Source organism: Leptodactylus fuscus, chromosome 10 (genome assembly GCF_031893055.1).
Source record: "Leptodactylus fuscus isolate aLepFus1 chromosome 10, aLepFus1.hap2, whole genome shotgun sequence".
Classification (NCBI taxonomy): domain Eukaryota; kingdom Metazoa; phylum Chordata; class Amphibia; order Anura; family Leptodactylidae; genus Leptodactylus; species Leptodactylus fuscus.
In genome coordinates, this window is record NC_134274.1 from 71,991,571 (window position 1) to 72,063,353 (window position 71,783).

Genomic DNA, 71,783 nt, shown 5'->3' on the forward strand with positions numbered 1-71,783 from the left:
GTTAATTGGAGCGTTACAGTCTAGAATTGCAAGTGGGTGGGAAAAAACAGTCCTCAGGCCCAAGGAAGGGCCAGACATCCAGAAGCCCCCCTCCCCCAGCCCCCCCTTCCCCACAACCCCCCCCCCCCCCAGCACTCCAACCCTACCACAGCACTCCAACACAATAATGGTGTCTACCAGCTTTAACTGAGGTGCCATTTTACCGGCAATCACAGGCACCCGGAGCAAGATTCGGGACCTGCGTGCATTTTTATGGCAGCCGGGAGCCTTGTGAGGCTCCAGCCTGTCATTCTATACTTTCTATTGTAGGCTACTCTATGTAGCCTGCAATAGAAATGCCAGATTTTTGTGATGCATGGTATTAGTGATCAGTCCTCTAGGCCCTAGCCATTAGCTGTTGTCTGCGGCCCTCGCAAAAACCTCTTGTTACTCATGTGGCTCTCGGGGTACCCTGAGTTTGACATGCCTGCCCTAAAGGTTCTTTGTGCATGAAGTGTCAGTGCCCTGTGCATGACTGCTGCTCCATTCACTGCTATGGGGGTCCCAGGACTAATCTCTGGCAATACCCGGAGCCCCATAGAAATGAATAGAGTACTTCTCATACACAAGGAGTCTTAAGGGGGATGAGAGCATAGGACATTAATAAGAATAGTGTTATCCTGCCCTAAGATTCCAGTCCATGTGTACAGGCTGTAATGTGTAGTGCGTTTACCCTGATGGAGGAGGCTCCCGGTTTTCTATCTAATTGCTATATCTTTACTGTCCACATCACTGATGGATCATGTAGTACACAGTTTTTACAGAGCCAGGAGGTGTTTTCTGTTCGGCCTTACTGTTTTGCATCCCTAATAAAATCCCAAGCATATTTCCCCCGCTGCGATGTCCCTCTGCTAACACTCCTGGCAATGTCTGAATAAACTACCAGCTATTCTCTTGTCCCTCTAACACTGTCAGGACAACATCAAAGGTTCTAAGAGCAATGTCATAGGGGAACGGTAAAGCTAAACTGTCAGTTTCTCCATACATTTCCAGGAGGAATAACAATAGGAATTTTAGGAGGCTCCAGACCTGTCACTTTACTGATCCTCTTCTAACACATCTGTGACTGCAATAATTCTTCTTTAGGGTAAAACCTGAAGAAACCTGGGCCTGGGTTCACACTGTTCTTCCCGAGGTTCCCGTGTAAATGTTATTTCATGTAAAACTACTCTTGTGTGTTTTTCTGTTCCTAGAGGACATTTCTTTATACAGAAGTTGCACTTTATACCTCATTTTTTATGTTGGTTATTTATAAAACAGAAGTTCAGTCATGTGTTGTATTCTTTTTTGTCACTTACCAAAAAAACTTACTAACTTGTTATACAGATTCGGATATTCTGTATATATCAGGGGCATAGCTATAGGGGGTGCAGGGGTAGCCGTTGTTACCGGGTCCTGGGCCTTGTGGGGGTCCCAAAGGCCCCGCTGTCACATAGTGTACCTGTTCTGTCCTCCCTATGTGTGTGGGGTATAGGTTGACAGGCAGCTAAACTCCTTCCCAGTAACTCATGCACTCTGGAGAGGTGTCCGAACTTTGCTTTTATTACAAGGGATAGGGTGAAACTGGGGAACAGAAAACAGTACATTGCAGTTACAATGGGCATGTGGTAATCTTCCATGACACAAACTGTATACATATTACTATGGCAGACATACATGTGACAATCTTCTATGACATGGCTATGCAGGCATTACTATTACATAACAGCACACTATGACACAAACTGTACATGTATCTTGCTGGAAGGAACATCAGATATGTAACATTGTGGTAGTGGGGAGGTAATAGACATCTATGATGTGTATGGTTACATGCGGTATGGAATGGGAGCTGGGTCTGGCTCAATGAGCATGGTCTACTAGCTAGAACAACTATCATGATATCAAATTTTTATTTTTTTGGGGAAGAATCAACAACAAGTGGGACACAATAGCTGAACCTTGTTGGAGTGGACCACCACCTGTCCAACTGGATCCTAGACTACCTCACAAACCGACCTCAATTTATGAGAGCCCAGGACTGTGTGTCTGACACTGTGTTGTGTAGTATGGGGGCACCACAAGGTCCAGTTCTTGCCCCATTTCTCTTCGCACTGTACACTGCTGAATTTAGGCACAATTCATCCAGCTGTTACTTACAGAAGTACTCCGATGACTCTGCTATAGTAGGCCTTATCACTGATGGCAACGATAGGGAATACAGAGACTTAAACCAGGATTTTGTTGAATGGTGCCAGCAAAACCAGCTCTGGATTAATGTAGGAAAGACCAAGGAAATGGTGGTGGACTTTAGCAAATGGAGAGGTGCTCCGATCCCAGTGGAGATCGAAGGGACTTTCATGGAGATAGTCAGGACCTATAAGTATCTGGGTGTGCTCCTCAATAATAAACTGGACTGGGCTGATCACTTGGGTGCATTGCACAGAAAGGGTCACAGCAGACTCTACCTGCTCAGGAGGCTGAGGGCCTTTGGAGTCCAGGGGCCGCTTCTTAAGGCCTTTTTCAATTCTATGATTGCGTCAGCCATCTTTTTCGGTCTGGCCTGCTGGGGGAGCAGTATATCAACCAGGGACAGAAACAGAAGGGACAGTTCTGTCTGGGGAGCCCCCTGGACCCAGTACAGGTGGTGGGTGACAGAAGGACACTGTTTGTGGTGACCTCCATGCAGGAGAATCAATCCCACCCTATGTATGAGACCTTGACGGCACTTGGGAGCACTGTAAGTGACCGTCTGCTTCACCCCAAGTGTGAGAAGGAGCTATTGTAGATCCTTCCTCCCAACCACGATCAGGCTGTATAATCTACATCAGACCAAGTGAAGATCACTCCGCACAGAAAGATAAATGAGCCTGAAGTCTTCCTTCTTTCTTCTCTCACTTAGCTGCTACGGACTCCTAGTATATCTACTTTTTTTCTCAGCATATGTGTGTCTACATATGCTGATAGGGTTAATGCCCTACACTTAGGGTGCTGGTTTGGGGACAATGCACACTGTCTGGCAGTTTACCCGCGGACAGATGCAGGGTATCCAATATAGAAAACGAGTGTATAAGTAACTCTGAGTATGCGCACATCACTTCAAAGCCGCGAGTCACCTGCACAAGCACTTTCACGGTCTCTTGGTAAGTCTATATATCAGCATGTGTAGCAAACACTCTGTGCAAACATTCTAGAACTCCTAAAGGTAAGAGAACTACTGACTGCACTGCCATCTAGGAGATAAGACTTGCTGCCATTCAGCCACTATGTGTTATCTATTATGTACATAGAGATAAGGTGAAGCCCATGGAAATAAGACTAATTAGGCAAAACAAACAGCACAACATTGAGACAAGAACTGATGTGTGAAGGAGCTTCCCCTGTTGTGTGGATATATTTGTATAGTGGGGAAACTTGTTTCTATCATTGTAAATACATGTCCAAGAGCGAGTTAGAGATAACCTGACCGTGCCCTGTTATGATATCCATCCATTAGATGGCGCACTCCGTGATGTTACCAGTCTCTGACTGAATTTCTCATATTATGATGGTTTCTCCTACTTGCCCCGCCTAATATCTTTATAGAACTTTCCCAGACATGTGCAAGGCAGCTCAACAAAATCGATGAACTGAAACATATTTTCGGGGATGAACGCTCCTGAATTTCTCCCTAACGTTGTGCAAATTTCCTGCAGCTCCAGGAAACACTTGTTGGAGTCGATCACTGCAAAAGGGGATCTAAAAGTTATTAAATTGAAGGGTTCACTTACTTTTTTCCTTATACTGTGGATGTTTATTCAATGTAAATGTGTCTTCACCTTTTATTGTGACTTAGAAAATAATCACCAAGAGGGTTTGTTATCCCCAATAGAGCTGATCTCCACCTTCTCCATTCTACAGCCCATATAACAGCAGATTGGGCTTGTAAAAGGTCATAAAATCAATCAAAACATCGCTTATGTATACTGCTCGCAGTAAGTGTGACACTATGAGACTGTATATTGGTGATTTATAACCTAAAAGACTGCCTTGTCACCTGGTGGTCTCTTCATAAAGAAACAGTATCTCCCCAGAGCAATGCCTAAAAAGTAATGTAACCTGCAGAGCATAGCACCTCTAGAGGTAACCTCCGGTATCACCGGGATAGAAATAACATGAAACGGGACGTGTTCTGATTAAAAATGCTGTTTTATTTCAGTTCTTCTCGCATGAATAGTAATTCCAGCGTCTGTCCCTACAAAACAAAGAAGATTGAGAGTCAAGCAAGGAAAGAAAAGATGGTGATGATGATAATATCAGTTCAGTAGTGCAGACAATAGCCTGACTCCTAAACCGGGACTTTCTACAGGTCCATATTATTATACAATATTCCGCATTACATACAGTCCTATGAAAAAGTTTGGGCACCCCTATTAATCTTAATCATTTTTAGTTCTAAATATTTTGGTGTTTGCAGCAGCCATTTCAGTTTGATATATCTAATAACTGATGGACACAGTAATATTTCAGGATTGAAATGAGGTTTATTGTACTAACAGAAATGTTCAATATGCATTAAACCAAAATGTGACCGGTGCAAAAGTATGGGCACCTCAACAGAAAAGTGACATTAATATTTAGTAGATCCTCCTTTTGCAAAGATAACAGCCTCTAGTCGCTTCCACCTGCGCCGGAAAAAGACGCGTGAAGAGGACGTTCCTGAAGAAGATGGTGGCGGTGCTGGAGATTTTTTTCGCAGCATTGAGGGCGTCTCCAGTGTTGATTGAGTGCTGGGGCCCATCCCCCCAAAAAAACGGGATTTCAAGCAAATGGCGGCGCTGAGAAGACATCGAAAGGTAGGAGAAGAATAGATTTTCTTAAGGCTATTCCGACATGTTACTGAGAAAAAAAATGAGTTTGAATTATAGGATCCCTTTAACTTTTTAGAGGGTTTAGTTACATAATTGCTCAGTGAGTACATGATATCAATACCCAGCTCCATGATGTGACCTTCACACTTCTCCAGATATCAGGATTAGCACAAATAACTGAAGGACAACTGGTTAATGTGTATTAGTCCTCCATCATTCTCGTATATATAAACCCCCAGGAGCTCAGATCCACAGGAAGGTCCTCTACCTCCTGACGGCTCAAAACTCCTCTCAGGAACCTCCACCCTTGACATTATGCAGGTGATTTTGGCATTGCTGCTCGGGATCGCTGTGGTTTCTGCAGCTCCTCAAGGTAATGTTGGTGACTATTCTAGTACTAACAGTAATAACAACTTCTAACACTATGAACAACTATTATCCAAGTCCAAAAAATCTGTGATTTGATATTAAGCCCTTTTCATCCTTTCAATGTTTTTTCTACAGCCATATAAGGGCTTGTTTTTTGTGGAAAGAGTTGAATTTGCAAATGGCACAATTTTGGACTAAGAAATTTTAACCAAAATGTGTTAATTTCTATAGAAGTTTGATGTGTAGACTTTTAATGGTCAATCTCTAAAATTCTCAGAGTTTTCACTGGATTCCTATGGAGTGACTGGACAGGACTAGGCCCATCATCTCCGATGGCCTTACAATAGTTACATTGGTATATAGGTCCTCGATTAGACGCACGTAACTCTAGGAATTTTTTACTTTTTCAAACATGATATTGCACTATGGTTACCCGTCAACTTTACCCAAATCAAGGGCCACGACAGAAAGATGTAAAGTATTACACTGTATATGATGTGCTTGCTTTATTTCCTTCAGAGCGATGGGCCAATAACTACGATCAAGTTCTCAACTATCAGTGTCCGAGTCATCAGAGCATTAACCTAATTTTCAGGTAATAGAATATGTAAGTACTTTATGCAGATTGCCCTGGGGTAGCCAAGTAGGAGGGAGGTGGCTAGTGGGACATGTGCCCCCAGTGCTTTTTATAAGCAGGGGTGACAAAGTGACACCATAATTCCCACCATTGTGGGAGCGCCCTCTCCTCATGGTGTTGTAGTATAGAGGAGCTCATTGCCCGGCTTTACCCTGCTCTCAGGAGACGAAAAAAGCAGGTGCAGAATTGAAGAAAGCCATTCGATTATAGCGATTTGATAGGCCGATTCTTTCTATGTTAGGATGGAAGGTAACGTTTTATGGAAAAGATTTGTTCAGCCTGGCTGTAGTAGGTTTTGATTTTGGTGAATTTGGTTTCCCAAGTTCTCGTATTACTGGGGCTTGTGTTTTTTTTGAAAAAGTGGGGGGTTGGTAACAAGTCACTAAATCCTTAACCCACTTGCAGAAGGTTGTGTATACTCAACCATCTAGGGTGATATATGGGAAATGTGCCTAGCTATGGTATAATACTGTAGGTGTATCGATGTCCCTTCAAATCAAAGGACCCCAGATAGACCCCTTTAGCATCCAGGACTCCATAGCTGCTACTATGGCTATGGTTACACCCATGAGTAGAAGATTTTCTGAGTATACCCCCCATGTAACTTATCCTACACCATTACAAACCACTTTAACAATTACAAAATTTTATGTATTATATGAATGCTTATTAAAGTATTCCCACCCTCTTATCCCTCCAGCATCCATGATAATAAGCGTGAGGATCGTATCTGGGATTTCGGCTGTCAGAACACCTTTAATAACCCAGGTTCCTGTTCCTGGACGGGTTACGTCAATGACTTTGACCAAGAGTTCACTTACACCTGTCCCTTTGGCACCGTCCTGAGTGGAATGGATAGTTACCATGATAATGGAAGAGAAGACAGGAGGTAATGGGAAGACTTTCGTGATTACAGCAGTTCATGTCTGAAGCCCCTGACAACTTTTTTTTACCCAATTGTTTTTCACTCCTATACATCTATGCTTAAAGGGGATGTCCAGGATATTTCAGTATAGTGGTTGGAGGCCCAGGAGGGTGATAGAAGAAAAACAGGCAAAAACAACCCAACCCATACTTACAGATGCTCCGGTGTCACAGGCTGATGTCCGGTCCCGGGAGTCCATGCCGCATGTGACCGCTGAGACCAATCAGCAGGCTAAGGAAAGGACACAGGATGTCGCTCGTGAATACCATAAGTGACGTCTTGGTTACTTTCCTTAGGCCACTGATTGGCTTCAGTAGTCACGTGCAGCGGAGACTTCTGCTGGAAAAGCCTCGGGGTGCTGCAGTGCTGGACAATGGCAAACAGCACTTTTCTCTCCGTATGTTCTGTGCAGAAACAGAGTGGAAACCACATAGACCCCATTATAGTTTATGGGGTCCGGGGTTTTCCTTAGGTAACTGCTTTTTTATGTGGATAGGTTTCCTTTCGGGGGGGAGGGGGGGTCCCCAAGTAGATTCCCCGAACGGGAAACCTGAACGCAGATATGAATAAAGTCTGAGTCATGTGATCTCATTCTGACCTGCCGCTATTTACAAACCTTTCACTGCTCCTAATCTCACTTTCTGGATGAGGAAACTGAATTTTTAGATTGATGTAGATTTTCCATATTGATTGAATTAATAGGAGGTATCAAAATCCTTTTCTGGTCAACTATGAAAATCTTGACTTATTTTGGCTGTGTCTGCCAGTTGGCTTACTTATGTTAGGCCTGTTGTAGGAGTGAATACAGAAATTATTATTTTGGTATCCTTTCAATCCCTATGTAATCCCCTGCCCCCATAGGATCTGTACTAGGCCTAACACCCTGTATTAGTTGTGCCTGAAGTGTTCCTTGAAATGAGAGGCGTACCTACAATGGTCCCAGCAGATTCACCAAATAAAGGGATTCCAGGTCTCTCTAAAATGTTTGAGGTACTAGATTTTCATGGTGCAGCATCACTAGGATGGGTGAACCTTCCGAGACTCATTTTGTGAATAGTGTCAGGGTTCTCCTGCAGGTTTAGAGTCCACCCCATATTCCAGCTATAGCCCAATTACAGACATCACCAGGAACAAACACTGGATGCTGTAAGGGATCCCGGGAGAGGTTAGGAAAGGAGAGTATGACTGGTTATTACTTTTCTACATGTCTTCTGGGTTTTCAATAATTCATTTTTGGGGAACTCCAGCCACGAATCACTATTACACTCTGGGGTCTGAATTTGCCATATTTGTATGAATCTGTGGGGCCTTAGCCTAAAAAACAAAGCCTAAAAAACAAAAAATTCTTCCCTAGATGGAGATTCCTCTGCTGTCAAGGTGAGACGGCTGTCCAGAGAAACTGCCAGTGGAGCGGCTACATCAATGACTTTGATGGCTACCTAAGATGGGACGCACCTCCAAACCATTACCTTGTCGGGGCTCATAGTTACCATGACAACCACAGAGAGTAAGTATTTGCACCGGAATACAGGATATGATGCCTCCAATTTGATATTTCATTAACATGCCATAGATATTGATATCTATTGAATTTCTATATTTGGAACCCTTAAAGTGACATTCCCCTAAAAAATGTTATTCTTCGGCATATCAGAAAGATACATGATTGTAAGTGATAGGGAAGGTTATATTTTTTACCAATGGCTGTATTTGTGGATTTAGATCGGGGGTAGACAACCTTCGGCACTCCACCTGTTGTAGAAATACAACTCTCAGCATGCATATTTACTCTGCTGTTCTTGGAACCACCATGGAAGTGAATGGAGCATGTTGGGAGTTGTAGTCTCACAGAAGCTGGAGTGCTGAAGGTTGCTGATCCCTGGTTAGACTCTGACATGGGAGTTGGAGGCCAAATAGTGGATACTTAGAGGCCTCCAGTCAGCCCCCACCACGGCAAACAGTAATAAGGAAGAATTCTACTTTCTCCTAAAGCTTAATCCAATGACTTACAGAGGCGTCATATGGCGGCATATGTAATGCGGAATATTGTATAATAATATGGACCTGTAGAAAGTCCCGGTTTAGGAGTCAGGCTATTGTCTGCTCTACTGAACTGATATTATCATCATCACCATCTTTTCTTTCCTTGCTTGACTCTCAATCTTCTTTGTTTTGTAGGGACAGACGCTGGAATTACTATTCATGCGAGAAGAACTGAAATAAAACAGCATTTTTAATCAGAAAACGTCCTGTTTCATGTTATTTCTATCCCGGTGATACCGGAGGTTACCTCTAGAGGTGCTATGCTCTGCAGGTTACATTACTTTTTAGGCATTGCTCTGAGGAGATACTGTTTCTTTTTGAAGAGACCACCAGGTGACAAGGCAGTCTTTTAGGTTATAAATCACCAATATACAGTCTCATAGTGTCACACTTACTGCGAGCAGTATACAGAGGCGACGTTTCGATTGATTTTATGACCTTTTACAAGTCCAATCTGCTGTTATATGGGTTGTAGAATGGAGAAGGTGGAGATCAGCTCTATTGGGGATAACAAACCCTCTTGGTGATTATTTTCTAAGTCACAATAAAAGGCGAAGACACATTTACATTGAATAAACATCCACAGTATAAGGAAAAAGTAAGTGAACCCTTCAATTTAATAACTTTTAGATCCCCTTTTGCAGTGATCAACTCCAACAAGTGTTTCCTGGAGCTGCAGGAAATTTGCACAACGTTAGGGAGAAATTCAGGAGCGTTCATCCCTGAGAATATGTTTCAGTTCATCTATATTGTTGAGTTGCCTTGCACATGTCTGGGAAAGTTCTATAAAGACGGGGCAAGTAGGAGAAACCATCAGAATATGAGAAATTCAGTCAGAGACTGGTAACATCACGGAGTGCGCCATCTAATGGATGGATATCATAACAGGGCACGGTCAGGTTATCTCTAACTCGCTCTAGGACGTGTATTTACAATGATAGAAACAAGTTTCCCCACTATACAAATATATCCACACAACAGGGGAAGCTCCTTCACACATCAGTTCTTGTCTCAATGTTGTGCTGTTTGTTTTGCCTAATTAGTCTTATTTCCATGGGCTTCACCTTATCTCTATGCAGGGTCGGACTGGGATGTCTAGGGCCCACCAGTGGAATTGTTTCTAGGGGCCCACCGCCAGGACCCTGCAGATCAGCGGTACCGAGACAGGGAGGTTAAAGGTAACAACATGTTGGGAGCCATGCTACTCACGCACTATACCATGTGCACTACATATACCTACTGCTACAGCCTGTATGGAAAGTGAACAGCATGGCTTCTAGAAATGTTACCATTACCCGTAGCTGAAGTGTCCTGGAAAAGCTGATCTGCAGAGGTCCTGGCTGTTGTATCATCGCAGATGTAATATTGATGGCCTATCCTAAGAACAGACCATCAATATTAGAAAGATGGATAAATCCTTTAAAGTGGTTGTCCAGGAATTGGAGCAACTCATGTGGTGGGAGGGAGGTGTAAAATAAAAAACAAATAAATAAAAAAAGAATACTCATCTGTCCTTGGCGCTCCGTTGTCCGCCGGTAGAGTCCATTCAGTCTCATACTGGCACTACTTGCTGGGAGTCCTGCACCTCATGTGATCGCTGAGACCAATTAGGTACAGGAACTCCAGAAATGAGGCCATGAGACCAAACACAGGCGGGGACAACGGGGCTGGGGACAGGTGAGAAGGCTCTTTTTTTAAAAAAAAAAATATATATATATATTTTTACACCTCCCTGGCGGCCACCACAGTGATCACTCCAGTTTATAGACAACCTGTTTTAAGGGGTTGTCTGGGCCAAATATTTTATGGCCACTTCACTGGTCCCCCATAATGTATGGGATACAGTGATGGGGCCATTATACTGTGTGGGAGTAGTGATGGGGTAACATATTGTGCAGAATGGGGATGTTAAAATGTCTGGGGCATATTAAAGGGGTTTCCAGGGTTAAACTTATTTTATGGCCTATACTCTGGATAGGCCATAAATACCTCAAACCTCACATTGCAGAAACACAACGTCTTTGGCTACTACAGAAAAAACCAGCAAAGTGAATGAAATATAATCAAATTTACCTTATCCGCACACAGCAGGAAAAAAGATGTGGAACAGCCACAAACTCTAAAATGTGAGCGCTTCTAAAAACATGGCCGGTTACTTTCAGCTGCGCAATCGGGAGAAAGTGCGGAGAAAAAAAACACTGTGGAAAAAATACATTGAGATTCGCCGCTATTTTTTTCCACAGCTATTTTTTTAGCCGCATCTCACTGTTGGGCCTCATCCTTATTATCTCAATAGACTGAGCATTATACTATAAGGCTGAGTTCACACAGAGTTTTCTGGTCAGGAATTTGGTTCTATTGGGTTAGAGTTCTATTGGGAGGCTTTTTTGGAGGATGATTTTGAGGTGGATTCCTGACCAAACAACTCCGTGTGAACTCAGCCTTAGGGCTCGTTCACATCTGCGCCTGGTCTCCGTTCTGCAGGTTTCCATTTCCTGCACAAAACAGAGGCAGGAGATGGAAACCTGCAGGAGGCTCTCTCACCCATTCATTTGAATGGGTGAGAAAGATGTCCGGCTGTGAGCGGCGGTGAGCGTTTTATGCTCTCTGCCATTAAACCGATTTTTTAAAATCGGACACAGAGTCGAACACGCAGTACTCTGTGTCCGATTTTAAAAAAAAAACGGTTTTGCGGCGGAGAGCATAAAACGCACACCGCCGCACCCGGTCTGACAGCTTTCTGTCTTCTACATGCAGAAGACGGAAAGCTGAGAACGGACTGCCGAACGCTAGTGTGAACCTAGTGTCAGGCTAAAGCCCCATGTAGCAAGACAAAGCAAAAAGCGCTGCGGGAAAAACCCCGGCGGCAACACATCAGTTTTTCCTGCAGTGCTTATTGCAGAAACTCCGCAGAGGTTTCCTCTAAGGACTTTGTTTCCTTTAGGGTAAGTTCACACGGGGATTTTTGGTCAGGAGGCCGTATCTGCCTCAAAATCCTGACCAAAAAGACGGCTCCCATTGAAATCAATGGGAGCCGGTCAGTTCTTTTTTTTCCGGGAGCCGGTTTGTTCCAGCTCCCAGAAAAAGAAACATGGTGCTGATTCTTCAGGTCGTTTCGCCTCGCGATTCAGCCTGAAGACACTCCCTCCTCCCATCCATTTATTTGGGCCAAATCTGGAGCAGAGTGCGTGACTGGAGGCCGGTGCAGTGCACCAGCATTCAATTGCGGCTACCCGATTTTTGGTCCGGAACCTGAGGCGGCCTCCGCCTCAGGTTCTGGACCAAAAAACCCGTGTGAACTTAGCCTTATACCTATAGGGAAACTGCAGGTGTTTCTGTAGATATAAGTGACATGCTGCAATTTCCAAAACCGCAACAGTTTTGGAAATTGCAGTGTGTCCGCCGTGTGTGTTTTTCTGCAATGTGTGGATGGGATTGCACTCACTGCGTTCAGTAATGCATTTGGGGAGTCCGCATGGGGACCCTCCCAAACAGACTACCGAGCAGACGGTGTGCAGTGAAAGCACACATAGATTATAATGGGGTTTTTCCGTGCGGTGTCCGCATAGAACATGCGGACAGAAAAGTACTTTACAATCTACTTTCCTGTCCACATGACTCATGCGGACACCGCGTGGAAAGCACACGGACCCCATTATAGTCTATGGGGTCCGCGTACTTTCACTGCACACCGCTTGCTAATGCGTTTGGTAATCCGTTTGGGGGGAAGGGGGAGGGGGTTCCCATGCAGACTCCCCAAACAGATCACCGAACGCAGATGTGAACCAGGCCTTATACATATACCATATATACTCACACATATACAATACAATATACAATATACACATACAATACTATAGCACATATACATTTATATACATTCATATACCATATAAGTCATATATATACTTGAATGAATACTATATATACACACACACATATATACATACACATTATTATAGCATACTGTATATACTCACACATACCTGTATACAAACATACAGTACTCACACAGTATACAAGACACATACTTTACACAAATGTACATATATACATATTAAACATACAGATTTTACAAAAAGAGTTTACTCACCTATTTCAGCAGTAGTGAACTCAGCAGACGACTCCCTGTCCTCCCCACACGCTGCGATGTAAGGGTGCATTCACACTGAGTAAACGCTAGCTTATTCTGAACGTAAAACACGTTCAGAATAAGCGGCGTCTAAAGCAGCTCCATTCATTTCTATGGGAGCGGGGATACGAGCGCTCCCCATAGAAATGAATGGGCTGCTTCTTTCACTCCGTGCAGTCCCCTTGAAGTGAATGGGGAGTGCCGGCGTGTACGCTCCGGCATGAGCAGAGCTTGCCGTATACGCCGGCACTCCCCATTCACTTCAATGGGACTGCACGGAGTGAAAGAAGCAGCCCATTCATTTCTATGGGGAGCGCTCGTATCCCCGCTCCCATAGAAATGAATGGAGCTGCTTTAGACGCCGCTTATTCTGAACGTGTTTTACGTTCAGAATAAGCTAGCGTTTACTCAGTGTGAATTCACCCTTAGAGGACTCAGTGTGAGGAGGAGGGGGGAGGGGGAGGAAGTGCGTGCAGGCAGCAGGGGAGACCTCACAGGAGAGCAGCAAAGCAGCTGCAGGTAAGTGAAGGGAGAGGCTGTTAGCTGATGCTGAAGAAAGACACGTTGTCCTCCGATGTGTACTTCTTCAGCATCAGCTAATGGGGGCCCCTGTGTGTGGAGGCAGATGCATTGGCCAGGTGCCCGGTTGGGGCCCCTGGCCATCCCGATCGGGCCCCGACCAATGCATCTGCATTGGTAAAAATCAAAACTTTAAGTCAGGGGGTCGGGGGCCCACCGGGGGGATTCCCCAGTACACCGGTGGGCCAGTCCGAGCCTGTCTCTATGTACATAATAGATAACACATAGTGGCTGAATGGCAGCAAGTCTTATCTCCTAGATGGCAGTGCAGTCAGTAGTTCTCTTACCTTTAGGAGTTCTAGAATGTTTGCACAGTGCGTTTGCTACACATGCTGATATATAGACTTGCCAAGAGACCGCGAAAGTGCTTGTACAGGTGACTCGCAGCTTTGAAGTGATGTGCGCATGCTCAGAGTTACTTATACACTCGTTTTCTATATTGGACACCCTGCATCTGTCCGCGGATAAACCGCCAGACAGTGTGCATTGTCCCCAAACCAGCACCCTAAGTGTAGGGCATTAACCCTATCAGCATATGTAGACACACATATGCTGAGAAAAAAAGTAGATATACCAGGAGTCCGTAGCAGCTAAGTGAGAGAAGAAAGAAGGAAGACTTCAGGCTCATTTAGCTTTCTGTGCGGAGTGATCTTCACTTGGTCTGATGTAGATTATACAGCCTGATCGTGGTTGGGAGGAAGGATCTACAATAGCTCCTTCTCACACTTGGGATGAAGCAGACGGTCACTTACAGTGCTCCCAAGTGCCGTCAAGGTCTCATACATGGGGTGGGATTGATTCTCCCGCATGGAGGTCACCACAAACAGTGTCCTTCTGTCACCCACCACCTGTACTGGGTCCAGGGGGCTCCCCAGGCAGAACTGGCCCTTCTGTTTCTGTCTCTGGTTGATATACTGCTCCCCCAGCAGGCCACACCGAAAAAGATGGCTGAAGCAATCACAGAATTGAAAAAGGCCTTAAGAAGCGGCCCCCTTGACTCCAAAGGCCCTCAGCCTCCTGAGCAGGTAGAGTCTGCTGTGACCCTTTCTGTGCAACACACCCAAGTGATCAGCCCAGTCCAGTTTATTATTGAGGAGCACACCCAGATACTTATAGGTCCTGACTATCTCCATGAAAGTCCCTTCGATCTCCACTGGGATCGGAGCACCTCTCCATTTGCTAAAGTCCACCACCATTTCCTTGGTCTTTCCTACATTAATCCAGAGCTGGTTGTGCTGGCATCATTCAACAAAATCCTGGTTTAAGTCTCTGTATTCCCTATGGTCACCATCAGTGATGAGGCCTACAATAGCAGAGTCATCAGAGTACTTCTGTAAGTAGCAGCTGGATGAATTGTGCCTAAAGTCAGCAGTGTACAGTGCAAAGAGAAATGGGGCAAGAACTGGACCTTGTGGTGCCCCCATACTACAGATCACAGTGTCAGACACACCGTCTTGGGCTCTCACATACTGGGGGCGGTTTGTCAGGTAGTCTGGTATCCAGTTGGACAGGTGGTGGTCCACACCACCAAGGTTCAGCTTCTCCCTCAGTAGCCCTGGCTGAATGGTGTTGAACGCACTGGAGAAATCAAAGAACATTATTCTCACAGTGTTCCCGGGTTTCTCCAGGTGAGAGAGAGCTCTGTGAAGAAGGTTGATGATGGTGTCATCTACCCCAATGCCCGGCCGATAGGCAAACTGCAGAGAGTACAGAGCGGAACACATTAGAGGGTGTAGGTGTGTCAGGACCAGTCTCTCTAGGACCTTCATCAGGTGGGATGTCAGTGCTACAGGTCGGTAGTCGTTTTAGCCCATCGGGTTGGGTTTCTTTGGGAATGGTACCACACAAGATGTTTTCCACAGTTAAAAAAGAATGCAATAAATGTATATTAGTTGCTAAAAGTGGAAACCAAACAATAAATTATATGCACCAAACATCCTAAAAGAGTTCAACATGTGCAGAGTTCATTCATATTACTGAGGCCTACACCCGCATGCACGTGTCTTCAGAAAATCACTAAAACTGGAAGGAACAAAAATCTGCTTTGAAACTGGAAATGTTAAAAAAGTATCATCCTATAAAATGTAGGGATTACACACCGTGAAAAGTAAGTGAACCCCCTAAACCCTATATAAGTTTTGAAAGTAGACAACCTGAAGATTACATATGTCTCAATGGGTCATCAATAGCCACATCCACCTTCATGCAACTTTGTGAAAAACACAAAACATTTTTTGAAAAAATGCACTAAAACACATATTTGCACCTAAAACTCCTGTTCAAACTAACATTCACATACAAAATACATTTAAAATAATAGCTTAAGGTGTAGACAATGTGTATATATACTATATGTACCGCATACATCAACTACAACAAGACCTCGGACTCCCAAAAACATGAATACAGAAGACGAGTAACTTTTCAGTTTTTTATTTGTTAAAAAAGTTTCAAATATCCAATAAATTTTGTTCCACTTCACAATTGTGTCCCACTTGTTGTTGATTCTTCACCAAAAAAATAAAAATTTGATATCTTTATGATTAAAGCCTAAAATGTGGCAAAAGGTTGAAAAGTTCAAGGGGCCGAATACTTTCTCAAGGCACTGTAAATGTTTTTTTTTGTTATTTTTTTGACCTCCCCTGGGTCTTCACCTATTATACTCTCAGTTCAGAAAAGACCCCGGAGTATAATAATTTACCGCAATGCATGTACTATAAGAGAGTAATGTCAGCTATAGAATACTTATAATAAGGATGGACCGAACTGGATTCATTTTTTATTTCAGGTTTTTAATTAATTTTTCTGTTCATATAAATAATATTTTTGTTTCATTCACTTAAAAAAAATAATAAAGAAAACAAATTGTTTATTTCCTTTTTATGTTTTTGAGTACTTCATTCATATGTTTGATATTTAAAGGGAACCTGTTGTTATGATTTTGTCCCATGACCCAATAGCCGTACCCGACAGAGCATCTCACCTGTTACCCAGCGCTGTCTGCATGATGTCTGCGTGCTGCCCATACTAATAACTTTTATTCAATATTCAAATGAGGATTTTGAAGTCATGAGAGTGGAGAGCTAGTGTATAAAGTCATGTTCTCTTCCCATCGCCTCCCTTAAGCCCCCAGACCCTGTGACGTTCCAACTCCAGCCCAATGAAATTCCACAGTGGTTGTCAAACTCAGCGCTGAATCCAGGTGTACATGTCCAACTTCATATCAACACTGAGCGTTCACCAGGGACTCAATGAATCATCTTATCCAGGCGGCTTCAGTGCTGGGCATGCGCACCACTCTGAAATAGCCTGACTGAAATGTGTCACTGAGGCCCCAGCGCATGCGCAGTGATGAAGTTGAGGATGTACACCACTGAGCTTGACAATTTCATGAGGCCGGTGCACTTACATCACAGAATCTGGGGGCAGTACATTAGCAGCGTAAGTGTAGCGTTTGGGTGTGGAGAGTTTGACTTTATATGCAACAGGTGAGATGATATATTGGGTATTACTTTTGGTTTATGGGGCAAAATCATAAGGACAGGTTCTCTTTAGGTCAGCAGGTAATGCAATCCTGCCCGATGCTTTTTTATATATATTTATTATTATACAATACGCATTATAACAGAAGAGAGAAGTCGATATTTTAGTCTGAAGGTCATATCTTATATATTAACAGGTGTTTTGCTCTATGTTTATTCCCACTGTTAAAAAAATATATGAATTTCTGTTAGGACAGGCAGGGCCTCCGCTGTGCTGCTCGGAGGCGCCCGACCCGATCCCTGTCCAGTGCCGGAGTCACTGCTGGTTCTGGCACTGGGGTAGGCCGAAGGATTCCGCTGAGTTTGCAGAGGTTCCGGTTTCTCCCTAGTGCTAGAACCAACATTTTTGGGGTCAGGGAGGTCAGCGGCGGGCCTGAGGCTATTTAGGCCTCATTCTGGTCTTGGCCCGGCTTGTTATTCGTTTACCATCAGTATCAACTCCCTGCCTCTCCTGCTTCCTTTTTGTCACCTGCCTCCTGTCTCTGTACTTGGATTCCCTGGATTGTTGACCTGGCTTGCTTTACAGACCTTCTCTCCATGATCCCGATTTGACACCTTCCTGACCTCCTGTGTATGACCTTTTGGCTTTCTCCTGACCTCCCTTCTTGGATCCTGATTTGGCTACTCCGCTGACCTCCTGTGTATGACCCGGATCTCCTGACTTTGCTGCAGCTTCTTCCCTCTGCTACCTCGTGACCTCCAGTTAACGACTACGAATTTGCTTCCTTGGCTTCTGTGTGTCTTCCCTGAATTACCTTCCTGCACTCCTGCCATTCTGAGCCATCCTGCTCTTACGGACTTCACTCCAAGGTTAGCGTCTGGGTACTTCTGGGTCCTCTTCCTTGGGGTTCGCTGGGTCTGTGTCGCTCTCTGGGCAGTTGCGGATCTGGGCCCTGGACTTTTACCAAGTCCAACCCCACCATTAGGAGCTCTGGTGAAGAACTCCGGGGCCTGGTTCTGCTCCGGTTAGGGGAGCAAGGCACACCCAGGACTGTTTTTACCTCAGCACTTGGCGATTCTAGTTGCGCAAGACCTTACAGAGTTGTTTGTTGCATCAGATTCCTAACAATTTCTCTTTTTGTAGTATACCACTGGCTTTTTCTTATATATATTTATATATACTAGAGGGAGGACCCGGCTTCGCACGGGTATATTACATTTTATGTTTGTGTAGTGGCCCCATAAGAATTGTCCAATTTTGCACTGGTGTATTTTGTATGTGGTTTGTGTGTATGTCCATAAGCGTCATGTGATTATGTGTATCTCATTTTGAATGTCAGTGAAAAACCTGTGATCAGTTGTTATGGATACCTAGAGTAAAGCTGTATCTAATCCTTCTCCATGTAGTACTGTGTTTAGATGCAAGTATCTAATCCTACGGCATGTGATACTGTGTGCAGACGTGTGTATCTAATCCTATGGCGTGTACAACTGTGTGAAGACACGTGTATCTAATCCTCCCCTGTGGGGTATTGTGTGAAGAGGCGCGTATCTAATCCTACGGCGTGTGGAACTGTGTGTAGACGCGCGTATCCAATCCCCCAGCATGTGGTACTGTGTGCAGACGCGCGTATCTAATGCTATGGCATGTGGTACTGTGTGTAGATGCGCGTATCTAATCCTCCCCGTGTGGTACTGTGTGCAGACGCGCGTATCTAATCCTCCCCCGTGTGGTACTGTGTGCAGACGCGCGTATCTAATCCTCCCCCGTGTGGTACTGTGTGCGGAGACGTGTATCTAATTCTCTGACTTGTGGTACTGTTTGCAGAGGCATGTATCTAATCCTCCAAAGTGTGGTACTGTGTGCACACACACGTATCTAATCCTCCCCTGTGTGGTATTGTGTGAAGAGGCACGTATCTAATCCTACGGCATGTGGTACTGTGTGTAGACGCGCGTATCTAATCCTATGGCGTGTACAACTGTGTGAAGACATATGTATCTAATCCTCCCCTGTGTGGTATTGTGTGAAGAGGCGCGTATCTAATCCTACGGCGTGTGGAACTGTGTGCAGACGCGTGTATCCAATCCCCCGGCATGTGGTACTGTGTGCAGACGCGCGTATCTAATCCTACGGCGTGTGGAACTGTGTGTAGACGCGCGTATCCAATCCCCCGGCATGTGGTACTGTGTGCAGACGCGCGTATCTAATCCTATGGCATGTGGTACTGTGTGCAGATGCATGTATCTAATCCTCCAAAGTGTGGTACTGTGTGCACACACACGTATCTAATCCTCCCCTGTGTGGTATTGTGTGAAGAGGCGCGTATCTAATCCTTCGAAGTGTGGAACTATGTGTAGACGCGTGTATCTAATCCTACTGCATGTGGTACTGTGTGCAGACGCGTGTATCTAATCCTATGGCGTGTACAACTGTGTGCAGACGCGCGTATCTAATCCTCTGGAGTGTGGAACTGTGTGTAGACGCGTGTATCTAATCCTAAGGCCTGTGGTACTCTGTGTAGACGCGTGTATCTAATCCTATGGCGTGTACAAATATGTGCAGATGCGCGTATCTAATCCTCTGGAGTGTGGAACTGTGTGTAGACGCCTGTATCTAATCCTTCGGCATGTGGAACCGTGTGCAGACACACGTATCAAATCCTTCAGTGTGTGGAACTGTGTGCAGAAGTGCGTATTTAATCCTCTGGTGTGTGGGACTGTGTGCAGACCCGTGTATCTAATTCTATGGCATGTGGTACTGTGTGCAGACGCCTGTATCTAATCCTATGGCGTATACAACTATGTGAAGACACGTGTATCTAATCCTCCCCTGTGTGGTATTGTGTGAAGAGGTGCGTATCTAATCCTACGGCATATGGTACTGTGTGCAGACGCGTGTATCTAATCCTATGGCGTGTACAACTTTGTGAAGACACGTGTATCTAATCCTCCCCTGTGTGGTATTGTGTGAAGAGGCGCGTATCTAATCCTACGGCATGTGGTACTGTGTGTAGACGCGCGTATCTAATCCTCTGGAGTGTGGAACTGTGTGTACACATGTGTAGCTAATCCTACGGCATGTGGTACTCTGTGCAGACGTGCGTATCTAATCCTCTGGGGTGTGGAACTGTGTGTAGACGCCTGTATCTAATCCTTCGGCATGTGGAACCGTGTGCAGACGCACTTATCTAATCCTTCAGTGTGTGGAACTGTGTGCAGAAGTGAGTATTTAATCCTCTGGTCTGTGGAACTGTGTGCAGACCCGTGTATCTAATCCTCTAACATGTGGTACTGTGTGCTGATCTGTGTATCTAATCCTGTGATGCGTGTATCTCAGTTTGGATATCAGTGTTGTATTGTGCATGTGGAGTGATCGTGTGTATTGCAGTTGGAATATGAGTGAAAGTCTTGCAGGTTTGTATTGGCTAAGGGGGGGCACTGTGTTTGGAATGCTGTATCTCAGCAACGGTATGTCCGAGCGAGTTGGAGTCTCGTCTTAAACCTTCCCGGATACCTGAAGTGTCTCTATACCAAATTTGGTGAAGATCGGTCCAGTCGTTTGGTTCGCATTAGAGCACAGACAGACAGACAGACAGACAGACAGACAGAAATTCATTTTTATAATATAGGGAGATATATACAGTCCTATGAAAAAGTTTGGGCACCCCTATTAATCTTAATCATTTTTAGTTCTAAATATTTTGGTGTTTGCAGCAGCCATTTCAGTTTGATATATCTAATAACTGATGGACACAGTAATATTTCAGGATTGAAATGAGGTTTATTGTACTAACAGAAAATGAGCAATATGCATTAAACCAAAATTTGACCGGTGCAAAAATATGGGCACCTCAACAGAAAAGTGACATTAATATTTAGTACATCCTCCTTTTGCAAAGATAACAGCCTCTAGTCGCTTCCTGTAGCTTTTAATCAGTTCCTGGATCCTGGATGAAGGTATTTTGGACCATTTCTTTCTACAAAACAATTCAAGTTCAGTTAAGTTTGATGGTCGCCGAACATGGACAGCCCGCTCTCAAATGATCTGAAAACAAAGATTGTTCAACATAGTTGTTCAGGGGAAGGATACAAAACGTTGTCTCAGAGATTTAACCTGTCAGTTTCCACTGTGAGGAACATAGTAAGGAAATGGAAGACCACAGAGACAGTTCTTGTTAAGCCCAGAAGTGGCAGGCCAAGAAAAATATCAGAAAGGCAGAGAAGAAGAATGGTGAGAACAGTCAAGGACAATCCACAGACCACCTCCAAAGAGCTGCAGCATCATCTTGCTGCAGATGGTGTCACTGTGCATCGGTCAACTATACAGCGCACTTTGCACAAGGAGAAGCTGTATGGGAGAGTGATGAGAAAGAAGCCGTTTCTGCACGTACGCCACAAATAGAGTTGCCTGAGGTATGAAAAAGCACATTTGGACAAGGCAGCTTCATTTTGGAAACAAAAATTGAGTTGTTTGGTTATAAAAAAAAAAGGCGTTATGCATGGCGTCCAAAAAGAAACAGCATTCCAAGAAAAACACATGCTACCCACTGTAAGATTTGGTGGAGGTTCCATCATGCTTTGGGGCTGTGTGGCCAATGCCGGCATCGGGAATCTTGTTAAAGTTGAGGGTCGCATGGATTCCACTCAGTATCAGCAGATTCTTGAGAATAATGTTCAAGAATCAGTGACGAAGTTGAAGTTACGCCGGGAATGGATATTTCAGCAAGACAATGATCCAAAACACTGCTCCAAATCCTCAGGCATTCATGCAGAGGAACACTTACAATGTTCAGGAATGGCCATCCCAGTCCCCAGACCTGAATATCATTGAACATCTGTGGGATGATTTGAAGCGGGCTGTCCATGCTCGGCGACCATCTAACTTAACTGAACTTGAATTGTTTGTCCAAAATACCTTTATCCAGGATCCAGGAACTGATTAAAAGCTACAGGAAGCGACTAGAGGCTGTTATCTTTGCAAAAGGAGGATGTACTAAATATTAATGTCACTTTTCTGTTGAGGTGCCCATACTTTTGCACCGGTCAAATTTTGGTTTAATGCATATTGCGCATTTTCTGTTAGTACAATAAACCTCATTTCAATCCTGAAATATTACTGTGTCCATCAGTTATTAGATATATCAAACTGAAATGGCTGTTGCAAACACCAAAATATTTAGAACTAAAAATGATTAAGATTAATAGGGGTGCCCAAACTTTTTCATAGGACTGTATATATATATCTTATTATTATACAATATGCATTATAACAGAAGAGAGAAATCGATATTATAGTCTGAAGGTCATATCTTATAGAGTAACAGGTGATTTGCTCTGTGTTTCTTCCCACAGTTACGTAAATATATGTATTTCTCTTTTTGTAGTATACCACCGGCTAGTTATAAGACACAGACTGCCAGTGGTGCGTGTTCCTAAATTCTATTCATATTGGGGACCCACTGGGGGACATTTACTAATCCTGATGAATATTTAGACCAGTGTTCCCCAATCTTTTCAGACACAGGCCACCCTGGAAAAATAAAATTCCTTGGTTTACCCCTACTAAATAATGTTTACCAAAATTAATGTTGTTTGAAGACATGGGGCATCTTCCCAACCAGAGTGTCACGGCTCCATGGTGGGTTTCCAAGACATCCCTGATTTAGACAATGTAAACTTAGACTAGGACCTAATATAGAGTGACTGATGCTGCAAATTGGGGTAGACTGCCCAGTAGAGTTTATACTACCTATTTGTCTAACTTTGTGCAAGAATTTTGTGCCCCCTTTCCTACTAAGGCATGCCCCCTACCAGATGAGACAAAGAAGTGTCTACAACAGAAAAGAGGTTGGCCATAAAATTATTTAGAAGCCATGTTTTCTTATCACACCTTTAAAGGGATCCTATCATTCAAACTCATTTTTTTTCTCACTAACACGTCGGAATAGCCTTAAGAAAGGTTATTCTTCTCCTACCTTATTTCTCTGCGCTGCCGTTTGCTTGAAATCCCGTTTTTTGTTGGTATGCAAATGAGTTCTCTCGCAGCATTGGGGGCGGGCCCCAGCGCTCAAACAGCACTAGAGGTGTCCCCAATGCTGCGAGAGAACTCTCCAGCGATGCCTCCATCTTCTTCAGGAACGTCCTCTTCACGCGTCTTCTTCCGGCACAGGCGGTCAAGCTTGTAGGCCTCGGGCATCAAGCAGAGCCGACTGCACATGCCCACAGGCCACAAGAAAATGGCCGCTTACTTACTGTGTAAGCGGCCATTTTTATTCTGGCTGCGGGCATGCACAGTCGGCTCTGCCCAAGGCCAACAAGTTTGACCACCTGCGCCGGAAAAAGACGCGTGAAGAGGACGTTTCTGAAGAAGATGGAGGCGGTGCTGGAGATTTTTCGCGCAGCATTGAGGGCGTCTCCAGTGTTGATTGAGTGCTGGGGCCCATCCCCCAAAAAAACGGGATTTCAAGCAAATGGCGGCGCTGAGAAGACATCGAAAGGTAGGAGAAGAATAGACTTTCTTAAGGCTATTCCGACATGTTACTGAGAAAAAAAATGAGTTTGAATTATAGGATCCCTTTAACTTTTTAGAGCGTTTAGTTACGTAAATGCTCAGTGAGTACATGATATCAATACCCAGCTCCATGATGTGACCTTCACACTTGTCCAGATATCAGGATTAGCACAAATAACTGAAGGACAACTGGTTAATGTGTATTAGTCCTCCATCATTCTCGTATATATAAACCCCCAGGAGTTCAGATCCACAGGAAGGTCCTTTACCTCCTGACGTCTCAAAACTCCTCTCAGGAACCTCCACCCTTGACATTATGCAGGTGATTTTGGCATTGCTGCTCGGGATCGCTGTGGTTTCTGCAGCTCCTCAAGGTAATGTTGGTGACTATTCTAGTACTAACAGTAATAACAACTTCTAACACTATGAACAACTATTATCCAAGTACAAAAAAACTGTGATTTGATATTAAGCCCTTTTCATCCTTTCAATTTCTTTTCTATAGCCATTTTTTCTATAAGGGCTTGTTTTTTATGGAAAGAGTTGAATTTGCAAATGCCACAATTTTGAACTAAAATATTTTAGCCAAAACGTCTCAATTTCTATAGAAGTTTGATGTCTAGACTTTTATTGGTCAATCTCTAAAATTCTGAGTTTTCACTGGATTCCTATGGAGTGACTGGACAGGACTGGGCCCATCATCTCCGATGGCCTTACAATAGTTACATTGGTATATAGGTCCTCGATTAGACGCACGTAACCCTAGGAATTTTTTACTTTTTCAAACATGATATTGCACTATGGTTACCCGTCAACTTTATCCCAAATCAAGGGCCACGACAGAAAGATGTAAAGTATTACACTGGATATGATGTGCTTGCTTTATTTCCTTCAGAGCGATGGGCCAATAACTACGATCAAGTTCTCAACTATCAGTGTCCGAGTCATCAGAGCATTAACCTAATTTTCAGGTAATAGAATATGTAAGTACTTTATGCAGATTGCCCTGGGGTAGCCAAGTAGGAGGGAGGTGGCTAGTGGGACATGCGCCCCCAGTGCTTTTTATAAGCAGGGTTGACAAAGTGACACCATAATTCCCACCATTGTGGGAGTGCCCTCTCCTCATCGTGTTGTAGTATAGAGGAGCTCATTGAAAAAGTGGGGGGTTGGTAACAAGTCACTAAATCCTTAACCCACTTGCAGAAGGTTGTGTATATTCAACCATCTAGGGTGATATATGGGAAATGTGCCTAGCTATGGTATAATACTGTAGGTGTATTGATGTACCTTCAAATCAAAGGACCCCAGATAGACCCCTTTAGCATCCAGGACTCCATAGGTGCTACTATGGCTATGGTTACACCCATGAGTAGAAGATTTTCTGAGTATACCCCCCATGTAACTTCTCCTATACCATTACAAACCACTTTAACAATTACAGAATTTTATGTATTATATGAATGCTTATTAAAGTATTCCCACCCTCTTATCCCTCCAGCATCCATGATAATAAGCGTGAGGATCGTATCTGGGATTTCGGCTGTCAGAACACCTTTAATAACCCCGGTTCCTGTTCCTGGACGGGTTACGTCAATGACTTTGACCAAGAGTTCACTTACACCTGTCCCTTTGGCACCGTCCTGAGTGGAATGGATAGTTACCATGATAATGGAAGAGAAGACAGGAGGTAATGGGAAGACTTTCGTGATTACAGCAGTTCATGTCTGAAGCCCCTGATAACTTTTTTTTACCCAATTGTTTTTCACTCCTATACATCTATGCTTAAAGGGGATGTCCAGGATATTTCAATATAGTGGTTGGAGGCCCAGGATGGTGATAAAAGAAAAACAGACAAAAACAACCCATACTTACAGATGCTCCGGTGTCACAGGCTGATGTCCGGTCCCGGGAGTCCATGTCGCATGTGACCGCTGACACCAATCAGCAGGCTAAGGAAAGGACACAGGATGTCGCTCGTGAATACCATAAGTGACGTCTTGGTTACTTTCCTTAGGCCACTGATTGGCTTCAGTAGTCACGTGCAGCGGAGACTTCTGCTGGAAAAGCCTCGGGGCGCTGCAGTGCTGGACAATGGCAAACAGCACTTTTCTCTCTGCATGTTCTGTGCGGATACAGAGCGGAAACCACATAGACCCCATTATAGTCTATGGGGTCCGGGGTTTTCCTTAGGTAACCGCTTTTTATGTGGATAGGTTTCCTTTCGGGGGGTCCCCAAGTAGATTCCCTGAACGGAAACCTGAACGCAGATATGAATAAAGTCTGAGCCATGTGATCTCATTCTGACCTGCCAGTATTTACAAACCTTTCACTGCTCCTAATCTCACTTTCTGTATGAGGAAACTGAATTTTTAGATTGATGTAGATTTTCTATATTGATTGAATTAATAGGAGGTATCAAAATCCTTTTCTAGTCAACTATGAAGATCCTGACTTATTTTGGCTGTGTCTGCCAGTTGGCTTACTTATGTTCGGCCTGTTGTAGGAGTGAAGCATGATACAGAAATTATTATTTTGGTATCCTTTCAATCCCTATGTAATCCCCTGCCCCCATAGGACCTGTACTAGGCCTAACACCCTGTATTAGTTGTGCCTGAAGTGTTCCTTGAAATGAGAGGCTTACCTACAATGGTCCCAGCAGATTCACCAAATAAAGGGATTCCAGTTCTCTATAAAATGTTTGAGGTACTAGATTTTCATGGTGCAGCATCACTAGGATGGGTGAACCTTCCGAGACTCATTTTGCGAATAGTGTCAGGGTTCTCCTGCAGGTTTAGAGTCCACCCCATATTCCAGCTATAGCCCAATTACAGACATCACCAGGAACAAACACTGGATGCTGTAAGGGATCCCAGGAGAGGTTAGGAAAGGAGAGTATGACTGGTTATTACTTTTCTACACGTCTTCTGGGTTTTCAATAATTCATTTTTGGGGAACTCCAGCCACGAATCACTATTACACTCTGGGGTCTGAATTTGCCATATTTGTATGAATCTGTGGGGCCTTAGCCTAAAAAACAAAAAATTCTTCCCTAGATGGAGATTCCTCTGCTGTCAAGGTGAGACGGCTGTCCAGAGAAACTGCCAGTGGAGCGGCTACATCAATGACTTTGATGGCTACCTAAGATGGGACGCACCTCCAAACCATTACCTTGTCGGGGCTCATAGTTACCATGACAACCACAGAGAGTAAGTATTTGCACCGGAATACAGGATATGATGCCTCCAATTTGATATTTCATTAACATGCCATAGATATTGATATCTATTGAATTTCTATATTTGGAACCCTTAAAGTGGCATTCCCCTAAAAAATGTTATTCTTTGGCATATCAGAAAGATACATGATTGTAAATGATAGTGAAGGTTATATTTTTTACCAGTGGCTGTATTTGTGGATTTAGACCGGGGGTAGACAACCTTCAGCACTCCACCTGTTGTAGAAATACAACTCTCAGCACGTATATTTACTCTGCTGTTCTTGGAACCACCATGGAAGTGAATGGAGCATGTTGGGAGTTGTAGTCTCACAGAAGCTGGAGTGCTGAAGGTTGCTGATCCCTGGTTAGACTCTGACATGGGAGTTGGAGGCCAAATAGTGGATACTTAGAGGCCTCCAGTCAGCCCCCACCACGGCAAACAGTAATAAGGAAGAATTCTACTTTCTCCTAAAGCTTAATCCAATGACTTATAGAGGCGTCATATGGCGGCATATGTAATGCGGAATATTGTATAATAATATGGACCTGTAGAAAGTCCCGGTTTAGGAGTCAGGCTATTGTCTGCACTACTGAACTGATATTATCATCATCACCATCTATTCTTTCCTTGCTTGACTCTCAATCTTCTTTGTTTTGTAGGGATAGACGCTGGAATTACTATTCATGCGAGAAGAACTGAAATAAAACAGCATTTTTAATCAGGACACGTCCCGTTTCATGTTATTTCTATCCCGGTGATACCGGAGGTTACCTCTAGAGGTGCTATGCTCTGCAGGTTACATTACTTTTTAGGCATTGCTCTGGGAAGATACTGTTTCTTTTTGAAGAGACCACAGGTGACAAGGCAGTCTTTTAGGTTATAAATCACCAATATACAGTCTCATAGTGTCACACTTACTGCGAGCAGTATACATAGGCGATGTTTCTATTGATTTTATGACCTTTTACAAGCCCAATCTGCTGTTATATGGGCTGTAGAATGGAGAAGGTGGAGATCAGCTCTATTGGGGATAACAAACCCTCTTGGTGATTATTTTCTAAGTCACAATAAAAGGCGAAGACACATTTACATTGAATAAACATCCACAGTGTAAGGAAAAAGTAAGTGAACCCTTCAATTTAATAACTTTTAGATCCCCTTTTGCCGTGATCAACTCCAACAAGTGTTTCCTGGAGCTGCAGGAAATTTGCACAACGTTAGAGTGAAATTCAGGAGCGTTCATCCCTGAAAATATATTTCAGTTCATCGATATTGTTGAGTTGCCTTGCACATGTCTGGGAAAGTTCTATAAAGATATTAGGTGGGGCAAGTAGGAGAAACCATCAGAATATGAGAAATTCAGTCAGAGACTGGTAACATCACGGAGTGCGCCATCTAATGGATGGATATCATAAAAGGGCATGGTCAGGTTATCTCTAACTCTCTCTAGGACGTGTATTTACAATGATAGAAACAAGTTTCCCCACTATACAAATATATCCACACAACAGGGGAAGCTCCTTCACACATCAGTTCTTGTCTCAATGTTGTGCTGTTTGTTTTGCCTAATTAGTCTTATTTCCATGGGCTTCACCTTATCTCTATGTACATAATAGATAACACATAGTGGCTGAATGGCAGCAAGTCTTATCTCCTAGATGGCAGTGCAGTCAGTAGTTCTCTTACCTTTAGGAGTTCTAGAATGTTTGCACAGTGTGTTTGCTACACATGCTGATATATAGACTTGCCAATAGACCACGAAAGTGCTTGTGCAGGTGACTCACAGCTTTGAAGTGATGTGCGCATGCTCAGAGTTACTTATACACTCGTTTTCTGTATTGGACACCCTGCATCTGTCCGCGGGTAAACTGCCAGACAGTGTGCATTGTCCCTAAACCAGCACCCTAAGCAGTGGCGTAACTACCACCATAGCAGCGGTAGCAGCTGCCACAGGGCCCGGGACATTAGGGGCCCGGTGACAGCTGCTACCGCTGCTATCATTATTCTCGGAGGTCTTTTCGGACCCCCGAGTATAATGATCGGGGCCCCCTGTTGGTGGAATACTTTCCACCAACAGGGGGCCCCGAAGCTGCAGTAACGGCTGAGACACAGGAGCTGCAGCTCTGGCTCCTGTCAGCGCTTCAGCACGCTCCCCCTCTCTCCCCCCTCCCTTTCTCTGCTGTCCTCTGCCCACCAATGAGAGTAGGAGGCGGGGCTTATCCCTGCCGAGCTCCTGCCGTCCTGCACTGGAGGAAGAAAGGAAGAAGGAAAGTGAAACTAAAGCTACACAGGTACGTACTGGGGTTACTTATTAATGTCAGGCATATGGGGTGATTACTTGTGTTTTAGTAACTCCATGTGCCTCATATTAATAGCAGTTAACCCCATCATCTCCCTCACATTAACCCCTGTGTGCCTCACCATAAGAGTTACTGATATGTGAGACATATGGGGGTAATAGTAATGAAGATACTTTATTATTACCTCCATGTCTCTCACATATCAGTAACTCTTATGGTGAGGCACACAGGGGTTAATGTGAGGGACATGATGGGGTTAACTGCTATTAATATGAGGCACATGGAGTTACTAAATTGTAATGCACATGACCAGATTTTTTATCCACAATTTGTCCTGGTATAGCGGTCAGCGGGTGACGTGACAGTATTTAGTCCTGTAGGGGTCACTATTGGGTATAATACTGTGTGCAGGGGCCACTATTGGGTATAATACTGTGTGCAGGGGCCACTATAGAACATAATAGAGCGCGCAGGAATGCGTAGGAGGGACTTGTTTGAGATCTTCGGTGTCGGGGGGCCCCATGTCAAAAGTTCGCCACGGGGCCCCGCCATTCCTAGTTACGCCACTGACCCTAAGTGTAGGGAGTTAACACTATCAGCATATGTAGACACACATATGCTGAGAAAAAAAGTAGATATACTAGGAGTCCGTAGCAGCTAAGTAAGAGAAGAAAGAAGGAAGACTTCAGGGTCATTTAGCTTTCTGTGCGGAGTGATCTTCACTTGGTCTGATGTAGATTATACAGCCTGATCGCGGTTGGGAGGAAGGATCTACGATAGCGCTCCTTCTCATACTTGGGGTGAAGCAGACGGTCACTTACAGTGCTGCCAAGTCCCATCAGGGTCTCATACATGGGGTGGGTTTTCTTCTCCTGCATGGAGGTCACCACAGACAGTATCCTTCTGTCACCCACCACCTGTACTGGGTCCAGGGGGCTCCCCAGACAGAACTGGCCCTTCTGATCAGCCTGTCAAGTCTGTTTCTGTCCCTGGTTGATATACTGCTCCCCCAGCAGGCCAGACTGAAAAAGATGGCTGAAGCAATCACAGAATTAAAAAAGGCCTTAAGAAGTGGCCCCTGGACTCCAAAGGCCCTCAGCCTCCTGAGCAGGTAAAGCCTGCTGTGACCCTTTCTGTGCAATGCACCCAAGTGATCAGCCCAGTCCAGTTTATTATTGAGGAGCACACCCAGATACTTATAGGTCCTGACTATCTCAATGAAAGTCCCTTGGATCTCCACCGGGATCAGAGCACTTCTCCATTTGCTAAAATCCACCACCATCTCCTTGGTCTTTCCAACATTAATCCTGAGCTGGTTCTGCTGGCATCATTCAACAAAATCCCGGTTTAAGTCTCTGTATTCCCTATCGTCACCATCAGTGATGAGGCCTACTATAGCAGAGTCATCGGAGTACTTCTGTAAGTAACAGCTGGATGAGTTGTGCCAAAAGTCAGCAGTGTACAGTGTGAAGCGGAAAGGGGCGAGAACTGTACCTTGTGGTGCCCCCGAACTACAGATCACAGTGTCAGACACACAGTCCTGGGCTCTCATATATCGAGGTCGGTTTGTGAGGTAATCTAGTATCCAGTTGGACAGGTGATGGTCCACTCCAACAAGGTTCAGCTTGTCCCTTAGTAGCCCTGGCTGAATGGTGTTGAACACACTGGAGAAATCAAAGAACATTATTCTCACAGTGTTCCCAAGTTTCTCCAGGTGAGAGAGAGCTCTGTGACGAAGGTGGATGATGGCGTCATCTACCCCAATGCCCGGCCGATAGGCAAACTGGAGAGGGTACAGAGCGGAACACACTAGAAGGCGTAGGTATGTCAGGACCAGTCTCTCTAGGACCTTTATTAGGTGGGATGTCAGTGCTATTGGTCGGTAGTCATTGTAGCCCATCGGGTTGGGTTTCTTTGGGACTGGTACCACACAAGATGTTTTCCACAGTTGAGGTACCACTCCCAGCTTTAGACTCATATTGTAGATGTGCGTAATAATGCCACACAGCTGCTCTCTGCACATTTTAAGAACTCTTGCGCTTATCCCATTGGGTGCGAACAGGCACCATCATGCAATTTTGATTTAACGTGAATGTTTTATAAAAAAAATACAATAAATGTATATTAGTTGCTAATAGTCGAAACCAAACAATAAATTATATGCATCAAACCTCCTAAAAACAAGAGTTCAACATGTGCAAAGTTCATTCATATTACTGAGGCCTATACCCGCATGCACGTGTCTTCAGAAAATCACTAGAACTGGAATTAACAAAAATCTGCTTTGAAACTGGAAATGTTTCAAAAGTATCATCCTATAAAATGTAGGGATTACACACCGTGAAAAGCAACTGAACCCCCTAAACCCTATATAATTTTTGAAAGTAGACAACCTGAAGATTACATATGTCTCAATGGGTTATCAATAGCCAAATCCACCTTCATGCAACTTTGTGACAAACACAAAACATTTGTTGAAAAAATGCACTAAAACACATATTTGCACCTAAGGGAGCATTCACACGGAGTTACGTGCCGCGAGATTTGGCACGTAGACGCCGCGTGACCCTTTGCGTGCCGTACACGCTCCCATTCATTTCAATGGGAGCGGGGAGCGTATGCGCCGCGCTAGTTTGCGGCCGTGAATAAATGCACGGCCGCAAACTAGCGCAGCGCATACGCTCCCCGCTCCCATTGAAATGAATGGGAGCGTGTACGGCACACAAAGGCTCACGCAGCGTCTACGTGCCAAATCTCGCGGCACGTACCTCCGTGTGAATGCTCCCTAAAACTCCTGTTCAATCTCAGATTCACATACAAAATACATGTAAAATAATAGCTTATGGTGTAGACAATGTGTATATATACTATATGTACCGCAAACATCAACTACAACAAGACCTCGGACTCCCAAAAACATGAATACAGAAGACGAGCCACTTTTCAGTTTTTTATTTGTTAGAAAAATTTCAAATATCCAATAAATTTTGTTCCACTTCACAATTGTGTCCCACTTGTTGTTGATTCTTCACCAAAAATTTAAAATTTGATATCTTTATGTTTAAAGCCTAAAATGTGGCAAAAGGTTGAAAAGTTCAAGGGGCCGAATACTTTCTCAAGGCACTGTAAATGTTTTTTTTTTGTTATTTTTTTTTACCTCCCCTGGGTCTTCACCTATTATACTCTCAGTTCTGAAAAGACCCCGGAGTATAATAATTTACCGCAATGCATGTACTATAAGAGAGTAATGTCAGCTATAGAATACTTATAATAAGGATGGACTGAACTGGATTCATTTTTTATTTCAGGTTTTTAATAAATTTTTCTATTCACATAAATAATATTTTTGTTTCTTTCATTTAAAAAAAAAAGAAAGAAAACAACACATTTGTTTATTCCTTTTTATGTTTTTGAGTACCTGTTGTCATGATTTTGTCCCATAACCCAATAGCCGTACCCGAGAGAGCAAATCACCTGTTACCCAGCGCTGTCTGCATGATGTCTGCGTGCTGCCCTTACTAATAACTTTTATTCAATATTCAAATGAGGATTTTGAAGACACGAGGGTGGAGAGCTAGTGTATAAAGTCATGTTCTCTTCCCATCGCCTCCCTTAAGCCCCCAGACCCTGTGACGTACCAACTCCAGCCCAATGAAATTCCACAGTGGTTATCAAACTCAGCGCTGAATCCAGGTGTACATGTCCAACTTCATATCAACACTGAGCGTTCACCAGGGACTCAATGAATCATCTTATCCAGGCGGCTTCAGTGCTGGGCATGCGCACCACTCTGAAATAGCCTGACTGAAATGTGTCACTGAGGCCCCAGCGCATGCGCAGTGATGAAGTTGAGGATGTACACCGCTGAGCTTGACAATGCATCGGATTTCATGAGGCCGGTGCGCTTACATCACAGAATCTGGGGGCAGTACATTGCACCATAAGTGTGGCGTTTGGGTGTGGAGAGTTTGACTTTATATGTTAGTGCTCCACCCCCTTGACGTCAAATTGATAATTTGCATATGAAACAAAAGGTTAGAGGCAGTGCTCAGACATTATTCAGACAGCGTTGAGCAACAGGTGAGATGATATATTGGGTATTAATTATGGTTTATGGGGCAAAATCATAAGGACTAGAGATGAGCGAACACTAAAATGTTCGAGGTTCGAAATTCGATTCGAACAGCCGCTCAATGTTCGTGTGTTCGAACGGGTTTCGAACCCCATTATAGTCTATGGGGAACAGATACTCGTTAAGGGGGAAACCCAAATCCGTGTCTGGAGGGTCACCAAGTCCACTATGACACCCCAGGAAATGATGCCAACACCTCTGGAATGACACTGGGACAGCAGGGGAAGCATGTCTGGGGGCATCTAACACACCAAAGACCCTCTATTACCCCAACATCACAGCCTAACAACTACACACTTTACACACTCAATACCACCTCTCTGACAGTAGGAAAACACCTTGAAACATGTGTATTTGGCACTTGCAGTGAGGAGAGCTTGTCACCAGCAGTGAATTTGGCCCTTGTAGTAAGTTGAGGTTGGCACCAACATTTGTTTTGAAAATCAGGGTGGATTGAGCCTCTAACCAGCAGAGTTTGGGCAAATTCATGGTGGAGGGAGCCTCTAAAAACCCCAGTTTGGACCAATTCATGGTGGAGGGAGCCTCTAACCAGCCCAGTTTGGGCAAATTCATGGTGGAGGGAGCCTCTAAAAAACCCAGTTTGGACCAATTCATGGTGGAGGGAGCCTCTAACCAGCCCAGTTTGGGCAAATTCATGGTGGAGGGAGCCTCTAACCAGCCCAGTTTGGACCAATTAATGGTGGAGGGAGCCTCTAACCAGCCCAGTTTGGACCAATTAATGGTGGAGGGAGCCTCTAACCACCCCAGTTTGGACCAATTCATGGTGGAGGGAGCCTCTAAACAGCCCAGTTTGGGCAAATTCATGGTGGAGGGAGCCTCTAAAAAACCCAGTTTGGACCAATTCATGGTGGAGGGAGCCTCTAACCAGCCCAGTTTGGACCAATTCATGGTGGAGGGAGCCTCTAACCAGCCCAGTTTGGACCAATTAATGGTGGAGGGAGCCTCTAAACAGCCAAGTTTGGACCAATTCATGGTGGAGGGAGCCTCTAAAAACCCCAGTTTGGACCAATTCATGGTGGAGGGAGCCTCTAACCAGCCCAGTTTGGGCAAATTCATGGTGGAGGGAGCCTCTAAACAGCCCAGTTTGGGCAAATTCATGGTGGAGGGAGCCTCTAACCAGCCCAGTTTGGACCAATTAATGGTGGAGGGAGCCTCTAACCAGCCCAGTTTGGACCAATTAATGGTGGAGAGAGCCTCTAACCAGCCCAGTTTGGACCAATTAATGGTGGAGGGAGCCTCTAACCACCCCAGTTTGGACCAATTCATGGTGGAGGGAGCCTCTAACCAGCCCAGTTTGGACCAATTCATGGTGGAGGGAGCCTCTAAAAAACCCAGTTTGGACCAATTCATGGTGGAGGGAGCCTCTAAACAGCCCAGTTTGGGCAAATTCATGGTGGAGGGAGCCTCTAAAAAACCCAGTTTGGACCAATTCATGGTGGAGGGAGCCTCTAACCAGCCCAGTTTGGACCAATTAATGGTGGAGGGAGCCTCTAAACAGCCAAGTTTGGACCAATTCATGGTGGAGGGAGCCTCTAAAAACCCCAGTTTGGACCAATTCATGGTGGAGGGAGCCTCTAACCAGCCCAGTTTGGACCAATTAATGGTGGAGGGAGCCTCTAACCAGCCCAGTTTGGACCAATTAATGGTGGAGGGAGCCTCTAACCACCCCAGTTTGGACCAATTCATGGTGGAGGGAGCCTCTAAACAGCCAAGTTTGGACCAATTCATGGTGAAGGGAGCCTCTAAAAACCCGTTTGGACCAATTCATGGTGGAGGGAGCCTCTAACCAGCCCAGTTTGGGCAAATTCATGGTGGAGGGAGCCTCTAAACAGCCCAGTTTGGGCAAATTCATGGTGGAGGGAGCCTCTAACCAGCCCAGTTTGGACCAATTAATGGTGGAGGGAGCCTCTAACCAGCCCAGTTTGGACCAATTAATGGTGGAGGGAGCCTCTAACCACCCCAGTTTGGACCAATTCATGGTGGAGGGAGCCTCTAAACAGCCAAGTTTGGACCAATTCATGGTGGAGGGAGCCTCTAAAAACCCCAGTTTGGACCAATTCATGGTGGAGGGAGCCTCTAACCAGCCCAGTTTGGACCAATTAATGGTGGAGGGAGCCTCTAAACAGCCAAGTTTTGGGAAATTCATGGTGGAGGGAGCCTCTAACCAGCCCAGTTTGGACCAATTCATGGTGGAGGGAGCCTCTAAACAGCCCAGTTTGGGCAAATTCATGGTGGAGGGAGCCTCTAAAAAACCCAGTTTGGACCAATTCATGGTGGAGGGAGCCTCTAACCAGCCCAGTTTGGACCAATTAATGGTGGAGGGAGCCTCTAACCAGCCCAGTTTGGACCAATTAATGGTGGAGGGAGCCTCTAACCACCCCAGTTTGGACCAATTCATGGTGGAGGGAGCCTCTAAACAGCCAAGTTTGGACCAATTCATGGTGGAGGGAGCCTCTAAAAACCCCAGTTTGGACCAATTCATGGTGGAGGGAGCCTCTAACCAGCCCAGTTTGGGCAAATTCATGGTGGAGGGAGCCTCTAAACAGCCCAGTTTGGGCAAATTCATGGTGGAGGGAGCCTCTAACCAGCCCAGTTTGGACCAATTAATGGTGGAGGGAGCCTCTAACCAGCCCAGTTTGGACCAATTAATGGTGGAGAGAGCCTCTAACCAGCCCAGTTTGGACCAATTAATGGTGGAGGGAGCCTCTAACCACCCCAGTTTGGACCAATTCATGGTGGAGGGAGCCTCTAACCAGCCCAGTTTGGACCAATTCATGGTGGAGGGAGCCTCTAAAAAACCCAGTTTGGACCAATTCATGGTGGAGGGAGCCTCTAAACAGCCCAGTTTGGGCAAATTCATGGTGGAGGGAGCCTCTAAAAAACCCAGTTTGGACCAATTCATGGTGGAGGGAGCCTCTAACCAGCCCAGTTTGGACCAATTAATGGTGGAGGGAGCCTCTAAACAGCCAAGTTTGGACCAATTCATGGTGGAGGGAGCCTCTAAAAACCCCAGTTTGGACCAATTCATGGTGGAGGGAGCCTCTAACCAGCCCAGTTTGGACCAATTAATGGTGGAGGGAGCCTCTAACCAGCCCAGTTTGGACCAATTAATGGTGGAGGGAGCCTCTAACCACCCCAGTTTGGACCAATTCATGGTGGAGGGAGCCTCTAAACAGCCAAGTTTGGACCAATTCATGGTGAAGGGAGCCTCTAAAAACCCGTTTGGACCAATTCATGGTGGAGGGAGCCTCTAACCAGCCCAGTTTGGGCAAATTCATGGTGGAGGGAGCCTCTAAACAGCCCAGTTTGGGCAAATTCATGGTGGAGGGAGCCTCTAACCAGCCCAGTTTGGACCAATTAATGGTGGAGGGAGCCTCTAACCAGCCCAGTTTGGACCAATTAATGGTGGAGGGAGCCTCTAACCACCCCAGTTTGGACCAATTCATGGTGGAGGGAGCCTCTAAACAGCCAAGTTTGGACCAATTCATGGTGGAGGGAGCCTCTAAAAACCCCAGTTTGGACCAATTCATGGTGGAGGGAGCCTCTAACCAGCCCAGTTTGGACCAATTAATGGTGGAGGGAGCCTCTAAACAGCCAAGTTTTGGGAAATTCATGGTGGAGGGAGCCTCTAACCAGCCCAGTTTGGACCAATTCATGGTGGAGGGAGCCTCTAAACAGCCCAGTTTGGGCAAATTCATGGTGGAGGGAGCCTCTAAAAAACCCAGTTTGGACCAATTCATGGTGGAGGGAGCCTCTAACCAGCCCAGTTTGGACCAATTAATGGTGGAGGGAGCCTCTAACCAGCCCAGTTTGGACCAATTAATGGTGGAGGGAGCCTCTAACCACCCCAGTTTGGACCAATTCATGGTGGAGGGAGCCTCTAAACAGCCAAGTTTGGACCAATTCATGGTGGAGGGAGCCTCTAAAAACCCCAGTTTGGACCAATTCATGGTGGAGGGAGCCTCTAACCAGCCCAGTTTGGGCAAATTCATGGTGGAGGGAGCCTCTAAACAGCCCAGTTTGGGCAAATTCATGGTGGAGGGAGCCTCTAACCAGCCCAGTTTGGACCAATTAATGGTGGAGGGAGCCTCTAACCAGCCCAGTTTGGACCAATTAATGGTGGAGGGAGCCTCTAACCAGCCCAGTTTGGACCAATTAATGGTGGAGGGAGCCTCTAACCACCCCAGTTTGGACCAATTCATGGTGGAGGGAGCCTCTAACCAGCCCAGTTTGGACCAATTCATGGTGGAGGGAGCCTCTAAAAAACCCAGTTTGGACCAATTCATGGTGGAGGGAGCCTCTAAACAGCCCAGTTTGGGCAAATTCATGGTGGAGGGAGCCTCTAAACAGCCCAGTTTGGGCAAATTCATGGTGGAGGGAGCCTCTAACCAGCCCAGTTTGGACCAATTAATGGTGGAGGGAGCCTCTAACCAGCCCAGTTTGGACCAATTCATGGTGGAGGGAGCCTCTAAACAGCCCAGTTTGGGCAAATTCATGGTGGAAGGAGCCTCTAACCAGCAGAGTTGTGGGAAAGCAGGGTGGAGGGAGCCTCTAACCAGCAGAGTTGGTGGAAATCAGGGTGGAGGGAGCCTCTAACCAGCAGAGTTGGGGGAAATCATGTTGGAGGGAGCCTAGTATTAGCAGAATTGTGCAACGCTTATGGTGGATGAGTATGAGGATGCGGAGGAATTGGAGAGGTTGAGTACAGACATGGAGTTTCATGTTGGGGTGCTTTACACAGGTGGGCACAAAAATGAAGGCTCTATCCAGTGGTGGTTCATTTTTATCAAAGTGAGCCGGTCGGCACTCTCAGCTGACAGACGGGTGCGCTTGTCAGTGATGATGCCACCGGCTGCACTGAACACCCTCTCAGATAGGACGCTGGCGGCAGGACAGGACAGCACCTCCAAGGCATATAGGGCAAGTTCAAGCCACAGGTCCAACTTCGACACCCAATACGTGTAGGGCGCAGAGGGGTCGGAGAGGACAGGGCTGTGGTCGGAAAGGTATTCCCGCAACATGCGCCTATACTTCTCACGCCTGGTGACACTAGGACCCTCCGTGGCGGCACTTTGGCGAGGGGGTGCCATCAAGGTGTCCCAGACCTTAGACAGTGTGCCCCTCGTTTGTGTGGACCGGTGAGAACTTGGTTGCCTACTGGAGGAACTGCCCTCCCTGCCGCCAACGTCACATGCTGGAAACATCTCCATCATATTCTGCACCAATTGCCTGTGGCAAGCATTGATGCGATTGGCCCTCCCCTCTACCGGAATAAAAGACGAGATGTTGTTTTTATACCGGGGGTCAAGGATAGCAAAGATCCAGTACTGGTTGTCCTCCATGATTTTGACAATACGCTTGTCGGTTGTAAAGCACCCCAACATGAACTCAGCCATGTCTGCCACAGTGTTAGTTGGCATGACTCCTCTGGCCCCACCGGAAAGTTCAATCTCCATTTCCTCCTCATCCTCCATGTCTACCCATCCGCGCTGCAACAATGGGACGATTCGAAGTTGCCCGGAAGCCTCCTGTATCACCATCACATCATCGGACAACTCTTCTTCCTCCTCCTCCTCCTCCTCCTCCTCCATTAAACGCAGTGAAGCGGACAGATGTGTGGACCTACTCTCCAGCTGTGACGGATCGGATGCTATCCCTAACTCCTCTGTGTGATCTGAGTTATCCCTGATGTCAATCAGGGATTCTCTCAGAACACACAAGAGCGGGATTGTAAGGCTCACCATCGCATCCTCAGAGCTCACCCTCCTTGTGGACTCCTCAAAGACCCGTAGGATGTCACAAAGGTCTCTCATCCATGGCCACTCATGGATGTGAAACTGAGGCAGCTGACTTTGTGGCACCCTAGGGTTTTGTAGCTGGTATTCCATCAAAGGTCTCTGCTGCTCAACCACTCTATTCAACATCTGAAACGTTGAGTTCCAGCGTGTGGGGACGTCGCACAAAAGCCGGTGTTGTGGCACATGCAGGCGTTGCTGGAGAGATTTTAAGCTAGCAGCGGCTACTGTCGACTTGCGAAAGTGGGCGCACATGCGCCGCACTTTCACCAGTAGCTCTGGAACATTGGGGTAGCTCTTTAGGAAACGTTGCACCACTAGGTTGAAGACGTGGGCCAGGCATGGAACATGTTGGAGTCCGGCAAGCTCCAGAGCTGCTACCAGGTTCCGGCCGTTATCACAAACGACCATGCCTGGGCCCAGGTGCAGCGGCTCAAACCATATTGCCGTCTCATCGAGGAGGGCATCCCTCACCTCGGAGGCAGTGTGCTGTCTGTCCCCCAAGCTGATCAGCTTCAGCACAGCCTGCTGACGTCTACCAACGCCAGTGCTGCAACGTTTCCAACTCGTAGCTGGGGTCAATCTAACAGCGGAGGAGGAGGCGGTGGCGGAGGAGGAGGCGGTGGCGGAGGAGGAGGCGGTAGAGGAGGAGGAGGAGGGGGGTGTTCTTCTCGTGTCCCTGCCAGGAATGTTAGGCGGGGAGACGAGGTACACCGGGCCAGTTTGGGAAGCAGTCCCAGCCTCAACTACATTCACCCAGTGTGCCGTCAGTGAAATGTAGCGTCCCTGTCCGCATGCACTTGTCCACGCGTCGGTGGTCAAGTGGACCTTTGTGCAAAGCGCGGAACTAAGGGCCCGCCTGATGTTGAGTGACACGTGCTGGTGCAAGGCGGGGACGGCACACCGGGAGAAGTAGTGACGGCTAGGGACGGCATAGCGAGGTGCCGCAGTTGCCATCAGGTCCAGGAAGGCGGGAGTTTCAACAAGCCGGAACGCCAACATCTCCTGGGCCAGCAGTTTAGCGATGTTGGCGTTCAAGGCTTGCGCGTGTGGGTGGTTAGCAGTGTATTTCTGCCGCCGCTCCAATGTCTGAGAGATGGTGGGTTGTTGTAAAGAAACGCCTGATGGTGCCTTTGATGGTGCAGGAGAAGGAGATAAGACAGGACCAGGGGAGGATGAGGTAGAAGTCAACAAAGTGGCGGAGGCAGATGAAGTGGTGTCCTGGCTCGTCCTCTGGAGTGCATCGCCAGCACAGTCAGCAGTGGCAGTGGCAGAGGCAGAGGCAGTGGCAGAGGCAGTGGCAGTGGCGTGAACGGCAGGCGGCCTTTGTCCTGCCGTTGCTGCCTGCCACTGATTCCAGTGCTTGGATTCCAAATGACGGCGCATTGAAGTGGTGGACAGGTTGCTCTTCTCAGAGCCCCTAATCAATTTCGAGAGGCAAATTGTGCAGACAACACTATATCTGTCCTCGGCGCATTCCTTGAAAAAACTCCACACCTTCGAGAAACGTGCCCTCGAGGTGGGAGTTTTTCGGGGCTGGGTACGAACTGGAACATCTTGGGAGATTCCGGGTGTGGCCTGGCTTCGCCTAAGCTGCTGACCTCTGCCTCTGCCTCTAGCTACCCTTTTTGGTGCTGCACCTGCCTCAACATCCACACTACTTTCCCCGCTTGACATCCCCCCTGTCCAGGTCGGGTCAGTGTCCTCATCATCCACCACTTCCTCTTCCAACTCCTGTCTCATCTCCTCCTCCCGCACAATGCGCCGGTCAACTGGATGCCCTGACGGCAACTGCGTCACATCATCGTCGATGAGGGTGGGTTGCTGGTCATCCACCACCAAATCGAACGGAGATGGAGGAGACTCTAGTGTTTGAGCATCTGGACACAGATGCTCCTCTGTTAGGTTCGTGGAATCGTGACGTGGAGAGGCAGGTTGAGGGACAATGAAAGGAGCGGAGAACAGCTCTGGGGAGCAGGGACAGTTTGGGTTATTGTTCTGTAAAGCTTCGGAATTTTGGGAGGAAGGAAGACAAGACTGTTGGGTAATAGGAGGAGAGGAGGCAGAGTCTGACTGGCTGCTGGACAATGTGCTGTAAGCGTTCTCTGACAGCCATTGCAAGACCTGTTCCTGGTTCTCGGGCCTACTAAGGTTTGTACCCTGCAGTTTAGTTAATGTGGCAAGCAACCCTGGCACTGTGGAGTGGCGCAATGCTTGCTGCCCCACAGGAGTAGGCACGGGACGCCCTGTGGCTTCACTGCTACCTTGCTCCCCAGAACCATTCCCCCGACCTCGCCCACGGCCTCGTCCACGTCCCTTTCCGGGAGCCTTGCGCATTTTGAATTCCTAGTTAGAAATTGGCACTGTATACCAGTAGTAAAAATTGTGGGTGCACGTAACCCCAATATATTCTTTGAATTCCCAGTCAGACACTGGCACTATATGGCAGTAGCAAGAAATGAGGGTATTTGTATTCCCAATATACTCTTTGAATTCCCAGTCAGACAATGGCACTGTATACCAGTAGTAAAAATTGTGGGTGCACGTAACCCCAATATATTCTTTGAATTCCCAGTCAGAAACTGGCACTATATGGCAGTAGCAAGAAATGAGGGTATTTGTATTCCCAATATACTCTTTGAATTCCCAGTCAGACAATGGCACTGTATACCAGTAGTAAAAATTGTGGGTGCACGTAACCCCAATATATTCTTTGAATTACCAGTCAGAAACTGGCACTATATGGCAGTAGCAAGAAATGAGGGTATTTATAACCCCAATATATTCTTTGAATTCCCAGTCAGACAATGGCACTGTATACCAGTAGTAAAAATTGTGGGTGCACGTAACCCCAATATATTCTTTGAATTCCCAGTCAGAAACTGGCACTATATGGCAGTAGCAAGAAATGAGGGTATTTGTATTCCCAATATACTCTTTGAATTCCCAGTCAGACAATGGCACTGTATACCAGTAGTAAAAATTGTGGGTGCACGTAACCCCAATATATTCTTTGAATTACCAGTCAGAAACTGGCACTATATGGCAGTAGCAAGAAATGAGGGTATTTATAACCCCAATATATTCTTTGAATTCCCAGTCAGACAATGGCACTGTATACCAGTAGTAAAAATTGTGGGTGCACGTAACCCCAATATATTCTTTGAATTCCCAGTCAGAAACTGGCACTATATGGCAGTAGCAAGAAATGAGGGTATTTGTATTCCCAATATACTCTTTGAATTCCCAGTCAGACAATGGCACTGTATACCAGTAGTAAAAATTGTGGGTGCACGTAACCCCAATATATTCTTTGAATTACCAGTCAGAAACTGGCACTATATGGCAGTAGCAAGAAATGAGGGTATTTATAACCCCAATATATTCTTTGAATTCCCAGTCAGACAATGGCACTGTATACCAGTAGTAAAAATTGTGGGTGCACGTAACCCCAATATATTCTTTGAATTCCCAGTCAGAAACTGGCACTATATGGCAGTAGCAAGAAATGAGGGTATTTGTATTCCCAATATACTCTTTGAATTCCCAGTCAGACAATGGCACTGTATACCAGTAGTAAAAATTGTGGGTGCACGTAACCCCAATATATTCTTTGAATTACCAGTCAGAAACTGGCACTATATGGCAGTAGCAAGAAATGAGGGTATTTGTATTCCCAATATACTCTTTGAATTCCCAGTCAGACAATGGCACTGTATACCAGTAGTAAAAATTGTGGGTGCACGTAACCCCAATATATTCTTTGAATTCCCAGTCAGAAACTGGCACTATATGGCAGTAGCAAGAAATGAGGGTATTTGTATTCCCAATATACTCTTTGAATTCCCAGTCAGACAATGGCACTGTATACCAGTAGTAAAAATTGTGGGTGCACGTAACCCCAATATATTCTTTGAATTACCAGTCAGAAACTGGCACTATATGGCAGTAGCAAGAAATGAGGGTATTTATAACCCCAATATATTCTTTGAATTCCCAGTCAGACAATGGCACTGTATACCAGTAGTAAAAATTGTGGGTGCACGTAACCCCAATATATTCTTTGAATTCCCAGTCAGAAACTGGCACTATATGGCAGTAGCAAGAAATGAGGGTATTTGTATTCCCAATATACTCTTTGAATTCCCAGTCAGACAATGGCACTGTATACCAGTAGTAAAAATTGTGGGTGCACGTAACCCCAATATATTCTTTGAATTACCAGTCAGAAACTGGCACTATATGGCAGTAGCAAGAAATGAGGGTATTTATAACCCCAATATATTCTTTGAATTCCCAGTCAGACAATGGCACTGTATACCAGTAGTAAAAATTGTGGGTGCACGTAACCCCAATATATTCTTTGAATTCCCAGTCAGAAACTGGCACTATATGGCAGTAGCAAGAAATGAGGGTATTTGTATTCCCAATATACTCTTTGAATTCCCAGTCAGACAATGGCACTGTATACCAGTAGTAAAAATTGTGGGTGCACGTAACCCCAATATATTCTTTGAATTACCAGTCAGAAACTGGCACTATATGGCAGTAGCAAGAAATGAGGGTATTTATAACCCCAATATATTCTTTGAATTCCCAGTCAGACAATGGCACTGTATACCAGTAGTAAAAATTGTGGGTGCACGTAACCCCAATATATTCTTTGAATTCCCAGTCAGACACTGGCACTATATGGCAGTAGCAAGAAATGAGGGTATTTATAACCCCAATATATTCTTTGAATTCCCAGTCAGACAATGGCACTGTATACCAGTAGTAAAAATTGTGGGTGCACGTAACCCCAATATATTCTTTGAATTACCAGTCAGAAACTGGCACTATATGGCAGTAGCAAGAAATGAGGGTATTTATAACCCCAATATATTCTTTGAATTCCCAGTCAGACAATGGCACTGTATACCAGTAGTAAAAATTGTGGGTGCACGTAACCCCAATATATTCTTTGAATTCCCAGTCAGACACTGGCACTATATGGCAGTAGCAAGAAATGAGGGTATTTGTATTCCCAATATACTCTTTGAATTCCCAGTCAGACAATGGCACTGTATACCAGTAGTAAAAATTGTGGGTGCACGTAGCCCCAATATATTCTTTGAATTACCAGTCAGACACTGGCACTATATGGCAGTAGCAAGAAATGAGGGTATTTGTATTCCCAATATATTCTTTGAATTCCCAGTCAGACAATGGCACTGTATACCAGTAGTAAAAATTGTGGGTGTATATAGCCCCAATTCTATTGCTAGGGGACTTGCAGGGTATTTCTGGGGTGAAGGTGGGGGGGCACACCGTTGGAACGGGTATCGGGGTATATATCGGGTATACGGGAATACACTGACAGTGTATTCCATTCAGGATCCTGGGAAAGCTGGGTTGCGGCGATTGAGCCCGTCAGTGCCACGTTACACTGACAAGCTTCTCCCTGGAATTTAGCTCTTACAAGAGCTGTTGGTTGTCTTCTCCTTCCTATCCTAGCCTGTCCCTGCCTACCCAGAATCTAAGCCCTAGCTAGCTGGACGGAAACCTCCGTCCTCGGTGAATTGCAAGCTCAGAATGACGCGAACCTGGGCGGCGCTGTTCTTTTAAATTAGAGGTCACATGTTTTCGGCAGCCAATGGGTTTTGCCTACTTTTTTCAACGTCACCGGTGTCGTAGTTCCTGTCCCACCTACCCTGCGCTGTTATTGGAGCAAAAAAGGCGCCAGGGAAGGTGGGAGGGGAATCGAGTAATGGCGCACTTTACCACGCGGTGTTCGATTCGATTCGAACATGCCGAACAGCCTAATATCCGATCGAACATGAGTTCGATAGAACACTGTTCGCTCATCTCTAATAAGGACAGGTTCTCTTTAGGTCAGCAGGTAATGCAATCCTGCCCGATGATTTTTTATATATATTTATTATTATACAATACGCATTATAACAGAAGAGAGAAGTCGATATTTTAGTCTGAAGGTCATATCTTATAGATTAACAGGTGTTTTGCTCTGTGTTTCTTCCCACTGTTAAGAAAATATATGAATTTCTGTTAGGACAGGCTGGGGCCTCCACTGTGCTGCTCGGAGGCGCCCAACCCAATCCCTGTCCAGCGCTGGAGTCACTGCTGGTTCTAGCGCTGGGGTAGGTCAAAGGATTCCGCTTGAGTTTGTAGAGGTTCTGGTTTCTCCCCAGCGCCAGGACCAACACTTCCAGGGTCAGGGGGGTCAGCAGCGGGCGTGAGGCTATTTTGGCCTCATTCTGGTCTCGGCCCCCCGCTGGTTATTTGTTTACCATCTATATCAGCTCCCTGCCTCTCCTGCTTCCTTCCTGTCACCTGCCTCCTGTCTCTGTACTTGGATTCTCTTGATTGTTGACCTGGCTTGCTTTACAGACCTTCTCTCCATGATCCCGATTTGGCACCTTCCTGACCTCCTGTGTTGACCTTTTAGCTTTCTCCTGACCTCCCTTCTTGGATCCTGATTTGGCTACTCCGCTGACCTCCTGTGTATGACCCGGCTTTCCTAACTTTGCTGCAGCTTCTTCCCTCTGCTACCTCGTGACCTCCAATTAGCGACTCGGCATGTCTGACTACGAATTTGCTTCCTTGGCTTCTGTGTGGCTTCCCTGAATTACCTGACTTCACTACAAGGTTAACATCTGGGTCCTCTTCCTTGGGGTTCGCTGGGTCTGTGTCGCTCTCTGGGTAGTTGTTGATCTTGGCCCCTCTACTTTTACCAAGTCCAACCCCACCATTAGGAGCTCTGGTGAAGAACTCCGGGGCCTGGTTCCACTCCGGTTGGGGGAGCGAGGCACACCCAGGACTGTTTTTGCCTCAGCACTTGGGGATTCTAGTTGCCCAAGACCTTACAGAGTTGTTTGTTGCATCAGATTCCTAACAATCTCTCTTTTTGTAGTATACCACTGGCTTTTTCTTTTTTATTTGAATAGAATTATTATTATTAGAGATGAGCAAACAGTGTTCTATCGAACTCATGTTCGATCGGATATTAGGCTGTTCGGCATGTTCGAATCGAACACCGCGTGGTAAAGTGCGCCATTACTCGATTCCCCTCCCACCTTCCCTGGCGCCTTTTTTGCTCCAATAACAGCGCAGGGTAGGTGGGACAGGAACTACGACACCGGTGACGTTGAAAAAAGTAGGAAAAACCCATTGGCTGCAGAAAACATGTGACCTCTGATTTAAAAGAACAGCGCCGCCCAGGTTCGCGTCATTCTGAGCTTGCAATTCACCGGGGACGGAGGTTTCCGTCCAGTTAGCTAGGGCTTAGATTCTGGGTAGGCAGGGACAGGCTAGGATAGGAAGGAGAAGACAACCAACAGCTCTTGTAAGAGCTAAATTCCAGGGAGAAGCTTGTCAGTGTAACGTGGCACTGACGGGCTCAATCGCCGCAACCCAGCTTTCTCAGGATCCTGAATGGAATACACTGACAGTGTATTCCCGTATACCCAATATATACACCCCAAATCCCCGTTCCAACGGTGTGCCCCCCCACCTTCACCTCAGAAATACCCTGCAAGTCCCCTAGCAATAGAATTGGGGCTATATACACCCACTATTTTTCCTACTGCCATATAGTGCCATTGTCTGACTGGGAATTCAAAGAATATATTGGGGTTACATATAACTTCAATTCCAGGGAGAAGCTTGTCAGTGTAACGTGGCACTGACGGGCTCAATCGCCGCAACCCAGCTTTCCCAGCATCCTGAATGGAATACACTGACAGTGTATTCCCGTATACCCCATATATACACCCCAAATCCCCGTTCCAACGGTGTGCCCCCCCACCTTCACCCCAGAAATACCCTGCAAGTCCCCTAGCAATAGAATTGGGGCTATATACACCCACTATTTTTCCTACTGCCATATAGTGCCATTGTCTGACTGGGAATTCAAAGAATATATTGGGGTTACAAATACCCTCATTTCTTGCTACTGCCATATAGTGCCATTGTCTGACTGGGAATTCCAGGAATATATTGGGTTTACAAATACCCTCATTTCTTGCTACTGCCATATAGTGCCAGTTTCTGACTGGGAATTCCAAGAATATATTGGGTTTACAAATACCCTCATTTCTTGCTACTGCCATATAGTGCCATTGTCTGACTGGGAATTCAAAGAATATATTAGGGTTACAAATACCCTCATTTCTTGCTACTGCCATTTAGTGCCAGTTTCTGACTGGGAATTCAAAATGCGCAAGGCTCCCGGAAAGGGACGTGGATGAGGCCGTGGGCGAGGTCGGGGGAATGGTTCTGGGGAGCAAGGTAGCAGTGAAGCCACAGGGCGTCCCGTGCCTACTCCTGTGGGGCAGCAAGCATTGCGCCACTCCACAGTGCCAGGGTTGCTTGCCACATTAACTAAACTGCAGGGTACAAACCTTAGTAGGCCCGAGAACCAGGAACAAGTCTTGCAATGGCTGTCGGATAACGCTTACAGCACATTGTCAAGCAGCCAGTCAGACTCTGCCTCCTCTCCTCCTATTACCCAACAGTCTTGTCCTCCTTCTTCCCAAAATTCCCAAGCTTCACAGAACAATAACCCCAACTGTCCCTGCTCCCCAGAGCTGTTCTCCGCTCCTTTCATTGTCCCTCAACCTGCCCCTCCACGTCGCGATTCCACGAACCTAACAGAGGAGCATCTGTGTCCAGATGCTCAAACACTAGAGTCTCCTCCATCTCCGTTCGATTTGGTGGTGGATGACCAGCAACCCACCCTCATCGACGACGATGTGACGCAGTTGCCGTCAGGGCATCCAGTTGACCTGTGCATTGTGCGGGAGGAGGAGATGAGACAGGAGTTGGAAGAGGAAGTGGTGGATGATGAGGACACTGACCCAACCTGGACAGGGGGGATGTCAAGCGGGGAAAGTAGTGTGGATGTTGAGGCAGGTGCAGCACCAAAAAGGGTAGCTAGAGGCAGAGGCAGAGGTCAGCAGCTTAGGCGAAGCCAGGCCACACCCGGAATCTCCCAAGATGTTCCAGTTCGTACCCAGCCCCGAAAAACTCCCACCTCGAGGGCACGTTTCTCGAAGGTGTGGAGTTTTTTCAAGGAATGCGCCGAGGACAGATATAGTGTTGTCTGCACAATTTGCCTCTCGAAATTGATTAGGGGCTCTGAGAAGAGCAACCTGTCCACCACTTCAATGCGCCGTCATTTTGAATCCAAGCACTGGAATCAGTGGCAGGCAGCAACGGCAGGACAAAGGCCGCCTGCCGTTCACGCCACTGCCTCTGCCACTGCCACTGCTGACTGTGCTGGCGATGCACTCCAGAGGACGAGCCAGGACACCACTTCATCTGCCTCCGCCACTTTGTTGACTTCTTCCTCATCCTCCCCTGTTCCTGTCTTATCTCCTTCTCCTGCACCATCAAAGGCACCATCAGGCGCTTCTTTACAACAACCCACCATCTCTCAGACATTGGAGTGGCGGCAGAAATACACTGCTAACCACCCACACGCGCAAGCCTTGAACGCCAACATCGCTAAACTGCTGGCCCAGGAGATGTTGGCGTTCCGGCTTGCTGAAACTCCCGCCTTCCTGGACCTGATGGCAACTGCGGCACCTCGCTATGCCGTCCCTAGCCGTCACTACTTCTCCCGGTATGCCGTCCCCGCCTTGCACCAGCACGTGTCACTCAACATCAGGCGGGCCCTTAGTTCCGCGCTTTGCACAAAGGTCCACTTGACCACCGACGCGTGGACAAGTGCATGCGGACAGGGACGCTACATTTCACTGACGGCACACTGGGTGAATGTAGTTGAGGCTGGGACTGCTTCCCAAACTGGCCCGGTGTACCTCGTCTCCCCGCCTAACATTCCTGGCAGGGACACGAGAAGAACACCCCCTTCCTCCTCCTCCGCCTCCTCCTCCGCCTCCTCCTCCGCTGTTAGATTGACCCCAGCTACGAGTTGGAAACGTTGCAGCACTGGCGTTGGTAGACGTCAGCAGGCCGTGCTGAAGCTGATCAGCTTGGGGGACAGACAGCACACTGCCTCCAAGGTGAGGGATGCCCTCCTCAATGAGACGGCAATATGCTTTGAGCCGCTGCACCTGGACCCAGGCATGGTCGTTTGTGATAACGGCCGGAACCTGGTAGCAGCTCTGGAGCTTGCCGGACTCCAACATGTTCCATGCCTGGCCCACGTCTTCAACCTAGTGGTGCAACGTTTCCTAAAGAGCTACCCCAATGTTCCAGAGCTACTGGTGAAAGTGCGGCGCATGTGCGCCCACTTTCGCAAGTCGACAGTAGCCGCTGCTAGCTTAAAATCTCTCCAGCAATGCCTGCATGTGCCACAACACCGGCTTTTGTGCGACGTCCCCACACGCTGGAACTCAACGTTTCAGATGTTGAATAGAGTGGTTGAGCAGCAGAGACCTTTGATGGAATACCAGCTACAAAACCCTAGGGTGCCACAAAGTCAGCTGCCTCAGTTTCTCATCCATGAGTGGCCATGGATGAGAGACCTTTGTGACATCCTACGGGTGTTTGAGGAGTCCACAAGGAGGGTGAGCTCTGAGGATGCGATGGTGAGCCTTACAATGCCGCTCTTGTGTGTTCTGAGAGAATCCCTGATTGACATCAGGGATAACTCAGATCACACAGAGGAGTCAGGGATAGCATCCGATCCGTCACAGCTGGAGAGTAGGTCCACACATCTGTCCGCTTCATCGCGTTTAATGGAGGAGGAGGAGGAGGAAGAAGAGTTGTCCGATGATGTGATAGTGATACAGGAGGCTTCCGGGCAACTTCGAATCGTCCCATTGTTGCAGCGCAGATGGGTAGACATGGACGATGAGGAGGAAATGGAGATTGAACTTTCCGGTGGGGCCAGAGGAGTCATGCCAACTAACACTGTGGCAGACATGGCTGAGTTCATGTTGGGGTGCTTTACAACCGACAAGCGTATTGTCAAAATCATGGAGGACAACCAGTACTGGATCTTTGCTATCCTTGACCCCCGGTATAAAAACAACATCTCCTCTTTTATTCTGGTAGAGGGGAGGGCCAATCACATCAATGCTTGCCACAAGCAATTGGTGCAGAATATGATGGAGATGTTTCCAGCATGTGACGTTGGCGGCAGGGAGGGCAGTTCCTCCAGTAGGCGACCAAGTTCTCACTGGTCCACACAAATGAGGGGCACACTGTCTAAGGTCTGGGACACCTTGATGGCACCCCCTCGCCAAAGTGCCGCCACGGAGGGTCCTAGTGTCACCAGGCGTGAGAAGTATAGGCGCATGTTGCGGGAATACCTTTCCGACCACAGCCCTGTCCTCTCCGACCCCTCTGCGCCCTACACGTATTGGGTGTCGAAGTTGGACCTGTGGCTTGAACTTGCCCTATATGCCTTGGAGGTGCTGTCCTGTCCTGCTGCCAGCGTCCTATCTGAGAGGGTGTTCAGTGCAGCCGGTGGCATCATCACTGACAAGAACACCCGTCTGTCAGCTGAGAGTGCCGACTGGCTCACTTTGATAAAAATGAACCACCACTGGATAGAGCCTTCATTTTTGTGCCCACCTGTGTAAAGCACCCCAACATGAAACTCCATGTCTGTGCTCAACCTCTCCAATTCCTCCGCATCCTCATACTCATCCACCATAAGCATTGCACAATTCTGCTAATACTAGGCTCCCTCCACCCTGATTTCCCCCAACTCTGCTAGTTAGAGGCTCCCTCCACCCTGATTTCCCCCAACTCTGCTGGTTAGAGGCTCCCTCCACCCTGCTTTCCCACAACTCTGCTGGTTAGAGTCTCCCTCCACCCTGATTTCCCACAACTCTGCTGGTTAGAGGCTCCCTCCACCCTGCTTTCCCACAACTCTGCTGGTTAGAGGCTCCCTCCACCCTGCTTTCCCACAACTCTGCTGGTTAGAGGCTCCCTCCACCATGAATTGGTCCAAACTGGGGTTTTTAGAGGCTCCCTCCACCATGATTTCCCCCAACTCTGCTGGTTAGAGGCTCCCTCCACCCTGATTTCCCCCAACTCTGCTGGTTAGAGGCTCCCTCCACCCTGATTTCCCCCAACTCTGCTGGTTAGAGGCTCCCTCCACCCTGCTTTCCCACAACTCTGCTGGTTAGAGGCTCCCTCCACCCTGATTTCCCACAACTCTGCTGGTTAGAGGCTCCCTCCACCATGAATTGGTCCAAACTGGGGGTTTTAGAGGCTCCCTCCACCATGAATTGGTCCAAACTGGGGTTTTTAGAGGCTCCCTCCACCATGAATTGGTCCAAACTGGGGTTTTTAGAGGCTCCCTCCACCATGATTTCCCCCAACTCTGCTGGTTAGAGGCTCCCTCCACCCTGATTTCCCCCAACTCTGCTGGTTAGAGGCTCCCTCCACCCTGATTTCCCCCAACTCTGCTGGTTAGAGGCTTCCTCCACCCTGCTTTCCCACAACTCTGCTGGTTAGAGGCTCCCTCCACCCTGATTTCCCACAACTCTGCTGGTTAGAGGCTCCCTCCACCATGAATTGGTCCAAACTGGGGTTTTTAGAGGCTCCCTCCACCATGATTTGGTCCAAACTGGGGTTTTTAGAGGCTCCCTCCACCATGAATTGGTCCAAACTGGGGGTTTTAGAGGCTCCCTCCACCATGAATTGGTCCAAACTGGGGTTTTTAGAGGCTCCCTCCACCATGAATTGGTCCAAACTGGGGTTTTTAGAGGCTCCCTCCACCATGAATTTGCCCAAACTGGGCTGGTTAGAGGCTCCCTCCACCATGAATTGGTCCAAACTGGGGTTTCTAGAGGCTCCCTCCACCATGAATTGGTCCAAACTGGGGTTTTTAGAGGCTCCCTCCACCATGAATTTGCCCAAACTGGGCTGTTTAGAGGCTCCCTCCACCATGAATTGGTCCAAACTGGGGTTTTTAGAGGCTCCCTCCACCATGAATTGGTCCAAACTGGGGTTTTTAGAGGCTCCCTCCACCATGAATTTGCCCAAACTGGGCTGGTTAGAGGCTCCCTCCACCATGAATTTGGCCTATCTGGGGTTTTTAGAGGCTCCCTCCACCATGAATTGGTCCAAACTGGGGTTTTTAGAGGCTCCCTCCACCATGAATTGGTCCAAACTGGGGGTTTTAGAGGCTCCCTCCACCATGAATTGGTCCAAACTGGGGTTTTTAGAGGCTCCCTCCACCATGAATTGGTCCAAACTGGGGTTTTTAGAGGCTCCCTCCACCATGAATTTGCCCAAACTGGGCTGGTTAGAGGCTCCCTCCACCATGAATTTGCCCAAACTGGGCTGTTTAGAGGCTCCCTCCACCATGAATTGGTCCAAACTGGGGTTTTTAGAGGCTCCCTCCACCATGAATTTGCCCAAACTGGGCTGGTTAGAGGCTCCCTCCACCATGAATTGGTCCAAACTGGGGTTTTTAGAGGCTCCCTCCACCATGAATTTGCCCAAACTGGGCTGGTTAGAGGCTCCCTCCACCATGAATTTGCCCAAACTGGGCTGTTTAGAGGCTCCCTCCACCATGAATTGGTCCAAACTGGGGTTTTTAGAGGCTCCCTCCACCATGAATTGGTCCAAACTGGGGTTTTTAGAGGCTCCCGCCACCATGAATTGGTCCAAACTGGGGTTTTTAGAGGCTCCCTCCACCATGAATTTGCCCAAACTGGGCTGGTTAGAGGCTCCCTCCACCATGAATTGGTCCAAACTGGGGTTTTTAGAGGCTCCCTCCACCATGAATTTGCCCAAACTGGGCTGGTTAGAGGCTCCCTCCACCATGAATTTGCCCAAACTGGGCTGTTTAGAGGCTCCCTCCACCATGAATTGGTCCAAACTGGGGTTTTTAGAGGCTCCCTCCACCATGAATTTGCCCAAACTGGGCTGGTTAGAGGCTCCCTCCACCATGAATTGGTCCAAACTGGGGTTTTTAGAGGCTCCCTCCACCATGAATTGGTCCAAACTGGGGTTTTTAGAGGCTCCCTCCACCATGAATTGGTCCAAACTGGGGTTTTTAGAGGCTCCCTCCACCATGAATTTGCCCCAACTCTGCTGGTTAGAGGCTCAATCCACCCTGATTTTCAAAACAAATGTTGGTGCCAACCTCAACTTACTACAAGGGCCAAATTCACTGCTGGTGACAAGCTCTCCTCACTGCAAGTGCCAAATACACATGTTTCAAGGTGTTTTCCTACTGTCAGAGAGGTGGTATTGAGTGTGTAAAGTGTGTAGTTGTTAGGCTGTGATGTTGGGGTAATAGAGGGTCTTTGGTGTGTTAGATGCCCCCAGACATGCTCCCCTGCTGTCCCAGTTGTATTCCAGAGGTGTTGGCATCATTTCCTGTGGTGTCATAGTGGACTTGGTGACCCTCCAGACACGGATTTGGGTTTCCCCCTTAACGAGTATATGTTCCCCATAGACTATAATGGGGTTCGAAACCCGTTCGAACACACGAACAGTGAGCGGCTGTTCTATTCGAATTTCGAACCTCGAACATTTTAGTGTTCACTCATCTCTAATTATTATACAATATGCATTATAACAGAAGAGAGAAATCGATATTATAGTCTGACGGTCATATCTTATAGAGTGACAGGTGATTTGCTCTGTGTTTCTTTCCACAGTTACGTAAATATATGTATTTCTCTTTTTGTAGTATACCACCGGCTAGTTATAAGACACAGACTGCCAGTGGTGCGTGTTCCTAAATTCTATTGATATTGGGGACCCACTGGGGTACATTTACTAATCCTGATGAATATTTAGACCAGTGTTCCCCAATCTTTTCAGACACAGGCCACTAAATAATTTTTTACAAAAAAAAACAATATTGTTTGAAGACATGGGGCATCTTCCCAACCAGAGTGTCACGGCTCCATGGTGGGTTTCCAAGACACCCCTGATTTAGACAATGTAAACTTAGACTAGGACCTAATATAGAGTGACTGATGCTGGAAATTGGGGTAGACTGCCCAGTAGAGTTTATACTACCTATCTGTCTAACTTTGTGGAAGAATTTTGTGCCCTCTTTCCTACTAAGGCATGCCCCCTACCAGATGAGACAAAGAAGTGTCTACAACAGAAAAGAGATTGGCCATAAAATTATTTAGAAGCCATGTTTTCTAATCCTGGATAACACCTTTAAAGGGATCCTATTATTCAAACTCATTTTTTTCTCACTAACACGTCGGAATAGCCTTAAGAAAGGTTATTCTTCTCCTACCTTTCTATATCTCCACGCCGCCGTTTACTTGAAATCCCGTTTTTTGTCGGTATGCAAATGAGTTCTCTCACAGCATTGGGGGCGGCCCTACCGCTCAAACAGCACTGGAGGCGTCCCCAATGCTGTGAGACAACTCTCCAGCGATGCCTCCATCTTCTTCAGGAATGTCCTCTTCACGCATCTTCTTCCATCACAGATGGTCAAACTTGTAGGCCTCGGGCCTCAGGCAGAGCCGACTGCACATTCCACAGGCCACAAGAAAATGGCCGCTTACTTTTCTGTGTAAGCAGCCATTTTTCTTGTGGCTGCGGGCATGCACAGCCGATTCTGCCCAAGGACTACAAGTTTGACCGCCTGCGCCGGAAGAAGACAAGTGAAGAGGACGTTTCTGAAGAAAATGGAGGCGGTGCTGGAGATTTTTCTTGCAGCATTGGGTCGCCTCCAGTGTTGATTGAGCGCTGGGGCCCATCCCCAGTGCTGTGAGAGAACTCATTTGCATACCGAAAAAAAACGGGATTTCAAGCGAACAGCGGCATGAAGAACACATCAAAAGGTAGGAGAATAAAAGCCTTCCTTATGGCTATTCCGACATGTTAGTGAGAAAAAAATGAGTTTGAATTATTGGATCCCTTTAACTTTTTAGAGGGTTTAGTTACGTAAATGCTCAGTGAGTACATGATATCAATACCCAGCTCCATGATGTGACCTTCACACTTCTCCAGATATCAGGATTAGCACAAATAACTGAAGGACAACTGGTTAATGTGTATTAGTCCTCCATCATTCTCGTATATATAAACCCCCAGGAGCTCAGATCCACAGGAAGGTCCTCTACCTCCTGACGGCTCAAAACTCCTCTCAGGAACCTCCACCCTTGACATTATGCAGGTGATTTTGGCATTGCTGCTCGGGATCGCTGTGGTTTCTGCAGCTCCTCAAGGTAATGTTGGTGACTATTCTAGTACTAACAGTAATAATAACTTCTAACACTATGAACAACTATTATCCATATACAAAAAAACAGTGATTTGATATTAAGCCCTTTTCATCCTTTCAATGTTTTTTCTACAGCCATATAAGGGCTTGTTTTTTGTGGAAAGAGTTGAATTTGCAAATGGCACAATTTTGGACTAAGAAATTTTAACCAAAATGTGTTAATTTATATAGAAGTTTGATGTGTAGACTTTTAATGGTCAATCTCTAAAATTCTCTGAGTTTTCACTGGATTCCTATGGAGTGACTGGACAGGACTGGGCCCATCATCTCCGATGGCCTTACAATAGTTACATTGGTATATAGGTCCTCGATTAGACGCACGTAACCCTAGGAATTTTTTACTTTTTCAAACATGATATTGCACTATGGTTACCCGTCAACTTTATCCCAAATCAAGGGCCACGACAGAAAGATGTAAAGTATTACACTGTATATGATGTGCTTGCTTTATTTCCTTCAGAGCGATGGGCCAATAACTACGATCAAGTTCTCAACTATCAGTGTCAGAGTCATCAGAGCATTAACCTAATTTTCAGGTAATAGAATATGTAAGTACTTTATGCAGATTGCCCTGGGGTAGCCAAGTAGGAGGTAGGTGGCTAGTGGGACATGTGCCCCCAGTGCTTTTTATAAGCAGGGGTGACAAAGTGACACCATAATTCCCACCATTGTGGGAGTGCCCTCTCCTCATCGTGTTGTAGTATAGAGGAGCTCATTGCCCGGCTTTACCCTGCTCTCAGGAGACGAAAAAAGCAGGTGCAGAATTGAAGAAAGCCATTCGATTATAGCGATTTGATAGGCCGATTCTTTCTATGTTAGGATGGAAGGTAACGTTTTATGGAAAAGATTTGTTCAGCCTGGCTGTAGTAGGTTTTGATTTCGGTGAATTTGGTTTCCCAAGTTCTCGTATTACTGGGGCTTGTGTTTTTTTTTGAAAAAGTGGGGGGTTGGTAACAAGTCACTAAATCCTTAACCCACTTGCAAAAGGTTGTGTATACTCAACCATCTAGGGTGATATATGGGAAATGTGCCTAGCTATGGTATAATACTGTAGGTGTATCGATGTCCCTTCAAATCAAAGGACCCCAGATAGACCCCTTTAGCATCCAGGACTCCATAGCTGCTACTATGGCTATGGTTACACCCATGAGTAGAAGATTTTCTGAGTATACCCCCCATGTAACTTCTCCTATACCATTACAAACCACTTTAACAATTACAGAATTTTATGTATTATATGAATGCTTATTAAAGTATTCCCACCCTCTTATCCCTCCAGCATCCATGATAATAAGCGTGAGGATCGTATCTGGGATTTCGGCTGTCAGAACACCTTTAATAACCCAGGTTCCTGTTCCTGGACGGGTTACGTCAATGACTTTGACCAAGAGTTCACTTACACCTGTCCCTTTGGCACCGTCCTGAGTGGAATGGATAGTTACCATGATAATGGAAGAGAAGACAGGAGGTAATGGGAAGACTTTCGTGATTACAGCAGTTCATGTCTGAAGCCCCTGACTTTTTTTTTACCCAACTGTTTTCACTCCTATACATCTATGCTTAAAGGGGATGTCCAGGATATTTCAGTATAGTGGTTGGAGGCCCAGGAGGGTGATAAAAGAAAAACAGAAAAAAAACAACCCAACCCATACTTACAGATGCTCCGGTGTCACAGGCTGATGTCCGGTCCCGGGAGTCCATGCCGCATGTGACCGCTGAGACCAATCAGCAGGCTAAGGAAAGGACACAGGATGTCGCTCGTGAATACCATAAGTGACGTCTTGGTTACTTTCCTTAGGCCACTGATTGGCTTCAGTAGTCACGTGCAGCGGAGACTTCTGCTGGAAAAGCCTCGGGGTGCTGCAGTGCTGGACAATGGCAAACAGCACTTTTCTCTCCGTATGTTCTGTGCAGAAACAGAGTGGAAACCACATAGACCCCATTATAGTTTATGGGGTCTGGGGTTTTCCTTAGGTAACTGCTTTTTTATGCGGATAGGTTTCCTTTGGGGGGTGGGGGGTCCCCAAGTAGATTCCCCGAACGGAAACCTGAACGCAGATATGAATAAAGTCTGAGTCATGTGATCTCATTCTGACCTGCCGATATTTACATACATTTCACTGCTCCTAATCTCACTTTCTGGATGAGGAAACTGAATTTTTGGATTGATGTAGATCTTCCATATTGATTGAATTAATAGGAGGTATCAAAATCCTTTTCTGGTCAACTATGAAGATCTTGACTTATTTTGGCAGTGTCTGCCAGTTGGCTTACTTATGTTAGGCCTGTTGTAGGAGTGAATACAGAAATTATTATTTTGGTATCCTTTCAATCCCTATGTAATCCCCTGCCCCCATAGGATCTGTACTAGGCCTAACACCCCGTATTAGTTGTGCCTGAAGTGTTCCTTGAAATGAGAGGCTTACCTACAATGGTCCCAGCAGATTCACCAAATAAAGGGATTCCAGTTCTCTATAAAATGTTTGAGGTACTAGATTTTCATGGTGCAGCATCACTAGGATGGGTGAACCTTGCGAGACTCATTTTGTGAATAGTGTTAGGGTTCTCCTGCAGGTTTAGAGTCCACCCCATATTCCAGCTATAGCCCAATTACAGACATCAGAAGTCCCCCAGGACATCACCAGGAACAAACACTGGATACTGTAAGGGATCCCGGGAGAGGTTAGGAAAGGAGAGTATGACTGGTTATTACTTTTCTACACGTCTTCTGGGTTTTCAATAATTCATTTTTGGGGAACTCCAGCCACGAATCACTATTACACTCTGGGGTCTGAATTTGCCAAATTTGTATGAATCTCTGGGGCCTTAGCCTAAAAAACAAAAAATTCTTCCCTAGATGGAGATTCCTCTGCTGTCAAGGTGAGACGGCTGTCCAGAGAAACTGCCAGTGGAGCGGCTACATCAATGACTTTGATGGCTACCTAAGATGGGACGCACCTCCAAACCATTACCTTGTCGGGGCTCATAGTTACCATGACAACCACCGAGAGTAAGTATTTGCACCGGAATACAGGATATGATGCCTCCAATTTGATATTTCATTAACATGCCATAGATATTGATATCTATTGAATTTCTATATTTGGAACCCTTAAAGTGACATTCCTACAAAAAAATGTTATTCTTTGGCATATTAGAAAGATACATGATTGTAAATGATAGTGAAGGTTATATTTTTTTTTACCAGTGGCTGTAATTGTGGATTTAGACCGGGGGTAGACAACCTTCAGCACTCCACCTGTTGTAGAAATACAACTCTCAGCATGCATATTTACTCTGCTGTTCTTGGAACCACCATGGAAGTGAATGGAGCATGTTGGGAGTTGTAGTCTCACAGAAGCTGGAGTGCTGAAGGTTGCTGATCCCTGGTTAGACTCTGACATGGGAGTTGGAGGCCAAATAGTGGGTACTTAGAGGCCTCCAGTCAGCCCCCACCACGGCAAACAGTAATAAGGAAGAATTCTACTTTCTCCTAAAGCTTAATCCAATGACTTACAGAGGCGTCATATGGCGGCATATGTAATGCGGAATATTGTATAATAATATGGACCTGTAGAAAGTCCCGGTTTAGGAGTCAGGCTATTGTCTGCACTACTGAACTGATATTATCATCATCACCATCTTTTCTTTCCTTGCTTGACTCTCAATCTTCTTTGTTTTGTAGGGACAGACGCTGGAATTACTATTCATGCGAGAAGAACTGAAATAAAACAGCATTTTTAATCAGAAAACGTCCTGTTTCATGTTATTTCTATCCCGGTGATACCGGAGGTTACCTCTAGAGGTGCTATGCTCTGCAGGTTACATTACTTTTTAGGCATTGCTCTGGGGAGATACTGTTTCTTTTTGAAGAGACCACCAGGTGACAGGGCAGTCTTTTAGGTTATAAATCACCAATATACAGTCTCATAGTGTCACACTTACTGCCAGCAGTATACATAGGCGATGTTTCGATTGATTTTATGACCTTTTACAAGCCCAATCTGCTGTTATATGGGCTGTAGAATGGAGAAGGTGGAGATCAGCTCTATTGGGGATAACAAACCCTCTTGGTGATTATTTTCTAAGTCACAATAAAAGGCAAAGACACATTTACATTGAATAAACATCCACAGTATAAGGGAAAAAGTAAGTGAACGAGTGATTATGAAGATAATCTTGTTTCCCTTAGTCCTAACAGCGGCACAATGTGGGGGGTATTTCTGCCCCTGTGTGCTGGTAGGACAGGCGGATATTTAATTAGCCAATCAAATGCGTGGCAGGCCCTATAAGAGGGCACAAGAACCTCCCCTCTGCGTGTAAATACAAAAGTACCTCCATAACCTTTATATACAGTTTTATACATAAGATATGATTCCCAGGGTGGGAAATCTTGTGCCGCTGTTAGGACTAAGGGAAACAAGATTATCTTCATAATCACTCGTTCCCTGTCGTCCTCAACAGCGGCACAATGTGGGGATATAGCAAGCAGGTCCCCAAGATGGGTGGGACAAACCCATGACCGAACTTAAACTGGTCTGGGCAAAGGCAGTGGAATCTGCCACTTGGTCCTTCAGGCGGTAATGCCGAATGAAGGTGGATTCAGATGCCCAAGAGGCAGCTGCATATATTTGGTCCACAGACAAAGCACTTCTTTCTGCCCGTGAAGTGGACACTGCCCTGGTTGAATGGGCATGAAGGAAAGATGGAGCCGACAGCCCTTGGGCGGTATAGGCGACTCTAATAGTCTCGGTAACCCACCGGGATATTGTAGCTTTGGCGGCTTTGGCGCCCTTGTTTTTCCCCGTGTAGCTGACCAACAGGTTTTCAGTCCGCCTAAAGGGGCGAGTGCGCTGCAAGTAGATCTGCAGGCATCTAACCACATCCAGCTTGTGCCATCTTTCTTCTTCAGCAGAAGAAGGGAACGGAAAAAATACTGGAAGGGAAATCAGTTGGTTCCTGTTTACAGCAGATGGCACCTTGGGACGAAACCCAGGGAGGAACCTAAGCTGTACATGGTCAGAGAAAAAGGTGGTATATGGCTCCTCAGCGGACAAAGCTTGTAGTTCACTAACGCGTTTGGCAGGTGTGACTGCCAATAGCAGCGCCATTTTGCCGGTTAGCGACTTGAGGGAGACCTCTTCCAGAGGTTCAAATGGCTGGCCACATAGGGCGTTCAGGACCGGAATAAGGTCCCATTGGTGGACAGGGGTGTTTACCACCGGTCTCAGCCTAGTTGCCCCTTTAATAAAGGTGCTCACTAAAGGATCCTGAGACAAACGCCTCCCCAGATAGGCGGACAGGGCCGCTACGTGTACCTTGAGTGTGGCCGCAGCAAGACCTCTGTCTAGTCCGTCTTGAAGGAAGTCCAGGATCGCCTCCGTAGGGGGATCGGTGGAGTCCACTTGATGCTGCAGACACCAGGCATTAAAGATGTTACCTATTCGACGGTAGTTCCTGTTAGTCGAATCTGCTCTGGCGCTGGATAGGGTCTTCAAGACGGCTTGTGACAGTCCTCTATTTCTCAATAGGGACTGGTCAACCTCCAGGCTGTCAGGTTGAGTCTCCTCAGATCCTGGCATCTCAGCTCTCCTTGGGTTACCAGGTCTGGGAGTGGGGGAAGCCTCCAATATATGCCCTGACTCATTTGTATGAGCTGAGCAAACCAAGCCCTTTTTGGCCAGAACGGGATTATGGCTATTCCCGAGGCTTGGTCCTGTCTTATTTTTATCAATACCTTCGGTATGATTGGAATTGGAGGGAATATGTAAAACAGCCTGAACCTCCATGGGATGGACAGGGCATCCACCGCCAAGGGATTGTCCTCCTGGTACAGAGAGCAGAAGGTCCCCACCTTGGCGTTGAGTCGGGTAGCCATAAGATCGACCTCCGGGAGACCCCATCTCTGGACGATCTGTTGAAATACGTCTGGATTGAGAGACCATTCTCCTGATACGGTAATACCCTGACTCAGCTGATCCGCTACTATGTTCAGGGAGCCCTTTATGTGAACAGCGGATAACTGGACCAGATTCTTCTCCGCCTAGGCAAATATGAGATTCGTCTCTCTCAGCAAGGTTGGTGACCTGGTGCCCCCTTGTTTGTTTATATAGACTACCACCGTCATATTGTCTGACCGGTTTTTGACAGACTTGCCTTTCAATTCTGGGGCAAAGTGTATTAGGGCCAGGTACACTGCTCTGAGTTCCTTGAGATTGGATGACCACAACTCCGGACATCTCCATCGTCCTTGTACAGTTTTGTCTTGACAATGGGCTCCCCATCCCCACTGGGATGCATCTGTTGTCAACAGGGTCCACACTGTCGGGACCGTGGACCTTCCGTCTTTCAGGTGTATCCACCATCTGAGGGAAAGACGGGTAGCGGGAGAAAGGCAGATCTTCTTGTGCAGTCCCCGTGGAGACCTGTTCCAGGTTCTCAACACTTCCATCTGCAGGGGACACAAATGCCATAAAGCCCAAGGCACCGCCCTGGCTGAGGATGACATCAGGCCCAGGACTCTCATGGCGGTCCAGATGGTTACCTGCCGAGTGCGCAATAGGAATCGTGCACTGGCTTGGATTCTTTCCTTCCTTGGACTGGAGAGGAAGATCTGCATCGCTTCTGAATCCACTATAAATCCGAGGAATTTTCTTCAGGTGGATGGAACGATTTTGGACTTCTCCCAATTGATAATCCTAACTCCTGTAGGAAGTTGATGGCAAGGTTGAGCTGCTGGAGGAGGGCAGCAGGAGACTGAGCTTTCAGTAGCCAGTCGTCTAGATAAGGGACGATGAAAAGACCCTGAAGTCTGAGGGCCGCGGCGACCGGAGCGATCACCTTGGTGAATACCAGTGGGGCGGATGTGATGCCGAATGGCAGAGCTGTGAATTGATAGTGCTCCCTGTGGCCGGCCATAGCGACGGCAATCCTGAGGAACTTCCTGTGGAAATGAGCAATGGGGACATGTAGATAGGCGTCCTTCAAATCGAGGGTAACCATCACCTCTCCTGGCTGAAGAAACACAGCCACGGAATCCACGGTTTCCATTCGAAATGACCTCTACCTGATAAGCCAATTGAGGTACCTCAGATCTATTATCATCCTCCAGCCCCCGGTGCACATGCCCTGAGGGGATTTGAACTCTCCACCCCGTAGTTGCAAGGCCGCAGCTCTAACCACTGAGCCACGGAACCGCCGCTCAACTTGGGGACCAGAAAGACGGGGGAGTAGACTCCCAGACCGAGGTCTGAGGCTGATACCTTCTCCAGGGCGCCCTTGGTAACATATTCGGCAACCAAGGCTTCTAGACTGGCCTGCTGAGAAGGTGGAAGAGTTTGGGTGGAAACGAACCGATCTGGAGGTGGAAGATGAAAGTCGATGTGATACCCGTGTTGTATGATCTTCAACACCCATGGGTCTTGGATATGGGTGAACCATGCTCTGGAAAAGGAGGAAAGACGTCCTCCCACAGGAAGGGGGGCCACAGGGAGCTGCCCCACGTCAAAACTCAGGCTTCCTCTTGGTGTCCTCCTTGGAAGCGCCACGACCAGCTCCCCTAGGGCGATATCTAAAACGCCGTTGTTGGGAAGGGCGTCTATAATTAGAGGAAGAACCTCTGCCTCTAGAGGGAGCACGTCTGCCCCTGGATGCTTGAGGTAGGGACTTTCCCCTACCTTCAGCTAATCCCTCCATAATGGCGTCTAAGCTTTGGCCAGACACCCTTCCCAGCTCAAAGGGGAGAGCACAGAGTGCTGCTTTAGACGCAAAATCTGCCCGCCAAGGCTTTAGCCAAAGGGGTCTACGGGCCGCAGTAGACAACGCCATAGATTTGGCGGAGATTTTTAATTGATGGCAGGAGGATTCCGCCAAATAATCTGCAGCCCTATGAACTCTTTTCATAGAGGCCAGAATCTCATCTCTGTCTACGCCCAAGTCTATATCCCGCTCCAAGGCGGCTAAGCGGTTGCGCAAAAAGTCACCAACCATAGAGGAGGCTATGGCCACAGAGGCTTGCGTGGAGGAAGCTGAGTAGACCTTCTTCAGAACGGAGTCCGCCCTACGATCCAGAGGGTCCTGAAGATTTGAACCATCTTCCAAGGGCACCAGGGTTCTGCGGGACAGCTTTGCTACGGCCAAATCCACCTTCGGGGGAGGCCCCCAGGAATCCCACTGGGTAGTGTTAACAGGAAACAAACTCTTGAAGATCCTGGAAAGCGAATGTCCTTTCTCTGGCTGTTTCCACTGCTGCGCCATAAGGTCGGTCAGCGTGGCGTCTGCATGGAAGGCAATATGTCCCCCAGAGGCAGACGTGGAGGCTTCCCCGTCAACATCTCGGCCCACTGTAGACCGGATGGACTTCAGCAGCCTGACCGTTTGTTCATAATGGAACGCAGTTCTGCTGGAATAACTGAGTCGTCCTCGGAGGAATCATCCTCTGCCACCCGAAGGTGTTACAAGGGGGGGGGGAGAGACGAGGAACGGAGCTCAGAGCATGGTCTCCTGGTGAGCTGAGACAAGGTGCAATGGATCCCTTTGAGGGAATCATCCTGCAAAACAAAAAGGAGAGTACAAGCAAGGGAAAAACTATTTACCCAAGCGATGCCCAAACTCACCATCTCCTTGACCCAGGCCATCATATCTCTGGGAGAGGGCTCCACAGGTGGAGGACCTCTGCACCCACGACAACGGGCCCACTCGTAGCCTGAAAATAGGCAAGTTATAGGACCAGTAGTACCCCGCAGGGCACAACCTTTCAAGCCGCTACCTACCATCAGGGAGCGGTGTGTCGCAATCGAAGCAGGAAAGATGTTTCCTCTTGGAAGAGGTTTTCCTCCTACCATCCCCAGGAGGGGTAGTAGAGGATGACATATCCTACAGAGAGAGATAATAGACCATGCAACACTGTCACCATGACATCATACCAGCTTTAAAAAAGGGTAGATCTTACCAGGTCCTGTAGACCGGACAGCGAGGTGACGGATCCCAATAAAGTTTGCAAACTGAAAAAGAGTTCAAGATCAATGAACACCACAATTGCACGCCTTCAGCAGATACTGCAGGAAGGTCTCTGACACCAGGCCAGCCAGCCTCTTAATTCTGGCCGGCTGGAAGTGGGCGGAGCCACAATCAAAGCAGGTGAGGCAACCTGCCCAGACAACTACTCCTGTAATCAGGGGTCTGCAAAGATATACATTCCCCCCCACCAAGAGGCCCTTAACCCGGGCACTTACCCCCACATCTCCCCGTCTTTTCCGGCCTTTAATAAGGCCTGAATCTTCCCTGAGTGAGCGGCCGCCAGCGCCAGGCCGTTGCCATGGCACTATGATACTTCCGGCGAAACCGGAAGTGCGCGCTTACAGCGGCCGGCGGGGAACAGGATACACAACAGTGTGGTTCCACCCGCCGGCAGTCCGCGCGGCCACCAGAGGCGGCATGCGGAGTCCCCGGACTCTCACCAAAATGTCAGGTAAGTCACAAGGAGCGGGGGAAGCGAGGAGAGGGGGGGATAGAGGGGGGTAGCCACACATGGCTAACAAGCACCTTCTACCCGCAGGGCACAGAAGGTGACAAGAAGAAAACAACCGCTCAGGAGGTGAGTAATCCTGCTGAGCTTCTCTAAGAGGACATAAGTCCTCCCACCTGTCCTCTGTCCACACAGGACAGAAAAAAACACGCAGAGGGGAGGTTCTTGTGCCCTCTTATAGGGCCTGCCACGCATTTGATTGGCTAATTAAATATCCGCCTGTCCTACCAGCACACAGGGGCAGAAATACCCCCCACATTGTGCCGCTGTTGAGGACGACAGGGAACCCTTCAATTTAATAACTTTTAGATCCCCTTTTGCAGTGACCAACTCCAACAAGTGTTTCCTGGAGCTGCAGGAAATTTGCACAACGTTAGGGAGAAATTCAGGAGCGTTCATCCCTGAGAATATGTTTCAGTTCATCTATATTGTTGAGTTGCCTTGCACATGTCTGGGAAAGTTCTATAAAGATATTAAGCGGGGCAAGTAGGAGAAACCATCAGAATATGAGAAATTCAGTCAGAGATTGGCAACATCACGGAGTGCGCCATCTAATGGATGGATATCATAACAGGGCACGGTCAGGTTATCTCTAACTCGCTCTATGTTACACATGGTCATAAACCGAAATGTATAGAATTACCAAGCGTGGCCGCGCTCAATAAGAATTAGGTACATATGAGAATTCACATATAAGTCCTTGTGGACTCCATAAATAGGTCAACTTGTCTTACACCTTTTTTGGTACATAATCAAGCTATGTATACCGAAAAACGTGGGGCAGCGTCTACGGCTTACAACTCAAAGGTCGAAAGATATCACAGGACAGTGATGGAGGGATATACCCCCAAGAAACACCAATAGCGCACTCCCTTCAGTAAAAATAAGTTCTGGTACGCTGATGTGTCAAAATAAGAAAGATTTATTTAAGACGACACGTTTCGGGGCTCTCCAGTACCTGACAAGTACCGCCCCTTCATCAGATCTAATTAAAAATACAAACATAACACACATAAAAAATAAAATGAATTATACAAACAACGAATAGCATATTTCACATAAAAAAATTCCTATTTTTGCATAAAGGGTTAATACAAATCATGTGGTACAAATAAGGATGAACCATAGCTTGTTGTCATCATTTACAGGATTCCCCCATTTTCATTCAATGTAACTAGGACGTGTATTTACAATGATAGAAACAAGTTTCCCCACTATACAAATATCTCCACACAACAGGGGAAGCTCCTTCACACATCAGTTCTTGTCTCAATGTTGTGCTGTTTGTTTTGCCTAATTAGTCTTATTTCCATGGGCTTCACCTTATCTCTATGTACATAATAGATAACACATAGTGGCTGAATGGCAGCAAGTCTTATCTCCTAGATGGCAGTGCAGTCAGTAGTTCTCTTACCTTTAGGAGTTCTAGAATGTTTGCACAGCGTGTTTGCTACACATGCTGATATATAGACTTACCAAGAGACCGCGAAAGTGCTTGTGCAGGTGACTCGTGGCTTTGAAGTGATGTGCGCATGATCAGAGTTACTTATACACTCATTTTCTATATTGGATACCCTGCATCTGTCCGCGGGTAAACCGCCAGACAGTGTGCATTGTCCCCAAACCAGCACCCTAAGTGTAGGGTGGTAACACTATCAGCATATGTAGACACACATATGCTGAGAAAAAAAGTAGATATACTAGGAGTCCGTAGCAGCTAAGTAAGAGAAGAAAGAAGGAAGACTTCAGGGTCATTTAGCTTTCTGTGTAGAGTGATCTTCACTTGGTCTGATGTAGATTATGAAGCCTGATCGCGGTTGGAAGGAAGGACTTGACAGAATTAAAAAAGGCCTTAAGAAGTGGCCCCTGGACTCTGAAGGCCCTCAGCCTCCTGAGCAGGTAGAGTCTGCTGTGGCCCTTTCTGTGCCACACACCCAGGTGATCAGCCCAGTTCAGTATATTATTGAGGAGCACACCCAGATACTTATAGGTCTTGACTATCTGAATGAAAGTCCCTTGGATCTCCACCGGGGTCGGAGAACCTCTCCGTTTGCTAAAGTCCACCACCATCTCCTTCGTCTTCCAACATTAATCCTGAGGTGGTTCAGTTGGCATCATTCAACAAAATCCCGGTTTAAGTCTCTGTATTCCCTATCGTCACCATCAGTGATGAGGCCTACAATTGCAGAGTCATTGGAGTACTTCTGTAAGTAACAGCTGGATGAGTTGTGCCTAAAGACAGTAATGTACAGTGTGAATAGGGGCAAGAACTGTACCTTGTGGTGCCCCCGTACTACAGATCACAGTGTCAGACACACAGTCCTGGGCTCTCACATACTGAGGTCGGTTTGTGAGGTAGTCTAGTATCCAGTTAGACAGGTGATGGTCCACACCACCAAGGTTCAGCTTGTCCCTCAGTAGCCCTGGCTGAATGGTGTTGAACGCACTGGAGAAATCAAAGAACATTATTCTCACAGTGTTCCCAAGTTTCTCCAGATGAGAGAGAGATCTATGAAGAAGGTGGATGATGGCGTCATCCACCCCAATGCCCGGCCAGTAGGCAAACTAGAGGGCGTAGTGTGTGAAAGGACCAGTATCTCTGGGACCTTCATTAGGTGGGATGTCAGTGCTACAGGCTCGGGTTCGGTTTCTGTGGGAATGGTACCACACAAGATGTTTTCCACAGATGTGGTACCACTCCCAGCTTTAGACTCATATTATACATGTGCATAATAACACCACACAGCTGCTCTCTGCACATTTTAAGAACTCTTGTGCTTATCTCATTGGGTGCGAACAGGCACCATCATGCAATTTTGATTTAACGTGAATGTTTTATTAAAGGAATGCAATAAATGTATATTAGTTGCTAAAAGTAGAAACCAAACATTAAATTATATGCATCAAACCTCCTGAAAATAAGAGTTCAACATGTGCAGAGTTAATTCATATCACTATGGCCTACACCCGCATGCATTTGTCTTCAGAAAATCACCAGAACTGGAAGGAATAAAAATCTGCTTTGAAACTGGAAATGTTAAAAAAGTATCATCCTATAAAATGTAGGGATTACACACTGTGAAAAGCAAGTGAACCCCTAAACCCTATATATTTTTTGAAAATAGACAACCTGAAGATTATATATGTCTCAATGGGTTATCAATAGCCACATCCTCCTTCATGCAACTTTGTGACAAACAAATAATTTTTTTTTTAAATGCACAAACACATATTTGCACCTAAAACTCATGTTCAATCTTATATTCACATACAAAATACATTTAAAATAATAGCTTAAGGTGTAGACATTGTGTATATATATATACTATATATACCGCAAACATCAAGTACAACAAGAGCTTGGACTCTCAAAAACACTAATACAGAAAACAAGCAGGATTTTGTTGTTATTCATTAATATGTTAAAAAAGTTATACTGCACCTAGCAAACTATGACACCAAAATCTGCCATATATATACCGAATATATAAACACAACTTATTTCATATATACAACCACCTTCATGCAACTTTGCAGCAAACAGAGATTACAAGCAAAAATTGCACAAAAATTCAAATTTGTCACTGAAGTGCTGCTCAAGTAATCCCTTTCAGCAAAAAACTGTACTTTCTAAAAAACTGTAATATGTGAGGAGTTCATACATACAACACATGTATATATTTACAGGGGCAGGTGTTAAACGCCTAAATCACAGAAAAGCGTCAACCAATTTTGTGCATGCAAATTTAATAGGACTTTACATAAAAATGTCATTTTCCATTCCCCTATAAAAATTTTAGCAATTTATACCTTCGTCTCTAGAGATAATTGTTATTACTATTATTTTATGTGTAACGGACATCGCTAGAGACATATTTTACTGTAGAAAGCTCAGGTATGGACAGGACAGGGATTGGGTGAAGTGTAAACTTTATCCATGACTTTGTGTATATGTTGTGTAAGTCAGGCATGTCAAACATGCGGCCCTTTACAGGCATATCTGCGGCCCGCACAAAAGTCTCAAACTTTGTCCCTAAACTTTAGAGACAAAGTTTGAGACTTTTGTGCGGGCCGCAGATGTACAAAGAAAGTGAGCGGTGGATTGGGGTGGAGCGCTGCTCCAGCGGCCGCCCCTCACCCTTCGCAGAGAGCGGGTCTCCTCCCTCCGCCCCGCCCCCTCCTCCCCACATGCCGGGTGACGTGGCCACGTAATCAGGCCCGCACCCGACGTGTGCCTGCGTCCTACGCGGTCTCACAAGACTGCTGCCCAGGCTGAAGAGCAGAAGCAGGTAAGCTTCTGCAGAAGAAATTGTGATTTTTCAAGTATTTAACCCCTATCCTACAGATAGGGGATACATACTAGATTTATGATGATGGGGGGGTTGGAGTGCTGGGGAAGGGTTGGAGTGCTGGGGGAGGGGGGCTTTTTGATGTCTGTCTGGCCCTTCCTTGGGCTTGAGGACTGTTTTTTTTCCCACCCACCTTGTAATTCTTTCACTTGGGGGTTAATTGGAACATTACAGTCTGTAGTGCTCATATTAACCCCCAAGTGCAAGAATTGCAAGTGGGTGGGAAAAAACAGTCCTCAGGCCCAAGGAATTTGAGAGCAAGTTCACATGGGGCCCTTCCGGACCAAAATACGGGTAGCTGTGACTAGATGCCGATGCAAATGAATTGGCCTACTCGGGAGGGAGTGTCTTCAGGCGAGGCAAATCTGCCTGATAGAATGAGCATCTTGCTTTTTTTTCTGGCAACTGTATTTTTGGTCAGGATTTTGAGGCGGATACAGCCTCAAAATCCTGACCAAAAAAAACCCATGTGAACTTATCCTAAACGATAACAAGCAGTTATACTCACCTTCAGTCACCTACTCTAGGTCTCTTTACTGCATCAGGCTTTTTCTATAGGTCCTCTTCTGGCCTCCTCCAGCCTCCTGGATGACATCATGTGCCCTGGGTTCACCACTGAGGCCTATCAAATATTGGAATTCATTTAGATTTGTATTTTGATCATTCACTTTGCATTTTATTAATAAACTTTTGCACAGTAATCCTATGTATGTATGAACTGTATGAGCCTGAATCGTATACGCCATGTTATTTTGTAGCCGTGATTTTGCGGCCGCAAAATCACGGCCACAAAATAACGCAACGTATACGATCCAGGCTCCCATTGAAATCAATGGGAGATTTTACGGCGCGCAAAGTCTCACACGCCGTATACGTGCCACATCACGTGGCACGTTATTCCGTGTGAATGCACCCTAACACAGATCCTGTAATGCTGAGATGTAGAAGTTCACAACAAGTCACCAGAAGGTGTTTTATCTGATTCCAGCAATAACTCGGAGGACAGGAAATGTTTTGTCCATAAGAAGAGCCTTGTATACTACTGCACTGATGATGCGTCTTATATCTGTGCCCATTGCTCAGCAGAAGAACATCAGGGTCATCTGGTGGAAACACTGGAAAAGGTCTCTGAGAAAACGAAGGCGAGACTGAGGAGTGTTCACCAGAAACTGAATTAAAAAAAACAGACGGAGAAGTTGATCCAGAGTCTGGGGAAGTGCCGTGCTACGTTTTTTTATGCAAAGTGGGCAAGGGATTTGCATGAATCCCATACCCTTTGCTTGCACTGTAAAACGCCGCGATTTTTCCCGCAGGGTTTCCGCTCCGGGCAAATCGCAACATTTACATCCCGTGGGGCCCCGGCCTAAAGAGGACCTTTCACCACCTGGTACACATGCGGTGTAATACAGCACTAGAAAGTGCGCTGAATTCTGCCATAGACATTTACGGTTATTAGAATGGTTGGTACCAGGCAGTTTTTTGCTGTTGAGTAAATAAACCCTGATGTTTTATAACAATTTAACTGCTTTCCACTGCAGCCATTTTTAATTTTCTTTTATTTTCACTCACCACACTCTAAAAGACATAATTTTGCTATTTTTATGTTAATTAAGTCATATGAGGGTGTAATTTTTGCAGTACCAACAGTACTTCCTGATTTTACCCTTTAGTATTCTATAAACTATACCAGCAAGATGAAAGAAAAAATCAAGATAGGGTGGAATTTGAGAAAAACTGCAATATATATATATACACAAACACACACACCGTAATTTTCGGACCATAAGAAGCCCTTTTTTTCCCCCAAATTTGGGAGGAAAATAAGGGTGCGTCTTATAGTCCGAATGTGGACTATAAGAGGGGGCGGAGGAGCGGAATTGCAGCGGCAGGAGTATGGCGATGCTGCGGGCCACGGCACCTGTGGGGCGGCTAAGAACCTCCCCAGCATTCGCCTTCTATTACAGCAGATGCTGGGTCTGTAAGGATAATGGTGGCCGCCAAAGCTAATGCCTGCGATCAGTCTTCTCTGATCTCAGGCATTAATATTTCAAATACTCCCCTCCCAAAGTTTAAAAATAGCCCTGGGTTCAGTCCTATACCTTTAAAGTTACAGACCGGCTCCTGTGCGGCAAGGTCGCAGGAGCCGACCTGTTCCTATGACAGCCGGGAGCCTACTGAAGGCTCCCAGGCCTGTTATGGCAATATTAGTAATGTAACGTAGAGAATCTCCCATAGACGGCATTACAGTTGTATTGACTTGCGATCAAATGTTTGCAGGTTCAAGGCCCCTAGGGGGCGCTAATAAAATTGTAAAGAAAAAAAAAAAAGCTTTAAAAAAAATATCATAAAAAAATAAAATAAATAAAAGTCCTAAATCACTTCATTCCCTAGCATACATATAAAACTAGAAACTGTGAAACACATACACATTAGGAATCTAGGTGTCCAGAAATGCCCAGACTACTATTTTTCCTGTACGGTGAACATCAAAATCAAAAGTGCCAAACCGCCGGGGTTTTTTTTCACCGTTTTGCCTCTGATTTAAATCAAAGGAGATCTAAACAATAGACATTTCCCAAAATGGTATACCGTATTTTTCAGACTATAAGACGCACTCTTTTCCCAAAAATCTGTTGGGAAAATGAGGGTGCGTCTTATAGTCCGAATGTGGACTTACAGATCCGGCATCCCGGCAATAGAACGG

General features: G+C 46.3%; 3 protein-coding genes across 3 annotated transcripts; all 3 read left to right on the forward strand.

Annotated features, from left to right (window-relative positions):
* Nucleotides 1-5,183: 5,183 nt before the first annotated feature.
* LOC142182938 (hemagglutinin/amebocyte aggregation factor-like) lies at nt 5,184-9,017 on the forward strand. The gene is made up of 5 exons (XM_075257757.1): nt 5,184-5,241; nt 5,757-5,832; nt 6,575-6,763; nt 8,154-8,306; nt 8,978-9,017. Exons 1-5 carry the CDS (start codon nt 5,184-5,186, stop codon nt 9,015-9,017), a joined length of 516 nt encoding a protein of 171 aa, XP_075113858.1.
* Nucleotides 9,018-23,865: 14,848 nt separating this feature from the next.
* LOC142182939 (hemagglutinin/amebocyte aggregation factor-like) lies at nt 23,866-27,466 on the forward strand. The gene is made up of 5 exons (XM_075257759.1): nt 23,866-23,923; nt 24,445-24,520; nt 25,048-25,236; nt 26,603-26,755; nt 27,427-27,466. Exons 1-5 carry the CDS (start codon nt 23,866-23,868, stop codon nt 27,464-27,466), a joined length of 516 nt encoding a protein of 171 aa, XP_075113860.1.
* Nucleotides 27,467-55,090: 27,624 nt separating this feature from the next.
* LOC142182940 (hemagglutinin/amebocyte aggregation factor-like) lies at nt 55,091-58,929 on the forward strand. The gene is made up of 5 exons (XM_075257760.1): nt 55,091-55,148; nt 55,665-55,740; nt 56,484-56,672; nt 58,062-58,214; nt 58,890-58,929. Exons 1-5 carry the CDS (start codon nt 55,091-55,093, stop codon nt 58,927-58,929), a joined length of 516 nt encoding a protein of 171 aa, XP_075113861.1.
* Nucleotides 58,930-71,783: the final 12,854 nt, after the last annotated feature.

What these genes read in the sequence shown, in the direction of transcription:
- LOC142182938 (XM_075257757.1), top strand. Translation starts at nt 5,184, where the DNA reads ATGCAGGTGATTTTGGCATTGCTGCTCGGGATCGCTGTGGTTTCTGCA. An exon ending in GGTTTCTGCAGCTCCTCAAG is followed by an intron (nt 5,242 to 5,756) that starts GTAATGTTGGTG and finishes TATTTCCTTCAG; the next exon opens with AGCGATGGGCCAATAACTAC. An exon ending in TACCATGACAACCACAGAGA is followed by an intron (nt 8,307 to 8,977) that starts GTAAGTATTTGC and finishes TTTGTTTTGTAG; the next exon opens with GGACAGACGCTGGAATTACT.
- LOC142182939 (XM_075257759.1), top strand. Translation starts at nt 23,866, where the DNA reads ATGCAGGTGATTTTGGCATTGCTGCTCGGGATCGCTGTGGTTTCTGCA. An exon ending in GGTTTCTGCAGCTCCTCAAG is followed by an intron (nt 23,924 to 24,444) that starts GTAATGTTGGTG and finishes TATTTCCTTCAG; the next exon opens with AGCGATGGGCCAATAACTAC. An exon ending in AGCATTAACCTAATTTTCAG is followed by an intron (nt 24,521 to 25,047) that starts GTAATAGAATAT and finishes TTATCCCTCCAG; the next exon opens with CATCCATGATAATAAGCGTG.
- LOC142182940 (XM_075257760.1), top strand. Translation starts at nt 55,091, where the DNA reads ATGCAGGTGATTTTGGCATTGCTGCTCGGGATCGCTGTGGTTTCTGCA. An exon ending in AATGGAAGAGAAGACAGGAG is followed by an intron (nt 56,673 to 58,061) that starts GTAATGGGAAGA and finishes ATTCTTCCCTAG; the next exon opens with ATGGAGATTCCTCTGCTGTC. An exon ending in TACCATGACAACCACCGAGA is followed by an intron (nt 58,215 to 58,889) that starts GTAAGTATTTGC and finishes TTTGTTTTGTAG; the next exon opens with GGACAGACGCTGGAATTACT.